At 36.3% G+C, this 72,089-nt stretch overlaps 3 protein-coding genes across 4 annotated transcripts in view; 1 reads left to right on the top strand and 2 right to left on the bottom strand.

Annotated features, from left to right (window-relative positions):
* Window positions 1–12,096: 12,096 nt before the first annotated feature.
* On the top strand, window positions 12,097–34,987 carry LOC132105678 (muskelin). Its single transcript, XM_059510974.1, has 18 exons — window positions 12,097–12,242; window positions 13,688–13,757; window positions 17,783–17,925; window positions 18,162–18,250; window positions 19,514–19,623; window positions 20,079–20,271; window positions 23,041–23,118; window positions 23,295–23,360; window positions 23,835–23,947; window positions 26,235–26,447; window positions 26,575–26,796; window positions 27,154–27,283; window positions 30,155–30,302; window positions 31,017–31,131; window positions 31,724–31,863; window positions 32,358–32,460; window positions 32,676–32,730; window positions 32,844–34,987. Exons 1-18 carry the CDS (start codon window positions 12,127–12,129, stop codon window positions 32,963–32,965), a joined length of 2,226 nt encoding a protein of 741 aa, XP_059366957.1. The 5' UTR covers window positions 12,097–12,126; the 3' UTR covers window positions 32,966–34,987.
* Window positions 34,988–36,864: 1,877 nt separating this feature from the next.
* Window positions 36,865–50,644, bottom strand: LOC132105387 (podocalyxin-like). Its single transcript, XM_059510472.1, has 7 exons — window positions 50,386–50,644; window positions 39,247–39,852; window positions 38,497–38,648; window positions 38,380–38,409; window positions 37,755–37,866; window positions 37,410–37,609; window positions 36,865–37,225 (listed from the first exon to the last, which is right to left on the bottom strand). The coding sequence occupies exons 1-7, from the start codon at window positions 50,414–50,416 to the stop codon at window positions 37,031–37,033; spliced, it is 1,326 nt and encodes a 441-aa protein (XP_059366455.1). The 5' UTR covers window positions 50,417–50,644; the 3' UTR covers window positions 36,865–37,030.
* A 16,085-nt stretch (window positions 50,645–66,729) lies between these two features.
* LOC132105675 (podocalyxin-like) overlaps window positions 66,730–72,089 on the bottom strand; it is an 11,640-nt gene continuing 6,280 nt past the window's right edge. The window contains exons 2-7 of one of the 2 annotated variants that reach the window (XM_059510965.1): window positions 68,999–69,595; window positions 68,342–68,493; window positions 68,219–68,248; window positions 67,602–67,713; window positions 67,275–67,474; window positions 66,730–67,093 (exon numbers count right to left, since the gene is read on the bottom strand). In XM_059510965.1, the coding sequence (XP_059366948.1) occupies window positions 66,896–67,093; window positions 67,275–67,474; window positions 67,602–67,713; window positions 68,219–68,248; window positions 68,342–68,493; window positions 68,999–69,595 (1,289 nt within the window). In that variant the 3' untranslated portion in view covers window positions 66,730–66,895. The remainder of the gene's footprint in view (window positions 67,094–67,274; window positions 67,475–67,601; window positions 67,714–68,218; window positions 68,249–68,341; window positions 68,494–68,998; window positions 69,596–72,089) is intronic. The other variant, XM_059510967.1, reaches the window with a different exon arrangement.

The following is a 72,089-nucleotide window of genomic DNA, read 5'->3' on the forward strand; positions in this document are numbered from 1 at the left end:
TGGCCAGTAACTTAACAATTTGGTAGCCAAATTGGCTGTTGAGTGAAGAGGTTAATTTCAATCCCTGTGTTAGTGAGTACATGCCTATGTGTTTGTGCTAATTTAAGTAAATTATGTAACAATGTCAGGTCACATGGGCAGACCACAATCCCAGCAGCCAATCAACAGCTGACACAGATAAACAACATTCTACACATTCTCTAGCAACTGTGACCCACACACAGGCACACAAACCTACCTACCCTCACTATGCACTATGGCCCTCTAGTGGAAACAAAGTACACTACATAGTAAAAACCAAACACTGAGGCATCATGTACACAATTTCAGGATTTGATTTACATTTTAGCTTTGCAAACTCACTTTAGCCGGAGAGATCTGAGTCTCTGAACAGCACTGCCTTCAGAAAAACAACCTCCATAGTGTGTGATGCTAAAGCTATGAGACAGATGGTTACGTAACGCACATATACACCAGCATATCCAGCCGAACAGAGAGAGAGAGAAGCCTATAGGCTGAGACGTTTGCTCATCACTGACGTTTCATCAGCTGGACACTGTCCCATGACCTCTCTACTTACCAAACTGTCATTATTATCAAAACCAGACTCTCCCAGTTCAACTGTTTATTCCCTTTTGTTTCTTTATCCATCTCTCCGTTGGTGTGTTTGCCTGAGGCGGCAGCTGCAAAGAGTGCGAAAGAGCCACTGGACCGTGACAACACCAGAACACACTCACAAATAACTTCCTTCATCTAATTAGTGAATGCACACTCATAAACCACTACATGAGGCTTTAATAACAATACACGAGGGAAAAGTATAACAAGAAACTAGACTGTTCTGAAGAAACACATCACTACAATGCTTTGTTATGCAGATGTTCATGTTTTGAGCAAGTAATTTCTATGATCTACTCAGTGTTACAATACTTTAAAAAAAATGCAGCCCTGATTGATTTTTTTGCAAATTGCTATGTCATTGCTAAGATGTTATGGGTGCTTGCTATTGTGTTGCTTACTGGTCCAAGTCAGATCTTAAAGGGATAGTTCACCCAAAAATGAAAATTCTGTTATTAGCCTAATTAGTCATCCGAATGTTCTAAACCTGTAAGACCTCCGTTCATCTTCGGGACACAAATTAAGATATTTTTGATGAAATCTGAGAGCTTTCTGACTCTGCAAAGACAGCAACACAACTAATACATTCAAGTCCCAGAAAAGTAGTAAGGACATTGTTAAAATAGTCCATGTGGCATCAGCTCTTAAACCATAATCGTATGAAGCTACATTACAGTTGAACCACTGATATCACATGGACTATTTTAACAATGTCATTACTAACTTCCTGGACCCTGAACGTGGGTATTCCGTTGCTGTTCATGCAGGGTCAGAAAACTCTCAGATTTATTTAAAAATATCTAAATTTGTGTCCCAAAGATGAATGAAGGTCTTACAGATTTGGAATGACACAAGAGTGAGTAATTAATGACAGAGTTTTCATTTTTGGGGTACTATCCCTTTAAATATTACTCATGTGGATCTTCCATTACACAAGTATCTAGTCAAACGTGTTCTCATTGGTTGTTTGCTATGTTGTTACTATTGTATTGTAGGTTATGTTTCACAAATGCATAGTTGTAGTAGATCGTAAGGACCAGTGATGTTAATGGTTTCTACGATCTAGACTTTCTATGTCTAGATTTATGATTTTCAGAAACACACCGCTGACAGGTTGTTAGAAAGTAGCTATGTCATTGGTAGGGTGTTAGAGACCTCCCCCCCCCTTTTTTTAAGCTCTATGATATACTAGTGGGACCTTATATATTATTTGAATGCAGTATTATTCAGCCATTTAACATTTGATACACAAAATCATTAGTCTGACTACTTTGCAAGAAAAAGAAGGAAAAAAGAACTCCTCACCACAGCTATAATGTTAATAAAACTGAAGAATGATATTGTTGGAATCACTTTCAGAACATTTTTTTTCCAACTGATGAATGATAAAAACATTAACATCCAATAAAAATCCACTCAACTTTAAAGAGCTTGAGCATTTAAAGCGGCAGACGACACTGCTTATAATAAATCCATTAGTATGGATGGTAATAGTTATCATTATAGTTCCATAACTGAACAGAAGCAATAGTAAAAGTGATGTTTGCCTTAACACCACTAATGATTAAATAGAATATAAAGATGCAAAAGAGAAACAGTTAGAGTTATCAGGAAAAGTTAGAGCACAGAATAGTGGCTTCTCTGTGTAGCCATATTTGTGAGAGTCTGCGTGTGGGCGTTTGTCCTCTTTTGCTTGGTCGGCACGTTGGCGCATGTGTGTATGCTCTCACTGTTTGTGGAGGGAAATGTTTGCATTTGTTATGTATAAGTGTGGGAGTATGTTTGACACACTGTTGCATGTATGTATTTGCATATGTACGTGCGCATGTATGTGCATGTGTAGTGACGTGGCACTGTCATAATGAGCACTTCCCGGTGTGTGTGCCAAGCATCTGCCTACGTGTCTGGTGAGGTGTCAGAGGCCTTCTGCCCACGCTAAAGAAAGATCTGGAAGCCAAGCAGCTTGACGGGAGGGCACGACCTCTTTGTTGGCCCTGATTCAGCTTCCTTCATGCTGATGAGAACTGATCCCAAGAACAGAATTCTTTCTGCTTATGCTTACCTGAGCATGTAACACCTGATCTAGGGTCAGCAGTCAAAATTATGTGTTTCACAAAGCAGCCACTAGGTGGAGACAGCTGTAATGGAGCAAAAGAGCCAGTGCTAATACTGCTTGGTCATGATAAACTAATCTTTGGCCGATGATGCCCTGAGATTTCTTTCTTTTAGCTGATGTTACAGCATCAAATGGGTGGATACCAAACAAACTGGAATGTGGTTTACAATTTCAGGCTAACTCTAAATCTAACTCTCGTACAGCTGATAAAATACAGAGATGCAGCATCAGGTTTGACAAAATCAAGCCAAATGCAATGCTAATGGAATAGAAAAATGGGTATAGTTAAAACAAAATAATAATAATAAAAAGGAGGCCATTTACCAATAACTTATCTTAAAGATCAGAGTTTAAAGTGTGTCACTTTACTGATCTTACAATATTACAAGCTGTTATTTTCCAGTAAGATTAGCTCTGACTATCTGTACGTTTTCTGGCTATTAGTACGAGAGTTGCATTTGGCCGACCTCAGTTCTCCTTTCTGTTTTTCTACAGCATTCATGAGGGGAAATCAGTAATCTAGCTAAATATGGCAGCTATGCTAAATCCATTTTTATCGTATATAGAACATTCAAGCACACAGGAGAAGAAAGAGGAACAGAATCGAACTCTAGGATCCAGAGGACAGCATTTCGATGAAATCCAATAAATATATAAAACACTTTCTAATAAACATATGCAAAAGTAATGCATATACACAGGAATTTCGGAAAACAAAATATTAATAATCCTAAAAAAACGAATTAATGCAAAACATAATTTAACATTTGCTTTTGAGATGTGACCTGAAACATTCACTCCCAAAAACTTTAAGCACTCTACCTCTTCCTTTCAACCACTCCTTAAAAAACAAGCACTCGACAGAACTGCCTTTAGGAAAATAATTCCATCATCCGCATGTGTAATATTTAATTACGCAAGCACTTAACACATCATAAAAAAATGTCACACTTAACCAGTTGTTGCATAAGAATTCACCAACAGATGTAGGCCTACTGACAAAGCTGAGTTGTCATTTGTTTCTTTTATTTATGTAGAATTAAAAATACATATCCAATGCAAATAATATATTGTGATAAATGCACCAAAATTAAATATATATTATCAAACTGCCAGCCCTGTATATAGAGATTACACAGAAATTATGTGACTCCATCCAGTCATATCTGATATATCTTTTTATAAACTCAGAAAGCCACAAAATAAATTGCCTTTAAAAATATATCTATAAATTAGCTGAAGCGCTCATTAGTACACTTCCTTTCCTAACAGCATTCAGCAAATCGGCTTGCTAATGCAACTGCCTGCATCTTCTGTTGTTAGGTTGTGGCATGAGTCAGCAGTATATGCTATTTAGCCTGACTGAAAGCATTTTTACTGGTTATGGAAAGTCATCTGAATGATATGGTTAGAAAGAGCTAGAGGTAATGAGAAAGAAATACTCTAACTTTTAAAAAATGGGGCTGGGCTACAGGGGAAAAAACATTTTGAAGAACTGGCCATGGAGAATATACTTCATTGATTTGTTTGTATGGTTTCACTGCTTTTGGCTTTTTTACTTTGCATCAGGGGCATGCAGATGACAAAGAGATGAAGGAGAAAGTGAGAGGGGATGGTTTTAAATATGGGACGAGGGCAGCTTTCCTCTGGCTGATAATGACCCAGTGGAATTGACCTGATTTTCACTCATCCCAAAGGGCTATGGATTCCAACGAGACAAACACCCTGCCTGGGTCCTTTCATTAGTTGGATAATAAGCCGATACTGTACAGCCAAGGAAGTTTCTACAACAACTATCTCCACTCACCACCAAAACAACAACAACAACAAAAAAGTCTGTAAAGGGACTGTCTGTAGCAGAACAATTATTTTCAGAATTTACCGGAATCATTTCAGTTCTGTCCAAAAGAAAGAGTCCAGCAAAAATGACTCATTGTTATGCATTACAAATCTCAATAATAATGTTGGCTAAATGGTTCAAGGAAGTAATTTGACTTGGAATTTCTTGCTCACATTGTTTCTTGCATTGACAAAATGGCTAAAATCAAAAAGCTGTGCTTGGTAAACTGTGGTGGATTTTTAAAACTGCATTAATATGGAAGTTTGGCCTTCTTGCATATAGCGTTTTACATTTTCTGTGAAAGTTTACTGCGTTACGCTGACCAAACCACATCCTCTGCATAAGGAACGCGTTGTGCTCTCCGGCACGGTAGAATCAAAGCGTTTTCGCTGACTGCTGCCAAGTTGAGCTTGTGTCATTACTCTGTGAAAATGTATCCTCTCTATGCTGGTCACTTTGAAAGCCAAGCCACAGTAGCTCTCCAGCTCTCTCACATACAAACACACTCAGACCTCACTCCTGATAGATGAGGTTTTGAGTAGGGCGGAACACAGTGCCCCTGGAGAGTTGCTCTTTGTCGAAAGCATCCCGAGTGAGATACGAGTTCACATTAGGCAGCGGAGGTCTCGGGTAGGGGCTTTGCCAGCTTTGCTTGCCCGGGCGCATTCCTCTCCCATTCAGCACTTTGGGAACAGGGAACTCGGGACACAAATATCGGCCATCACCGTGCTCTCCCTGCCAACCTGAGAAGCCCTGGGAAGAGAGGAAGGATCTCTCACAAAGCCAAGGTTTGAATAAAGGCTTTTAAACCATAAGTACCAGAGTTTTTCTTGAACACAAAGGGGTATTTAGTGCTATAAATGGCTGTGGGTTACAAGTAAGGCTTAGCATGTTTGAAGCCAGAGAGGAAAGATGAAAGAGAATGATTTGTTGGCTACTCGATGATCAAGTTTGAGAGCTAGGGATGAACTTCAAAGTCAACATAAAAGGGGATTTCAAAGCACGTTTTATTTTCACAGTGTGACGTATTTCCAAGTAAAATAGTTTATTCAGTGAGGGTAAAATGTTTTGTTATCTATTGGAAATTGATTGGATTGTGAAAAGCGGACCACTTTCCAAGAAGATGAAGATCAAGTTCTCAGTGTATCCTTATGTCCAGTACTGCTCCAATCTCAATTAAGTAAACCTAAAAAAGCTTATCAAGAGATGTGTGTGATTCAAACAAAAGTGCCTGGAATAAAGCAAATTTTGATTCTGAATCCGAAGAGAGTAACCATGTTCAGTTTGAAGGCATAGGGAATGAGTGTACGACACATCTTCACAGCAAGTGGAGAGGGAAATTTACCTAACTGTCTTTGCTGATCACAACACTACTTGAGCTTGACTAAAATGAGTAGCAAGGTGTGTAAGTAACGTGAATTTCAAAAGGTATCCTGTGCTCAGAGACTGGAACAGCTAATACTGCATAGAGACGCTGGAACTGCAGCTAAGGTCTTGAGGATTACTTGAAACTTCCAGGCAAGTGTGTTGGAGCAGACTGGAGTAAGCTCTGCAGGACACTGGTTTTCCAGGACCAGGATTGGACTCCCCTGCAGCTTTATTTTCAAATCTAGTGTCTATATAATTCAATTACTGTATCAAATTAGATTTCATGTTGACTTTAAATAGCTCCAAGTTAATCCGCACTGCAATATGTCGTAGCCTGTGCTTTACCTCTCCCTCTGTTTTTTATGATGTCCTATATTTTTCACATCACATTCCCCCCTCTACGGCTCTACTGCCATATGTCTTGTTAGTATCTTTTTATTCACTCACTCTGTCCTTTTTCCTGCTCAGGGTAATGGCGGCAGCCTCTGCTTCTGTACCGCTGCTCCTGCGTCATTGCTCACTTCCCCTTACGTCCAACGTCGGATGTAAACACACGCAGACACATGAGAGCAGTACATCACAACCCCCCCAGCCGGAAATGCAGGTTTCACAGCTGAGCATGAATCACACACACTCATACGCACCAAACAAACTCTTAATCACGAACACACACACCTTTGAACATTATCCCAACTTGCTAATTCAAACCTTAACAACCTGACGAACACAGACGCCCCAAATTAAATGCATGCAGAAAAATAGTGCCATTTTCAAACACACATGCTGTTGTTTTTGAGCTTTTCTGAAGAAGCATACATTTAATCTTGGGTTTCCAGTAAAATCTTTGCATTAGCTGGCGTGCCACAGCTGAATCATCAAAAGAGGAAGCTGTTAAACATCAGGTCGCCAGGGCTTTAAAGTGAGTTGAAACTGCATGAGGGGTGGATGAGGGATGTATGGTGATAGACCAAATTGGACCACAGTTATAGAGATTTAGAGAATTCTAGAGAAAGTTCAAAATATCCTGTTTCATTTCTGGAGCTCTTGTGGTCTGCATTTCTATCAAAAGCCTTATACGTCATGGCTGATGACGCACTTGATGATGTATGTTTGTTTTTGGCGAGCGGGACAACACATTAACGTGCATGCACAAACATCCTGGTTCATTTTAAATGCAATGCTAATCTTATTGTTTTCCTCTATGCAGTGTTGTGTAAATGAGCCTGGTTAATTCACCCCAGAGTGGAAATAACTCCTTAAACCACACTGATCCACATAACACTCCTCAGAACAACATGACCTCGAGTTGGTTTTTCCCATTAACAAATGAAAGCCAGTCTCATAAATACCATCCTTTTTTGGGGAATGTTTACAAGGTATGGAACAGTCAGGAAAGCCCTAAAAATTATGTCAAGTGACTTACAATTCAAAGGACGTCAAGTCAAGTGACTTGACACACAGCCAAAAGGTTTCCAAGCCAACACAAGTTGGAACGGAAACCAGCATTTGGCTTAATTTATTTAAGGGACACGCAAGGCACAGATGGAGTTTCGGTAGTTATGATCTTTTTTATGAGTACATTGTGAACTTATCCCCTTGTCTTTACAACATTAACAACCATTTTTGTTGTTTGAGATCACTTAAATCTAGGGTGACCAGACAATGACCTATAAAAAAAAATAAAGGTATGTTCCTGTTTCAGCTGTTCTGCTCACTGGCTTAAGTATTTATTAATATTTATAAGCAGCAAATCAGGAGTTTTTGAAGGGAAATCTCTTAATTAATGGTAAATAGGTGTTCCCTATTCTAAAAGTTTATTTATACATTTATTCTTATATTATTATTTGCAATTCTTTTTCTTTCTTTTTTTTTTGGTTAAACTAAACAATTTTAAAATATTCATTTTATCCTTTTTTCCAGCTTTGTCATGACATCATATTTCTCCAAAGCCATTAGTCACGTGGAATTTACAATTCAGGTGATCGGCTCAAAACAACCTGGCAGCAGAATGACTATCCATAAACAAAGATGGCAGATTTCAAATGGCATACTGCGCCAGCTGAGCAAGTGCCACTGAGATGAACAAGAATGCTAATGGATAGCTCTCTCCACTTATGAACCTCTTTGGTTCACACACACCTTAACCTTAACCTAAAAACACATGAGATGTATCAACATGTGTCCTGGCTGGGTGGCTTTATAAAATCTAGCCATCCAAAATCTCCAAAGTGATAAGTCTTACATAAATCAAGCATGCCACAAAACAATTTTAAAGTGGCCTATTATTTACAGTAGCCTACAGTACCACTTTCTGAGTTAGAATTTGACTGATCATCCTTGGCGGAGCGTTCAATGTCAACGTCAATCCTCTTAAATACGCCCTTTACCTGCGTGGTTGCTTAGCGACCTACTTTATGACAACCCGTTTGCGTCACTAACAACAAATCAAAACCATATTCCTGTCTGCTGCCACCGGTTTGCCGCGCTTCTCTGTCCGTCTAAACGCCACAGGCTCGACCTACATGTTGCGCGTGTTATCGTCTCGGCAGCACTCACGCACGCTCCGGTTGTTGTCAGGTGCTCGGGTTGTTTTTCTTTCCTCCACGACAACAAGGTAGTGGCGTCGCACGTTATTGCGGAAAAAAATAGCTTAACAGCCCCCAACGGACAGAAATATGATTCTAATTCTTCAAAATATGTATCCACACAGCTGCCCCCTGTTTATACCTAAGAGTGTTTTCCAGTGTCATGCTCAGAAATCGCTATAAGTATCTAGAAAATAAGCGCTTGGTTCTGTAGCCTACTCGCGCACTCACGGAACGCTCTGAAATAGATTCTAGCACGTATAGTTATTTAAATAAAGTTACACGCTAAACTAATTTAACACTCATTTAAACGCTATCTGCGTTAAGTACAACACAAATGCATGACTTTATAATTAATTTATATACAATGACGCGGCTAATCCATGATAACAAAAAAACGGTAAATTCCTATAGGCTTATATAACATATAGCCTACATACGTAAACATATTAAATAATATTAAAATGAAATAAAAATCCTAACAGTCTTACTTGTTTATGAGAGGCATCGAGCCGGCTCTTCTTTTCTGCGAAGTTTTGCTTCATGTCGCCGAAGAGCCTGTTCCGCTTAATCTTGTGTAATGATGATGATGATGATGATGACGACTGAACTGAAATAACAGCGCAACTTCTAAAAGTGCGCGAGGCATTCCTGCTTTAGATCTCAAGTGACCCCTCTCTCGTTTCAGCACGCTTTAAACATCAGTATATTCAGTTGATCGTCAATATCAAAGGCTTAGGTCAGTTGTACGCAGTTAGCCTATACCCGCTTGCTGTGACATCCTTCGGCAACTGCGCACTTACAGGGGGCGTGATGTTGTTCTTTAACAGAAGTGCTCAGCTTAGAGGTTTTAAATAAGACATGGTCCACACGCAGCATTAAAACGCAAAGCTAAAAATTAATATTTCCCCACGTTCACCCTCAACACTGGATTTTAATCTGCGCAACAGAGCCCGGAATGCGGACGTTGGCAAGGGCTCGTAGAGTGAAATAACATTGCATGTGGCACATCATCAAAATATCTTCTCTTTGCAACAAGAGACCCGTTCTTTTTCCCCCCTGAACATGCACACAAATTTCTAATAGCCTAAGGTATCATTGTACACACTTACTTTGTTGCTCATAACAGTCCGCACATTTCTTAGTTTTCACATGTGCGCGAGGAGTGTGCGTTAACTGTGTCATTCATCAAATGAAGGAGCCGCAGATAGCTTCATGCGTCCTCTTGCGTTTCTGTGAAGTGCGTATTATGCGTGGCAGCAGGTGCAGTCCGTCCGCACTACGAAATCATCACTGGGTGATGTTGGGAACACTGCAGCTGTAGCTCCAACTCTGAGAATGGGGCGTGTACTGGCCGACTGCGTTGCTTTACAGTCTTATTTTCTAGTCATGGGCACACACACTTAGCTTTTCTGTTCGTTGTTTTATTATATCATGTCTATCATGTGACATAGTGCGGCATCCCTAAATGGAAACTTTAAGGGACCTCCTACCGAACTGCTGCTGGATGTCATTCGCAACCCGTCCCGATTCCCGAATGGGACACTCTTTAAACTCAATTTGTTTTTTTGGCAAGCTATTTGTTTAAACGTGCACTATGCAATAAACTATCAACAGTAAACCCATAAAAGTATCTTCCTACATGCTGGCTATCAAATAGTCATCTAAAATGTTGTGAAAATTCAACTTTTAATATTCTTTTATTATTTATAAATATAATAAAATCAAGAATCCTATATATTTTATTCCCAACAATCTTTTATTTAAATATTATAAAATAAATATATCTTTCTATATATCTTTTTTAAATAAATATTTAGCATTTTTGGAATAAAATATTAAAGAATTGATCATTTCTGTGCCTGCAGTCATTCACAGGTTATTTTATGATTAAGATTTAATGTCATGGTCTTTTTCATTATTATTTTACTCTGTAGTGATTTTACTCAAGGTGTACAGGTTTGTTGTCCTGTGACAGAAATGAGAAGAAATATTAATAATATGAAAAGCTAAAACTGTTCTCTTTATAGACTGAAGGACTGAATGGTGCTATATTCCACACCTTCATGACTGTAAAAATGGTAGGGGTGCAACAGCTTGCCACAGGGGATGACTTTGTATTTACCCCTAAAAGGTTTTATACATTAAGATTACATAATACGTATCTAAGGTATATGCACTTTGAAAAGGTATAATGTACAGTTTTTTAGACTACTAAAGGTAAAAAAAAATTCTAGTTGTACATTAAGGTTACTTCTCTATGGTATGCACCTTTAAACGGTACATAATGTACAAAGTTTTTTTGCCATTTTTTTAACAGTGGCAAAAACTTTTTTTTTTCATATTTACTCACAAGTTTAAAAGATTGCAACACACAAACGGTCCCCATCCATTTACGGAAAATTAAAAGGGCTCTTGCCAAGATCTGGCCATGCACTTAGCTGAAATGACATTATCTCTCACCTTACATCAGCTTGATTCTGGTAAAAGACAACACCAGCGTGCTATGATCAACTAAAGGTGGAATTCATTTATCTAGATCTAGAAGGTCACTGTGTTCTTCTGCAGTCTCGAATAATTAGCTTCACTGATAAGGCATTTTGACAGGCACGTCCAGTGATACAATATAATCATATTTGTTACCTTTTAAAGAAATATTTCAACCAAAAATGAATATTTGATCAACTCACCCTCAGGTCTATCTATCTATCTATCTATCTATCTATCTATCTATCTATCTATCTATCTATCTATCTATCTATCTATCTATCTATCTATCTATCTTCAAAGATGGCTTCTCTACCATTGTATTTTCTTGTCATGTATCATATCATATTATCATATCATATCATATCATATCATATCATATCATATCATGTCATATCAAAGAGCCTGTGAGATCATGTGAAAACTAAAGCCCACTGCTAATTGGCTGATAAAGACCCTTGATTGCATGGAATTAAGAGAGGATTACAGTTCACTCAAACAATACATCACCTCCACCCCCTCGTCCCTCGCTTGGCTCCTTGGCTGCAGGGATGGGATCGCTCCTTGGGCTGGTAGCCTCTTGGAGTATACTGGTTAATTTGCTTGTGTCAAGAATAGCCTACTTTCAGGCTTAGCAGCAGTAAATTTGCTCTTAGCCTCATGATTAATAATAGTTCAGCCATTGCTGGATAATTTATTTAAAGTATTAGTGTAACTTAGATCCTATGAAAATATTTAGGTGATGAAGAAGAGGGAAACGTTTTCCTAGTTTACAACAACCCACATAACGAGTGTAAAGTTTTTAAGCCTGTTAAGACTGATTCATACTATACCAAAGGCACTATGTTATCAGAATGAATAAACTTGTTTATTATGTGTTCTATGAGCATTTAATTATTTACCCTATATTTTATTTTCCCAAGGACCACATAATGTTGTAGTCCTGTTCCACTTTAAGATTGCGTACTTGCTCTCTCTCTCTCTCTCTCTCTCTCTCTGTGTGTGTGTGTGTGTGAGAGAGAGAGAGAGAGAGAGAGAGAGAGAGAGAGAGAGAGAGAGAGAGAGAGAGAGAGAGAGAGAGAGAGAGAGAGAGAGAGAGAGAGAGAGAGAGAATGTGCGTGTGTGTTGTGTTTCGTTCGTGCATCAAGATGGCGGTGGCTCCTGACAGCAGAGTGCTCTCCTACAGTGTTTATAAATGGAGCTCGTACTCCTCTACATATTTACCCGAGTGAGTAACGGACATTAAACACTCACGTTGAGACTGCTCTTAAATATGGATACACAGTTTATATCTTTGTAATATTAATCAAATCTATGGCTTTATCTAACCAGTGGGCCGGGGTACAGCAGACGGGTAACGTTAACAGTTACATAAAAAGCAGCCGCAAATGTATAACTGCAAGCAACAAAGCGAACGAACATCTAATTTTGCATATTAATGTGCATTTAGATGTGCAAGTCGGGAAACGGCTATACATGTGTGGAAATGTGCAGATGTGACAGTCATGTTAGCATGTTAGGTTAGGCTAGTATGAAACAGCCCATGTTAATTTATACAAATAACACGCCTGAAGTAACTTACGCCTAATGTTTTTATGTTTCATATCATTATACAGATCGTGATGCTCTTTTAAGAACCTGGCAGGTGTCTCACTGCACTGCGTTTATTTATAGTTAAAAGTATAAATCAGAACTGCATGTAGCCGGTTAGCTAAATGGCTAACGTTAGAAGTAAACAAGAAGTTAGAAGTAAACAAACCGCAAATCGCTGAATGACATTTATCTATTTGAAAAATATTTGGTAGAAATACATCTAAATTATAATGTTACCAGTACTGTTTTGAAATACATCAATGTATAAATAAGCTATGGTGACTACAGCTAAACTGTTGGAATATGACACTGAGAGTCGCATACTATTTTTATCTCGTTTTAATCTCCGTCTGTTTCTATAAATCTACAATATTATATAACAATACTTTCATGGGAACATTTTTTTAACAAGGGCATTTGTACCAAATATGCTGTTATTTCCAGCTATCTAGCAAGGCATGAAGTAGCAGAGTTTGGAAACAAGTGAGCTGCCAAGACAGCTTATGAAACGCGGTCTCTCACGTTTTGAAACACAGCCAATGAGGTGGTTGTTATTTGCGGTCTAACCCATAATATCCATGCAATTTGTGTCATGTAAAATGGAAAATGTATTACTAATTTACATATCTTCTTTGTAATCCTTGTGTTGGATATGACAGCTAGAGCGAAATGTGCTGTAGTAGACTGATAAACAGTGCACACGTTCATACATTAGTCAGTGGTGAAGCATTTATTGTTGTGTGACACCTGTGTACTCTTGCCAGGTTTTTTTTTTCTTCACACCAAGCTTACATGCTTTATGAACTTTATTTAGTAAGCAGAACTGTGTTGGACTTTGCATAACAAGCATAATCCAATTGCAAGCATACTTGAGTAAACAAGGCATTTTGTGCATGTATTCATCTAGAAAGTTGTCAGTGCACTGAATGGTTATGCTTTCATGGTGACAGCTTAATGCTATGGAATTTCTGCACAACTTTTCTATTTTGCATGCAAGAAAAAGTGTGGAAAAAAGTTTTAAAGAATGTTTGTGGTGCCTTAAACTTTTCTTTAACTCGTTCTTATTTTGTTTGATTGCAGGAATATTTTAGTGGACAAACCTAACGATCAGTCTTCCAGGTGGTCTTCTGAGAGCAACTACCCTCCACAGGTAAATTCTGCTTACGCCTCTCAGTTTTAAGGTGAGCTGGATAATAGTTTCTGTATCAGAGTTATTATTGTTTACAAAAGAAAAAAAAATTAACTGAATTTAAAAAAGTAAAGTTATTGTATTTCAGCTAGTTGCTAGGCCATCAATTTCGTTTTCTTTTAGTTTAAGTACTAAAATAACTAAAACTGCAATACAAATGTATGAGAACTATAAATATAAAAAAAACTAATAAAAATGACAAAAACACACAGCCAAATAAAAAAAATACATTAACTTAAATGAACATGAAAACACGAAACATAAAAAAACGAATTCAAAATTTCCATAAAACCCATAATAGTATAGCAATGATACTAAAATTACACTTTTATTCAGATTTTCATATTATTTGTCCTGCAAATGCTTTGCAGACAGACCCAGTGCTCACTAATTACATAAGTTTAAATAATAATAGTAATAAAAACACATTCCATTATTAAGGGCATCTCTCACGCTCAAAGTGCTACAATGCTATGTGAAAGTAAAACATCTCAAAACAATTATTTCAAAAAAAGAGAGAAAAGTATAAAAAGGTCTTTGTGACTTAAGTATTGATGTTTGGCTGCAGAGATGTGTATTTCAGTTATGACATTGTTGATATTAATATACCTGGTTATGTTGAAATTTCCATTCATTGAGAATGTGCCTTGCTTTCATCTTTTTTTTTGGAAAGAGGAAGCCTCTTTTCTTTGCTGTCCTTGTGGCACAGACCATTGCAGCAAAGACAGACTTGTGGTTAGTCAATAAGGAAATCGAAAGTGCGTGTTGGCGGTACAGTAACACGCACCCTCAACTTTTAACCTCTAACCCGAACTCAAAGCCTTGTGTTTTCTCAATCATGTCCTTCCACTCTCATCCTTTCACTTAAAGTACAGTCACCCTCTGCAGAGATCAGAGTTTTACGAAATCATAGTTCCTGTCATTATCCAGTATTTTTCCCCCCCAGAAATTACCTCTCTACATGTTTTAAATCATTATAGATGATCAATCAATATTTCATCCGTGGGTTAAATGCTGAATGTTGGAAAACCTTTTTGTTTTTTTCCCCAAACTCTTAGTGCAGGCGGCCATCAGTGCTGGTGGATGGAATATTGCAGTCAGTCTGTGTGAAATATTTTCCTCACCCTTCCCGTCTTCAGTGACGTAGCCCATTCATTTTAGGCTCTCTATGCAAGCTGCGTTTGTTCCGGGCAATATTTTACAAGCTGTGATTATGGGCTGTTCCGTCATAGATGTCTACAGTTGATTAAATTGTTTTCATGAGGGAAGCATGAGTAATAAATCCCTCCTGCCCACCTGCACCTGAAGAGGCTCTCATCACTCACAGTATATGGCCATTTTGATTTAGTGTGCCTTTAAATGCACCAGAAACACAATAATATCTCTTCCTTGTGTTTTGTAATGCTCACAGAGGATCGTAAGATGTGTAAGTAATTGAGGAAAAATACCAGAAAAATGGCCCATACAACTTTTTGTCCTGTTTTCCAGGTTTTGTGAAGACATACACTACTGTTTAAAAATGTTTGGGGTTGCCAAGATTTTTAGAAAGAAGTCTCTTTTGGTCATCAAGACGGGATTTATTTGATCAAAAATACAGTAAAATACATGTTTTGAAATGATTACATTTTAAAATAACTGTTTTTCATTAATATATTTTAATGTCATTTATTCCTGTGATGCAAAGCTGATTTCTCAGCACTTGTTAGTCACAGAAATCATTCTAATATGAGAGATATTTTTGTTATTAGTGTTGAAAACAGTTGTGCTGCTTAATTTTTGTGCAAACAGTAAGTAGAATAGAAAGTTACAATGTTTATCTGAAAAAAAATATACTATAGACATTATACATTTCTGTCATCTTTTCAGTACTTATTTATTTTATTATTATTTAAAATTTTACAGACCCCATACATTTGAACTTTACACTGACAAGCTATGCAATCTCGCGTTCATTATCGAAGGCGATTCATCTGGGATAATGTTCGCGATATTGCGTGGCTTGTCAGTAATCTACGGCTCTGTCTATTAAATCACTCCATTTGAAAGCAGGTGATGGCGATTTAGTGCTAATCACAGAACCAGATTTACTGACTACAGTCGTGGCCAAAAGTTTTGAGAATTACATAAATATTAGTTTTCAAAAAGTTTGCTGCTAAACTGCTTTTAGATCTTTGTTTCAGTTGTTTCTGTGATGTACTGAAATATAATTTCAAGCACTTCATAAGTTTCAAAGGATTTTTTTCGACAATTACATGACATTTATGCAGAGTCAGTATTTGCAGTGTTGGCCCTTCTTTTTCAGGACTTCTGCAATTCGACTGGGCATGCTCTCAATCAACTTCTGGGCCAAATCCTGACTGATAGCAACCCATTCTTTCATAATCACTTCTTGGAGTTTGTCAGAATTAGTGGGTTTTTGTTTGTCCACCCGCCTCTTGAGGATTGACCACAAGTTCTCAATGGGATTAAGATCTGGGAGTTTCCAGGCCATGGACCCAAAATTTTAACATTCTGGTCCCCGAGCCACTTAGTTATCACTTTTGCCTTATGGCACGGTGCTCCATCGTGCTGGAAAATGCATTGTTCTTCACCAAACTGTTGTTGGATTGTTTGGAAGAAGTTGCTGTTGGAGGGTGTTTTGGTACCATTCTTTATTCATGGCTGTGTTTTTGGGCAGAATTGTGAGTGAGCCCACTCCCTTGGATGAGAAGCAACCCCACACATGAATGGTGTCAGGATGCTTTACTGTTGGCATGACACAGGACTGATGGTAGCGCTCACCTTTTCTTCTCCGGACAAGGCTTTTTCCAGATGCCCCAAACAATCGGAAAGGGGCTTCATCGGAGAATATGACTTTGCCCCAGTCCTCAGCAGTCCATTCACTATACTTTCTGCAGAAGATCAATCTGTCCCTGATGTTTTTTTTGGAGAGAAGTGGCTTCTTTGCTGCCCTTCTTGACACCAGGCCATCTTCCAAAAGTCTTCACCTCACTGTGGTTGCAGATGCACTCACACCTGCCTGCTGCCATTCCTGAGCAAGCTCTGCACTGGTGGCACTCTGATCCCGCAGCTGAATCCTCTTTAGGAGACGATCCTGGCACTTGCTGGACTTTCTTGAATGCCCTGAAGCCTTCTTTACAAGAATTGAACCTCTTTCCTTGAAGTTCTTGATGATCCTATAAATTGTTGATTTAGGTGAAATATCCTTGCCTGTGAAGCCATTTTTATGCAACGCAATGATGGCTGCACGCGTTTCTTTGCAGGTCTCCATGGTTAACAATGGAAGAACAATGATTTTAAGCATCACCCTCCTTTTAACATGTCAAGTCTGCCATTCTAACCCAATCAGCCTGACATAATGATCTCCAGCCTTGTGCTCATCAACATTCTCACCTGAGTTAACAAGACGATTACTGAAATGATCTCAGCAGGTCCTTTAATGACAGCAATGAAATGCAGTGGAAAGGTTTTTTGGGGATTAAGTTAATTTTCATGGCAAAGAAGGACTATGCACTATGCAATCTGATCACTCTTCATAACATTCTGGAGTATATGCAAATTGCTATTATAAAAACTTAAGCAGCAACTTTTCCAATTTCCAATATTTATGTAATTCTCAAAACTTTTGGCCACGACTGTAGATGCGCATGATCATATCGTTAGATATATCGTCCAGCCCTAATGATAGTTTTTAGGGGAAACTGACAAAAATTTAATTTATTATTCACTGAAAATATGCACCCTGTTATGGCTTTCAAATCGTATTCATGCTTTTATTACAAAACATACTTGATGTGTGACTTTAAACCTGTACAATGATGAATGATATTAGAAATAGGTCTAGATTTACTGTTGTGGTAAAGGTGACATTTTTAAACAAACTGTAAAGTTATTATGTTATGGATGAAAATCGATCGTTGTGGCTAGAACATGTCAGATTAGAGTTGCTTTGGTGTAACAATTTTTATTTCTTTTCTGCCACTCAGTACTTGATCTTAAAACTGGAGAGACCAGCTATCGTTCTGAGCATAACCTATGGCAAATATGAGAAAACCCACGTGTGCAACCTGAAGAAGTTCAAAGTGTTCGGAGGCATGAGCGAAGAAAACATGACAGAACTCTTGTCTAGGTGAGACTGGTGGGAGAATGTTAGTTTGTGATTACAGTCTACTTACAGGCTAATCTTTATGCCAGATAAACTTTACGGACTCTTGCATCTCAAGAGCAGGTGATCGGATATACTTAACTTACTAATAGAGCACCAGAACAGAAACATTTGTGTTTCTTGCGATTTGAGTAATGTTTGGGGAAATGGCTTCTTGTGATGCGGTGAGGTCATTGACTGTCTTTCTCATCTAATCCTAGTGGCCTTAAGAATGACTTCAACAAGGAGACATTCACGCTAAAGCACAAGATTGATGAGCAGATGTTTCCCTGCAGGTTCATTAAAATAGGTGAGTGTTTACAGAAAGAGTGAACTAAAGACACGGTGAACTCATGTGGTGACACATTTAGGGGAAAGATCACATCACATGATTTCTGAGGTAGACAATGAGTTAAGTGAGTGATTGAATGACTCTGCAAGTCTTTGATGGAACAAACGAGTGCTTGTGTGAACGTTGAACTCCTTTGACAAGAGATTTTTCTCTTGTAATATTCCAAGCTGTGTGTTTCAGACATTGAAATCTCAGCGATTCCTTTGACAATGGAAAATTACATATATATATATATATATATATATATATATATATATATATATATATATATATATATATATATATATATATATATATATATATATATATATATATATTAAATGTATGCATTTAATGCATATATACACACACAGATCTTTGTAGTAACTGATTACATGTAATCTGGATTACGTAATCAGATTCCAAATCTCAAGTGCTTGTAATTAGAGTAAACTACTTTTTAAAATACTCTTAATCAGACTACAGGTACTTTTTTATGGATTACACGATTACATTTTATTTAGACAATGGTAATAAGTTGTGAACAATTCATTGATTCTCCTAAATTTCCTTTTTTTTTTCTTCTTCTTTTTTTAGTCTTTTTCGAGATTCATGTTTGCAATGTAGCTATTTTTTGTGTTTTTCATTGATACATTCATATGCACTTCTAGTGTTTTATTACATTCAATATTTAACCTGGCAATGATATTGCTGTGAATTTCATGTTTTTCAATATTGGTTTTTGTAGTGTAGCTGTTTTCTAAATTTACATAATTATAAGTAACTAATTATACGTTTTATTCAGTGTTACTAGCAATTACTAACAGCAAGGCACATTAGTGTTAGTATTTTGTAAGTATTAACTGTCCATACATTGTACTTGAAAAAGAAGCTATTGTGGGCTCTTGTTGGTGAATTAAATATATTTTGTGGAATATATTTTTTCTTTGTATATGTCAAAATAGTACAAGATTAGACTAATTCAATATATGTGATATCAAATAAGGGTTAGCACAAATGTAATCTAAATGTAATCCAAAAGTATTCAGATTGTTACCAAAAATGTGTAATCTAAGAGATTATATTACTGACTACAAATTTTGTCATGTAATCTGTAATCAGTAACTGATTACAATTCAAAAGTAATCTACCCAGCTCTGTGTATGTTTTTATATATATATATATATATGAAGTGTGAATGTCCTCTCTTGATGCTGTCTGTGTGTGTTTGGTTACGTACAGTGCCTCTGATGTCATGGGGGCCCAGCTTTAACTTTAGCATCTGGTATATTGAATTACACGGCATAGAAGGTCCAGACGTTGTCCAGCCCTGCCTTAACTGGTACAGTAAGGTGAGTTGATTCCGAACATCCACATCCATCTTTGAGGATGAATGCAACAAAGAAATGTCAAGTTCATAATTCATCCCAAAATCAAAAGACGCATTCTAAGACCATTAAAATTTTTATATTTTTTAATTTTACTATCCCGTCTGTATGCAATGATACCAAATGAGATGAAATTCTGGATCTAAAAATGGGTGGCAAATACACACCCACTGCTTAAAGATAATCACACATAAGTCACGCAGCATGTGAAATAAAGTAAAATATATTTCCTTTTTCTTTATTTCAGTAAACTGCGTCATAACCATTAACAGTTTTTAAATTGCCAAGCTGTTTCAGTAAGAAAAACATTCTAGTTTTATAACGCTCGCACTCAATTTGCGCAGGCAGTTTCACGCAATATTAAACTTGGAATGATGGCACGTTAGAGTTAAAGTGCTTTTTGTTTTTTTTCCTGACAGTACCGTGAACAGGAGGCCATCCGCCTGTGCCTGAAACACTTCCGGCAGCACAACTACACTGAAGCCTTCGAGTCCCTGCAGAAGAAAACACGGATCGCTCTAGAGCATCCCATGCTCACACACCTCCATGAGCGGCTGGTCCTCAGAGGAGACTTTGACGCCTGCGAGGAGCTCATAGACAAAGCTGTGAGAGGTACCTCACCCTGTGTTTCATCATATGGATCTGTGCCACCATCATTAAGTAGGGAATGTGGGCATGTTGGTTCACTGTAGGCAACAGAATGGTTCTGGATTATAATCGTGTTACGTTGCAAGCCAGTACATCCTTGTTGACATTGTATTTCAAATACAGATGGTCTCTGCTTGAACGGTCTTGAACGGTTTCACTTGACGCAGACTAGACCTGATTTTAGTGTGTTAGAAGTGTTATATTTTTAAAATGCACTGCTCTAACTAGGGATGTCCCGATCAGGTTTTTTTGTCCTCGAGTCCGAGTCCCGAGTCATTTGATTTTGAGTATCTGCCGATACCGAGTCCCGATCCGTTACTTCTATAATACATAAAAAAAGAATAAAGAAGAGCGAAAAAACAGATCCAGGATCTTCAATAAATTACATTTTGAAATATATTCAAATATAAAACAGCTATTTTAATTAGGCTAGTAAAAATATTTCAAAATCTTACTGTTTTGCTGTACTTTGGATCAAATAAATGCAGGCTTGGTGAATATAAGGGAATAGAAAAAAAAACCTTAACAAGCTTACTCTTCAAAAACTTCTGACTGGTAGTATAGGCAACTTTAATTTTTCTCTAATTTCTAGCTTTTAATTGGCTTAGAAATCTATAAATGCGGGACAATAACAAATAATAATGATTTGTTAATATACTACAAACACTGTTTATCACATAATAATGCAGAATAGTTTCTATACTGTAATAAATACTATGTCAATCAGCACTGCATTTTTCATACTTTATTTATCACCTGCTGGAGATGACTTGAAGAACAATTTATTGTCGTGATAGTATATTAATGTCTTCATGTTTGCATAAGTTTCTGTTTTCCTGTGAGCACTACAGCATAGCTGGACGCTTTTGTCCATATTAGGAATATCCTGATATCAGCGCTAGAGCGCACTCCGGCTTCGAGTATGAATGAAACACACACTGCATGAGAATTTATCGCTCTGTGATGTTCATCTCGCTGTATCCTGGGTCCGAATGAAATATCAGGTCATGCGCAAACTATCATGTCTCTTTGAGTTTGAATCTATATTTATTCACACCAGCTCTTGAAAACAAAGTGATGTCATGCCGCACGCGTTGCTGTTTCTGTGTGGAGTCAAAAGGGTCTAACTCTGTGCCACTGCATAACAAAAGATGTGTTAAAAATGAATGAGAATATATATATCCGAGTCCTGATCGGGAGGTAACGTCCGATTCCGATCGAGTCTGAAACCACACGATCGGGCCCGATTTCCGATCACGTGATCGGATCTGGACATCCCTAGCTCTAACGCTGTTAGAGAGATTTTGATGAACTTGCAGCATTATGGCACAATTGCAGTATTATACAGCAGATTGTCTACTCTAATGTTTGCGTGTTGTACTGACTCAAGGGTGCAGCTTAAAAAAATAAGGAACTATGGATTATATATATTTTAACATTCCCATACATTTTAAATAACACACTGAGTCATAATGATTAAAAAAAAAACACCAACATACTGCTTTTTGACACAAGCCTGTGGGTGGTTTCACAGTTGAGAGTTATAGTTTCCATAACAGTGTTGGGCATAAGTTCAGTAATGCGCAACTTAAACATTCACCTGGTAATGATTCAACCTGCAGAATGTGTGTCTGCAAAACACTTCATGCAATCTATTTGCAAGACATTTGCAGAAATGTTGTTTAAATTTAAAATAAACCTTGGAATATTTAGATTGATTTATAAAATGGTGTGGTACTTTACATGGAGCATTGTATTCTAATTACAATCTGTTTAAAAGTCCAATTTGAATGAAAATGCTCCATGTAAAGACCTCAATTGGAATAGAAATGCCCAAACCTAAAGATTTCAATCAGGTTGAGGGGGTTGGGATAAACCTTTTCTAATCCGTTCAATAAGAGTTGAGCATATGATTGGATTGAAAACCAAAACTGGAAAGTTTTGCTCATATGCAATGAAGTAGAAATGACAAAATGATGCATGACACATGCAACTACCCTTTGTTATTGTTATAATAATTAATAAATGACTGTTGTGTTACTTTATTTGGCCTTTATGAAGCATTGAAGCAAAGACAATATTACACAGAGACTGTCCATGGGTATTACAATGAATGGGAGGAAGTGCAACACTCAGTAAGGTCTTTCTTGTGAAGGAAGTCCTGCCTTCCAGTAAAAAGGGCCAATCATTAATCATATAGTTTTTTTTTTTTTTCAACATCTTTCACCATCCTTTGCACTGCAACCCACTTTTGTGCAATTTTAGGTTAAGAAATGTTATGAAACATCTGATGTCAGCTTTAATTGGTATAAAATGTTTTATTTTAGAGATATCAGTCCTCCCCCATTCAAGTACATGACCGAATTCAAGTAGTATGACTGAAAGAGCTGCTCAGACTGAGGCATTGCGATCGAATAAGGCCATCAAGTCGACCTGACTTGTTGTTAACCGGCTTTTCTTCTGACAAAACAAATAGTCCACCCTAAGGCTTGAGCCACTGGTTGATCCACTATCAGGCTACACAAGAACTAACACTGTATTAGAATGGGATAGGAGAAAGTGTTTGACGCGGCGTTCACAGTTGTGTTCCATGTTTTTACATGTTCTCTTATGTGGTCACAGTGTATATTTACGGTAAATAGAAACTAATGTACACTTGGATTGTTTCCCGCTCAGGGAGCATGCATTAGCAAATTAAAGTGCGCACTTGACTCTTTATCTGTTCTCTTCCAGATGGTTTGTTTAATCAGTACATCAGCCAGCAGGATTATAAGCCACGCTGGAGTCAGATCATCCCCAAATGTAACAAAGGTAGGACAGAACACACAAGTGGCGGCCTCTTGCTCTGAATCTGAATGCTGGACTCTAGGGAATCCTTGTCTGCTGTATTAAATGACTTAAGGGCTGTACTGATATTCAGTGTGTGTCTTGTTCCTGAAACACACAACTTTCAATTCCCTTCTGTTCTTCTTCTTTTTTCTGATTAGGTGATGGTGATGATAACAGGCCGGGCATGAGAGGAGGTCATCAGATGGTCATTGATGTTCAGACAGGTAGGTTTGATTTGCAAGTTTCTGATTGGGCGGTTATCGCTGCACTATTTAGCTTGTTCTGTCTTGCTTGTAGTGGAATGCATGCTAAGACTGCATTAAGTCCTGCTGTTGCGAGTTAAGGGCTGTTTTAAATGTGCGTGTGAATCTGTGAGCTGCTTGTTAGAGGAACAATCGAACCCCGCAGCCCTCATGTGGCTCTGTGCATTCAAACTGACCTCAAGTAACCCGCTGTACAGCTCAGCTGACGCTCAATAGCTCAAACAACTGTCTCTGCTTATCACCATGGCGACATCAGCCTTCCAACCTCAGCACACAGCTGCCTTTCAAGAATATGATGATTTATAACCACTTTTAAAATACCATAAAAGTTTTTATCCTTTGATTTCATATTGAATTTCTTATAAAGGTGTAAAACATCTCACCCACTCATCGCTTTCTCTTTCTGTTTTTTGTAATTGCCTCTTTGTTCGGCAGAAACTGTGTATCTGTTTGGTGGCTGGGATGGAACGCAGGACTTGGCTGATTTCTGGGCATACAGTGTGAAGGAGAACCAATGGGCCTGCATCTCCAGGGATACAGAGAAAGAGGTAAGAGAGAAAGTAAAGAAGATTTCTTTCGATTATGACTCAGCTGATTGGCACAAAAATCCCCTTGATGTTTTTTTCCATTGTGCTGTTTAGTTTCGCATACTTCGCTGTGCTTTCTGTGCAAAGTTCACAGAGTAATGTTGTACTCCTTCATCTGTAGGTTATTTAGATGGGGGGTTTTGACTCATAGTTGTTTGTGAATGAGGAAGAGAATGAAGTGATTGTAATGGAAAATATGTAGAGTGACACCACACAATGCTGATGGAAGTTATAATAGAGATCTCTTTGGCTGCTGAAATCCGCATAAAGTCTTGTACACTCTCCAGCGTAGACTAAGAGCTGCCCATTAATGCAGGAAGGGCCTGCCTTTGACTGATATGTGATATGGCCAACCGCAATTGTTTGCCTTATAGGATGTTTCAGGGTGGGTACATTTGAATGAATGGTCTCACAAAAGTAGACCATCTCTCACAAATGGCTGTGCAGACTACAAAGAATTTTTGTCCATCCAAAAACATTTATTTTATTTTATTTTTCACCAGTATAACTGACAACAATGTTTCATTTACTTATCTAGGTAACGTGCCAATAGATTTGATAACTTTAATCTGGTGATTAAATCCAGTGACTAGTTTTTCCTTAGAGCACATATTCGAGTCCTGGTACCTTCTAAAAACATTATTTTCTGAGAGACTAATTAAAGGAATAGTTCACCCAAAAATAAAAATTCTGTCATTAATTACTAGGGTTGGGAAGCATTAGAAATGTTCTGGTTCCGGTTCCATTAAAATGATTAAACAACTATTAAAAAAATTGTGCCAAGGAAAAATGCACAATACTTAACTACTCAATTCTCAATACTGTTCATTACTTACTGTCAACTTAATTTAAAGTTTGGCCATGTCAAAATTCAACATATATTACAGTATACAAATGTTCAGGTTCAGATTCCGGTTCTATTTAAATGAACTATTAGTATGTTTTTACTATTTTACCTTCATTGAATGTAGTGTTGCTGGAAGTTAGTAAGAAATATTGAGTAATGCTAGTCCATCAATCAGCATGTGCTTCAAAGTTTATGTGTGTTACACTATCAATAACATTTTGCTTTTCAAGCAGGAATAAGCTGGTTGGCCATATAGTCCCTTGAGGGCTGAGATATTTGTTCATTTCCCTAAATTAATGAAATATAAACTGTTATACTTATAACCATGTAAACACACTCTCCATAAAGCCCCTACTTTACAAATAATAATGCAGTCAGGAGATGGTGTGATGCAATGATTGGTTTTCACATTTTGAAACCTTTAAAATGCGTGAAAATAAATATTTTCTATCACTTTGTTTATCACTTTTGAAATGATCTGTACACTAAATAATCTATCCCTCATACTTGCATAACAATAGCAGTCTATTTATAGTGGTCCAAGATGAAGTCAGCATGTATATTAATGACAAATATAATGTAATTTAGTGGCAGAAGGTGCTGCACACTGCAGGTACATGAACAGTCAGTCAAAACGACGTGCACAGTTATCAAAGGTGTGAGTGCGCGTACAGTCGAGGGAAACGTGTTCGTTATTTAAAGACACTATGCGGCGTGGTGAGTCTGTGGAGTGTGCATTTGAACAATGTGCTCAGTAATTAAAGAGGCAGGGCGGTATTTCTGTTATTCGGTTTGTGACATCCTTTAGGGGAAATGCCTAATCATCAGAACACCGGCGCAAGGCTGCTCACAGTGCTTGGTCACGTGTCGCACCAGAACCATTTTCGGAACCGAAACGTAGAAATTGCTCACGGTTCCGGTTCTTTTAAAAAACAGAACCAGAACAGTTCCCAACCATACTAATTACTCATCCTCATGTTGTTTATCTTCAGAACACAAATTGAGATGCTTTTGATGAAATCCGTGAGCTTTGTTACACTGCATAGACAGCAATGCAACTGACACGTTCAAGGCCCAGAAAAGTAGTAAAGACATTGTTAAAAATAGTCCATGTGACATCAGTGCATCAACCTTCATTTTATGAAGGTATGAGAATACATTTTGTACTAAAAGAAAACAAAAATAATGACTTTTTCAACAATTTCTTCTCTTCTTTATCAGTCTTCGACACATTCATGACAGTACCACGATGTATGAGAAATTGTTGAATAAAGTCTTTTTAGTTTTCTTTGTGCACAAAAATTCTTCTAGCTTCATAAAATTATGGTTGAACCACTGATGGACTATTGATGATCTGACCAAAAGGCGAAATCTATAAAGGTTGTGATATATTTGTTTTAGAACGGTCCCAGTGCTCGGTCGTGTCACAAAATGTGCATCGACTCTCAGCGGAGGCAAATCTACACATTGGGCCGTTATCTGGACTCCTCTGTCAGAAACAGCAAGTCACTGAAGAGTGACTTCTACTGCTATGACATTGACGCCAACACATGGACTCTCCTAAGCGAAGACACGTCTGCTGATGGAGGACCCAAACTCGTGTTCGACCACCAGGTACGTGTGTTATATAGATATATGCCCACACACCACCAGGAGTCTCCCTTGTACAGGTTAATAATGATGAACAGTTCAGTATCTCTCAGGTATTTGGATAAACTGTCTTTCTTTCTCTCTCTCTCAGATGTGCATGGACTCTGAGAAACACATGATTTACACTTTTGGTGGTCGGATTCTGACGTGTAATGGCAGCGTGGATGACAGCCGAACGTCAGAACCTCAGTTCAGCGGACTTTACGCATATCACTGTCAAGCTGGCAGCTGGAGTCTGCTCAGAGAAGACTCGTGTAACGCCGGGCCAGAGGACATCCAGTCCCGCATCGGACACTGCATGCTCTTCCACACGGTCTGTCTCCTTAGTAATGACCCATAAAGCGCTCGCTCTGAGCTGCAACTCAGATATGTTGCATGTTGACCTCATATTTTTGATAGATGCATTTGTGGCTTTTCTGGTATGAATTAGGACTCATTCTCTCTCTCTCTCTCTCTCTCTCTCTCTCTCTCTCTCTATATATATATATATATGTAGAACAACATTTCCCAATAAGATAGTTGATTACAAAAATGGTTTTAAGACAGATGATTGGTGAGTTTTTTTAATTTATTGGTGTTTATTGGTTTAAGTTTATGTGGTGCTAAGTGGAATTTATGGGTGGTTTTGACAACAAATTTGATTTGACAATTTTTCGTTTCTCTCCCACAGAGAAATCGCTGTCTGTACGTTTTTGGTGGTCAGAGGTCCAAAACATACTTGAATGATTTCTTCAGTTACGACGTTGATGGTGACCACGTGGAGATCATCTCAGATGGCACCAAGAAGGACTCGGGCATGGGTATGATGTCATTAGCAAGATGATTTTTTTGTGTGTCTTTTTTGACGTAATTTCAAGTTTTTCTTTGTCACACTGTATAAATAGCTATGTTTCCATCTACCTGCTTTTATGCACATTTTGAAGTGTTGCATCTGAAACAAGAAATGCAAATGCCATACTTCGAAGAAAAACATCAAACAGATCTCCTTGCACAGCATCTGAAATGTAATGGTCATTCTTAAATACCCGAGTCATCAAAGTATTTCTGTATAGCTGCATCTGAACTGTCTTCCCTTAAATTAATTTCGGAAACTTTGGATGGAAACCCAGCTGATGGCTCTCACAAAGCTGTGCCCCGAGAAGTTGCGCCTTAAAAGAAGAGCAGAGGAATCTTAAGCATGAAGGTGACATCATGTTCAGAAATAGAGTTGAATCAGGTGGGGATTATGTCACTGCTGCGGCCAGTAATGTACAGCTGAGGCGAACATGTGATCTGTTGCAGCTAAATGAACTTGACATCAGCAGTCTCCATGATACTGATATACACAGATCTGCTGGTCTGGATGATGGTGATGAGCATTTCTCGTGAGAATAGTCCTGATGAGAGCTAAATATTACAGCACATTCCTGAGCAGTGAGACAAGGTTTTTGAGGTTACAACATTCCTCTGTACAAAGAACACGCATTCTGACTCTCGTCAAGATATTCTCCTCTGAAAACTCGGCATCAAATATACATTTTAATATTCTTTAAATGTAAAAATATTCTTTTTAGTCTTCTCTGTTAGATTTGCAGCCTTAGATGACTCTGGTTATGTAAGACTGTATTTATTTTTTTTCCTCGAGAAAATGCTAGTCTTACAGGCACTATGTTAAAGGTGTTCAAGGGTATTGCTAAGTGCTTACCTCCTAACCCAAGTCTCAGTGATATTCTGGTCCCTGCATAGGGCACTGATCCCTCCCTTAATGAACTTTTTAATTTTTAATTTGAGGTATTTTGTGACTGCTTTTTTGCTACAGTAGTAGTGTTGTTGTTATTAACTGAAATGAAAACTATTAAAATCAGTTGCAGAATAAAGCTAAAATATTAATATTAGATGAAAAACCTAAATTAAGATTAGAAATATTGGCAGCTAATTAAAATAAGTTATGTTGGAGGTATTCAAATTATAATAAATATATTAGAAACTTGACAGGCACATAACAAAATGAATAAAACATGAACAAAAATGTAAAAAGACCACTATCAAAAGTATAAAAATAAAAGCTCATTCAAAATACTATGAAATGCTATAAAAGTAAATAAATGATACAAAAAAACCTTGAAACATCTGTGTCTTTATTAAAAAATCAGTTTGAAGTTCTCAGAAGTTTGATTGGCTTCTGAAGAACTGAGCGTGTTCTTAGAAAATACTTCATGCCCACGCACTTGTGGTGATTTGCTCACCTAACACACAATCGTTTGATTACTCGTCTTAGCCACACATGCATACAAATGAAAATCGCAAGCAAAATCAAATCTTACAACAAAGCAGACTTTGTAAAACGTCGGTGATCAGCATGGAGAAGAATTTGGTGAGCAGACAGGTCATAATGTCTGCACCCCCACATAATGTCCCCCAAATGTTTCTTCGCTTTCTCTATAATCAGTAACGAAAGCATGATATTGTGTCAAGCTTGAAGGAACATACCAAATCAAACAGCTAGTTCACAGAGTGGAGAGGCACAGAAGGTGAACGAGTGTGAGAGCTCGGTGAAGCCTGAGAGAGAGGCCTGTGACACACTTCCTGTTCCCATAAACAGATTGTGTAAAATCTCAATGGGCGACTTGACGCAATGAGAGAGTATAAAAAGACCTCTGTGTTCTCTCTGTTATCGCGTTAGAGAGAGATGTGTGTGCGACGAGGACAGGGGGTGACAGAAAGAGAACAAGAGCTACAAGGCAGCGGAGAGAGACAAAAATAAGACTGAACAAAACACAATTTACCAGGAAGGAAACAGTGAGCCCAAACAGTTTATTCTTAACCAAACCTTAACGGAATAGTTTGCCCCCAAAAAAATATTTTATCTTGTAGTTCCAGGATGATGTTTTTTTTAAGCATAAAAACAACAAAGTGTGTTATTAAAAAATGGAATTACAGGCCAGATTCAAATGACCTAAAGCGGCCAACTACTAGCTAAATAAACTAATTCTAAAGAAAATTATTAAAAATTGAAGAGAATAGATACCATGGAGAGGTTTATTATTATTATTTTCTTAGTGATTGTTTATTATTATTATTTCTTTAGTTTTGTATTAATATAATATTAAATATTGTAAACATTTATGTACAGGAGTGCTTGAACAATGTGAAATATAAATATTTATAAATATATATATATTTTATTTTTATTTAATAGCAATTCAGTTGCATAAAGGTATAAACAATAAATACAAAAATAATACAATTATAAAATTAAATTCTGTGAATTCACTTGCTAATGCAATATTTATATCTATTTAAAATATATATTTTTAAATATTTTGTTTAATTAATATAGTTTAATCAAACATTTTAGAACATTATTAAACAATGTATAAAATATTGAATATTATATATGGTCATATTAATGTACTAAAGAAATAATGCTAAACTTCATGGCCGATTTAAGTATTTAAAAAAATAATGTAAAATTTGTAATTCTGTAATACATTCATCATTTCTGGGTGGGATAAAAAAAAATGTAAATGACCTTTGGTACAGCTTTTGCAGAGTCTGGCTGAAACCATAGAAAAATAGAGATGGTTTGCATGTTATTTCCAATGATCACCCCAAGCTGCTACATCATAATGCTTTAAATCGTTTATGCCTTCTCTTAATGATCTAAGCTTAAGTCTGTGTTTGTGTTGCAGTACCAATGACAGGATTCACTCAGCGTGCTACCATCGACCCAGAGCTCAACGAGATCCACGTTCTATCAGGACTCAGCAAAGACAAAGACAAACGCGAGGAGAATGTACGCAACTCCTTCTGGATCTACGACATTGCACGCAACAACTGGTGTGTGAGTTCTTGGACACACTGTTCATCTGTACAGCACTGCACATTGAATGCTAATGAGTACATTAGACCTGTGTTTATATGCTGCGGCCAAGAGGACTGCCTACATCGGTAATCCACAGAGCGCTTTCAGGCAGTTAATTCCTGTGGTTTAAGATTGCCATACACTGCTGGAAAAGAAGGAAATCTTCAGTTACGATGAAAAAACATGCTATTTCCTTCCTGGACTGTATGTTCTCTGTTCAGTGCATTGAACATACATTACAGAGCCAACGATGAGCGTAATTGCATCATACAAAACCCCCTTATATAAATTGTTCACACACATTCACATATTTTGAATAAAGCAAGAGCAAAAGTTGTATTTCAAAGGCATGTCTGACCTTCAGAAAGGGAGTTGGTGACCATCAAACAGGAACAGAATGTTCTCTGCTTGCATGTGGGTCTGGCTGCTCGTGTCTGTGTGTGTGTGTATTAAATGTGCTTTGCACTTAAACTGAGGGAGAAAAAAAACCTTTGTTCTGTACGCTAATTGAAACAGTTGGCTTATGGCTTCTGAAAAATCAGTCTGTCAGTGTTTCCTTTGGATCTGGTGTACTGGTTTCTGTCTTTTTGTTTATTTGACTTGATTTGGGTGGGTGCGTGTGTGTCCACTTTTCTAGGACAGTATGCACAGTTTAGTATGTAAGACTAAGTCTGTGTGTTTGTCTGCAGGTCATGTGTTTATAAGAATGACCAGGCGGTGAAAGAAAACCCCACTAAGGCCCTGCAGGAAGAGGAACCTTGTCCTCGTTTTGCTCATCAGCTTGTCTATGATGAGTTGCACAAGGTAATGTAGATCATTTCACTTCCACACCCATTGTCAATATGAATTATGAACAGTGTGGTGGTGTGGTTTAGGATTGGTGGTGTGGTTTAGGATTTTTTGTTAAATATCCTTTAATTTTTGTATGTATTATTTTAACTTAAGGTTCTTCAAATTAAAATGTTTATACTTTTTAAATATTATGTAATATAAGCAATTCAATCAAATTATTACAATGTGTTTACTTTTATATTATATCATACTTTAGTATTAATAGAATTACTACTACTAATAATAGTGTTAATATAAAATTAGGCCCTTGAAGTCTTAACTAGCTATTTAATCATTTATTTTGTAATATTTAACACAATAAAATAATAACATTTTTAAGACTGATAATAATTCTGTAGCCCAAAATGATTGCAAATTACCAGATGCAACGGGTTTCAAATTATAAGGTTGTAACCTTTTAACACTTGTAGAGACATGTAAATGTAAATTATATTTACCACAGGCACTTTGACTGCTTAAGCTTATATAACACTAATTTCCTTAATTGCTGTACTGATTAATCAAAGCAATTAGCAGGGGATTGACATGATTATATGGTACACAGGTGCATTACCTTTTCGGTGGAAACCCGGGGAAGTCCAGCTCACCCAAAATGAGATTGGATGATTTCTGGTCCCTAAAGCTGTGTCGGCCTTCCAAAGAATATCTGCTTCGACACTGCAAATACCTCATTCGCAAATACAGGTACAAATATACTTTCATACGAGTACAAAAGTGCTTCAACTCTTCCAATCTGCTGCTCAGTGACTCATCATTCTGACCTCACAGATCATGATAAAAAAAAACAAATTGTGCTTAAGAATAATGTTTACTGAATTGGGTCATCTGAAGCCAAAGATCACTGTCAGTTGCTCTTAGTTTCCAAACATCGCTAGGAAAGTGTTTAGATATCTATTCAGTGTTAATATGAAGAACATGTTCTTTCTCTGATCCGACCCAGCTGTATTATGTAATTGCAGTGTCATGCAGCACTGCAGTTAGTGATTAAATTACAGTAGTATTTTTCCATTGGTGCATGTGATTTCTGCACATTTAGTGCCACCTGGTGGCCATATTTGGTTACTAGAAATAAAAATGAAAAAATTGCCAAATTTGTGGATATCAGTTTTCTTCATTTAAGGTTGGAGAATTTAAGGCAAATGTTCACCTTCTGCTTGCTCTCTTGTGTGTGTTTGCAGGTTTGAGGAGAAAGCTCAAACCGAGCCCTTGAATGCACTTAAATACCTACAGAATGATCTGTCTCTTACTGTGGACCACACCGACCCCGATGAGACAAAAGAGGTCAGGACCCACCAAAAAGAAACTGTTACATTTAATGATTAAGCTTGTAATAACAAACATTTAAACTTTTGTTGATTGAGTCCGTTTGTGCAGTTATATGTATTTTAATTGTTTGATTCCAGTTGGACTTAAGCAAATATCATGTCAGATACTGAAAATGTACTAGGTCTAATAGATAATTAAAAGTGCTTTCTGTGTTTTTTTTTCTCCTGTAGTTCCAGCTCTTACCCTCAGCTCTGTTCAAATCCAGCTCAGACTTCATTCCTCTCGGTGAGCGCACTGTTTGATGAACACAACTGTCCTCCAATCACATTTTTCTACAACTGTGGAAATCAGATGTGCTTTAATACTTATTAATGATCTTTTTCTTCTCTTCATCACAGGCTTTTCAGATGTGGATCAGACGTATGCCCAGCGCACACAGTTGTTCGACACACTTGTCAATTTCTTCCCTGACAATATGACCCCACCCAAGGGCAACCTTGTCGACCTCATCACCCTGTAGCCACACCCCACACAGTAGTCCACACCCTCTTTAGACCTCTCAGACTCCTCCCACCCAAAACAGAAGTTATTTTTCTACATTTTCCACCCGAGGTATGCCGTGCCCTCCTACTGTGTTTCCTCCTACAGAAGTAATGCCACTTAAACATCACTGAGATTTACTTACAATGCAGAAATATAATTTTCTACTCTGGAGTGCCAGGGTTGTGCTTTTTTATTTTTTAGAATTAGGTTTAAATTTACATATCTGCCAAATTGCACACTGAGTTGATTTATTTTTATTTTTAAACAAAGTTGAACTTAGTTTTTCAGGTCTGTTTGAGTTTATTATTCAAATTTTCTTTCATACAGGTTGAAATGTAGGTTATAAATCCAAACAGTTCACATCATAAAGGGGAGGATTTGATTTATGAACTGTGTGATCATCATGGGTTCGTTTTTGCTTTGCTATTTTAAATCACATTTTTATGGACAAACACATGTGCAGTGAGCTAGTGGAGGCCGAAGGAAAAGATCAGAGTGCCCTCTAGAGTCAGTTCTCTCAGTCTAGTAGATCAATTCTGTTAACTCTCAGTACTGGATTTAAATACTTGCTTTCATTTTTTGAAACCTGCTGTTGCTGCTGCTATTTATTGCTGCCATGACATTAGTGCTTTCTTTGACTCCTTAATAGTGATGAAATGCCTAATTCCATGATTAAGTTCTCATCCACAGATCTTAAAAGGAATACAGTGACATGTTTGAGGTTTTATACACATATAGGTACACAAGAACTGTTTTCCACTGTGTGTAGGAACGCAAATATTATGATCCTTCATGTCAACACTTTGTATACTTTATAGCAGGTCTTTACAGTTATATCCATTAGCGAATGGATAAGCGAACACTTTGCTGCAATTAGACAAACTGAAGTCGTGAATTATTTGATTTTTTGAAATGTAGATTGCTGTTTACTTCAGTTTGTGGCTGCTTTTGACTGTAACTCAATAAATTCCTGTGTTACATAGACTTCAGCTTATTGGTACCAACTCAAAGAAGCCTTATTGGGACCACCGAAGACAGAAGAGACCCCTCACTATTTATTATTATTATTTGTTGGTGAACTTGAGCCCTGAATGCCATGTCTTATGTTTTGTCTCTCTCTATGATGTCATAGAGACGTCCATACGTGCCCTTCATTCCGTATGAGCTTCCGGATTGTTTACAATTCTGGACCGAAGTGTGATAGTCTTCCATATAGTCCTGGATTACTTGGTCTCCATTTGTGTATTGTTAGTTTAACAGCAGTTATTTTTGTTATTGGTCTCCCTGTGTATGAGTAGGAAGTGTTTGCCCTGCAAAACAATATTCTGGTAATTGGATCGCTCTTACATTTTCTGTAGTTTTGGCTTCACCCACGCAGAAACCAAAGGCTCAAGGAACTATGAGACAGTACATTATGCTTCACCCTGCTGATTGTGTCCTCCCAAGTGTCATATCTCAATTCCCTGAACTCAGTATTAGCTGTAATTTGGCTCTGTGGAGATACACTCACAGCGCACTGGAGTGTGGAAGTTTGTGATTGGCCCATATGTGATTTCTAAGATTTAGTGCTCTTTATTTCTTTCCTGACGTGAATGCAATTCTGGTGTATATGATTTGGAAACCAGGGCTTACTTTTGCCTTTCATAGATTTAGCATTGTCTTTGTGCCAGGAAGAAAGTTCCTGAAAAAAAGAGGTATGAAAACAGTGAAATCAAATATACATGAGAGGATCGACACTTACAACCGACACTTAATGCCAAATACGTTTTCTTGCTTTCGGTGTACATTTCTGCAGTGTCAGAGATGAAGTGACTTTTTCTCTTCCTCTCTCCTGGAAATCCTCATCTCGTCGAGCCCCCCTCTGCTCTTGAGCGAGGGTACCTTGAGATGTCAGCACTACACTGTGGCTCTCATGAATGTGTAGAACCTATTAAAGAACTGCATTGTATGTAATGTACATAAAAGAATAAAGATTGTATTTTGTTCAAGTTTTCTTAAATATTGTCTCGGTCTTCCATTAACGTAAACCTATAAAACGTTATTTAAACAAAATTATGTTCATCTAAGAATACTGAAATAGGGTCATGGTTTCCACAGAGCAATTAAGCAGAACCACCATTTTTAATCTTGATAATAAGAAATATTACTTGAGCAGTGGCATATTTTTGGCATAAAAGAAAAATTTATAATTTGACCCATAAGATGTATTGTTGGCTATTTCTACAAATATATGCATGTGACTTATGACTGGTTTTGTAGTCCAGAGTCAAATAAAAAAAAGTAGTAAATGCATTGTTTAATTTAAGATGAAGTGCCTTGACAACTATAAAACACACTTTTAAAAACAACTTTTTAATTCTTTATTTATATTAGAAATCATGAACATCCCCATCCAATCTGACAGAGATGAAGCTTCCAGTGTATCAGACCCCTGTCGTTTGCACACAGCAGCAAACTGACTTCAAAAACAGAATACAACTATAAATTCAACCTTAATACTTTGGTGAAAGTACAACAGCTAAACTGAGACAGCAGTGAATTTCTTATATGCAGAAATTTGTGTAGTGCATGATAAAAAAAAAAACACACACACACAACAACAACATTAAAACAATTAAATAAAACCTCTCCAAAGAAAAAGGTGATCTTTCTGATTAAATACAGTGAAACATTATGCTTTTTACCTGTAAATAAACTTAATGTGAGTTGTGTTGAATTTGTGTCAAATGTTTAAGGTTGACAAGACTGAAAACCTTCATACTGGCATGATTACCAACACAGAGACATGAGTGGAGCAGATGAAAGATAATGAAAGATTATCTGCCAATAATCACATACTTTTGCCCCATAGTCTAATTTACCAGGATGAGTTATCCATTGGTCCAAGTCTAGTTTGGTGCCTATGAGTGTCAATCTTTCCTAAACAGAAGATGAACACATTATGGAGGAAGCATAAAAATAAGCATTATATACAAGCACAATTACATTCTGCTGAAATAATACAAGGAAAAGTGATGGAAATGTTTAAAGTAGTAACACAATGTATGCTCAGTTTTATCAGGTAGAAACAACTTTGAGTTTTCTTTTCATAACATCATTTTTAAAATCAAATAAATGTAAAATGTCACAGAAAGCAACTTTACATTGCTTGACAGCATTTTAGAGTAGTTCAGTTTCAGAATTAAATTTTTTTTTTGTTATCATTTACTCACCCCCCACTTGTTCCAAACCTGTATGAGCTTCTTTCTTCTGTTGAACACAAAAGAAGATATTTAGTAAAATGTTGGGATCTGAACAGTTGGTGAGCACCAATAACTTTCATAGTACTTTTTTTTTTGGCTACTATGGAAGTCAACTGTTTGGATCCCAACATTTTTCAAAAGATCTTCTTTTGTGTTCAACAGAAGAAAGAAACTCATATAGGTTTGAAACAAGTGAGTGGTGAGTAAATGATGACAGAATTTTCATTCTGAAAGTGATCTACTCAGTAAAGGCATCATAAGGCACACTCCTAATGCAAAGGTAGCGAATTCAATGCCTTATTTTGGCCAGCTTCACATTTAGAGAATGCAGTCCCAACATACATTGCAGTGGGAAAACCATTTCAAGATGGCGAGCAAAATCTTAATTCTTTTTTCAGTCAATACTGAAAATTATTGGACCAAATCTTTTATAAATCATAAATGGGCTTTTTTACTTAATATTTGTTAGATATTTTAAATTGTTTATTAGGAAACTATTTGTGTGCTGAAGAAAAGTTAAGGCACATAGAAACATCACAGATTGTACATTGACATTCCATTAACAGATTTTCCCTTTCTCATCCACAGTGACACACAAAACCTGAAAATGTTTCCACTATTTCTAGCACATAAATGACATTCAACTACTTTATTACACCATATACACCCGGGCACCAAATGAAACCATTGTCATTTGATAGTCTTTATGTCAATCTCTGCTTTCTCTTCATCCTGGCCGGTCACAGTCTACCGTAATGAGAGCAGCAGGTTTCCTTCTCCAGACGGTTCATCTGATGCCATTACAAGTGTGTGTCTTCTTCATCAGGTATGTCCTCTTTCAGCAGGTTGTCTATGGGGACGATCCAGCTGTCGTTGAACTCCCTGTTCATTGTCAGTTTTTTCTCTTGCATCTCCGGCTGTACCTCCATCACCTCCAGCGTAGGATTGTCATGATAACCGTTTTCCACTGTCTGGAGCTCTTCTGTCAGGTGTTGCTGCCGAGGGGAAGTACAAATTGGGATGTTAAACCGCATTTCGCTTTGGAATTCAGAACTTAACTTTTACCTTTGAATTGAATTAATTAGAAAATTCATAATTCGTAGATACATTTATAGAAAGTAGGCCCCAAATCAAGCAATGTGAGTCTGATTCATCTTTGTGTTTGGAATTGAGCATTACCTGGTTCTTCCTGTAGGATCTGCGATGATAAGTGCAGTATGCAGCAAAGCAGCACAGAATGAGCACCAAAGCGCCACAAGAAGCCAAGATGGCGATTAACGTGTCTGGTATTGTGTCCTTGCTTAAATCCTCTCTATGAGTAGTATTGTTTGGCGCTTCACTGACTTGTTTGTAGTTTTCTGGCGGTATCACATGCTCAGCTGTAAACAGAAAAGGAATCTAATTACTATCCATTTTTTGTACTTATGTTATTAAAGATAACCGAACGTAATATGGCAAGCACTGAATCCAGTGGTTTCTCTAGAAAGGCTTTAATCTGTTTGGAAGCCATAACATTTCCCTCACCATCTATTATTACTGTTGCAGTTAATCGATTGTCATGAATTGTCACGTTGATAATGCAATTTCCTTTAATCGTCTGAAGCAGCGTCTTACAGGTTTGACCCAGGACGTGATTCTGTGTGAACAAAATAAATATTAGAATGTAATATCTTGTTCAGCTGCATGTTTTGCTAATTTTTAAAGAGGATAACTATTTATTTTGTGAGGTCATTCATGTTTCGTACTGTTGTTCATCAAGAAATGTTTTCTGGTTCCATTTAATAGATTGTTCAGTATGGAAGTCTGTTTCTGCCATGGAATAAAAAAATAAATAAAAAGGTAACTGCAAGTCAGAATTGTGTGTGTGGGGGGGGGGGGGTAAGATTTTTGACTTTTTCTCAGAATTCTCAGTTTTCTATTCACTTGGAGTTCTGAATTCAATCTCATTTCATTCTTTTTCTTTCTTTCTTTTTTTATTGTGTGGTGAAAACAGGCTTCCTTACTTTTGTGATTGATTTTACTACTATTTAACGGTGTATTTAAACTTCCAGAGTTCATAGAGATATTGATATTGACTTGTAAATGTAAATGAGCTCTCTGTGACCAGGACTGGAGTTATTGTCAGTGTTATTGTCATTTATGTACTCACCTCATTGCTTTTGCTTGGATTAAAGGAATACTGCAGAAGAGATAATCAACAGTATCATTTACAGTATCTGGATCAATAATATAAACAATATAAAAACCATAAATGTTAGTATTTTACTTGAATTAATTCATGGGGAGTGTTAGTTGTAATCTCTTCATCCCTTCGCAGGCTTGGTCCACTCAAGGCAGTAGTTGTTTGTGGTTTCGTTGTCCCAAGACTTTGAGAAGCAATAGATTTAGAGCCTGGTGCTGTTGTGACTGGTAATTCAGCTGAAAAATAACATGAAAAGGAGACACTTTTTAATAGTTCACACTAAATTTACAGTCTGTCATCCTTTGCTCACCCTTTTGTCATTCTGAACTCATTTGTATTGCTTCTGCTGAACACAGCAGATTTTATGTTGTGGACTCAACGCTCTTTCCCCTACACTAGTGACCATGAGTTAACAAGTAAAAAAAAACAAATAAATTAATCAAACAAATAACCTATTTGTGTGAAATTAAATTAAAATTGTTATTAACTGAAAGTCTTACCCTCCACTGTAGCACTCAAATCTCAGTTGCATACAGTGTGTACACATTCATGTTGGATATCTATTAGTGATGCCAAACTGCATTGGTTTTTGTGTTTTGTGACTTTGTTTTGTATTGTGTTATCACACTCAATATAAAAGTACAGTGTGAACATTCTTAAAAAGTGCTGCTTTTGTGTTCAGTGGAAGAAAGCAAGTCATATGAGTTTTCAATGAAATGAAGGTAAGCAAGTAACCATAGATTTTTTTTCTCTTTCAATTAATAAATATTCAAGCATTGTTGTGTTGTGTTGAGCAGTCATAAAGTTTGTACTAAAGTGATTCCTGCGACTTACAGTTTTTGGTAACAGCAGATGGGGCTGTCTGTGTAGACATGAGTTGGGTGGTGCCATCTCCTTTAGAAAAAGTGGTTGCAAGTTTAATTATGTCGGTGGTACCTTGTTTGGGATCGTGGTGAGTGGTGAGAGTTGTAGGTGAATTTGGAGGAGTGCTGGTTGTAGTAGTGTGGGTAGTGCCTGCATTGGATGTCGTGGGTTGAATTGTTGTGACTTGGGTTGTAACTTCACTATTTTGTGTAGATGTGTTAATGTTTATGTCTTGATTAGCCACTGGTGAAGATGGCCCAGTCTGATCTGGTGAAGTGGCTGGTTGGCTTGTGGTTGGTGCTTGTGTAGTGGACACTGATGGAGTACTGGACTCTGATGCAGGAGATTTATTGGGCTCCAATATGGTGGGTGTAGTGGCGGGTGTAGTGGCACGTAGAGTGGACTCTGATGAGGCAGAAGAAGTGGTGGGTTTAGTGGAACTCAATGAGGTGAAAGGAAGAGTGAATTCAGTGGAATTGGCTGCACTGACACCCACTGAGGTGGGTGAAATGGAACTGTTTGGGGCTGTAGTTGAATTATCATTAGCATTGCACTGCATGCCTTGCAGGAGGGTGCCTATAAAGAACAAGCAAAACAGATAAGAAAGAGTGTAAGAATATACTGGTTTGCAGACTCAAACTGACTTCAAATTGATTCTGTGCAATTGCTGTACCGCAGCATTTTAGGTAAACAGTAGCAGTGCTGGTGAAAATTCTTTCATGCATGCTAACAAAATGCTTCTTAACTTGTATGATATTGTTGCAACAGTTGTTTGAATGGGACAGTTTCTAGTGTGTTATATCAACTGACAGAAATAATAACCAAATTTGACTATACTTTTCAGGGAGTATCTTTGCTGTGTTGATCACATAATGTATAACTTTAAACCAGTCTTCATCTGGATATGTGAATATCAAGGATCATGACTTTTCAATTTTGTTCTTTAGTGTGAAATGTTCTACTTCCTGTATAACTGCATAATCAGCAACATTTTATTTTTATTGATTTAATGGTAAGCTTGGGGTTTAAGTAATTCTAACAGATCATCTATTTATTTTAATCGCATATATGTGGAGCAGTTATCTTCTCGAGGTATCTTGAATTCGGTCAAGCTGTGATTTTATTGTTTTTGTCTTTATGCAAGTCAAGTCACCTTTATTTATACAGCGCTTTAAACAATACAGATTGTTTTGAACCAGCTTTACAGTATCAAAATTGGAAAATAGTGTGTCAATGCAAAAGGACAATAGTAAACTAAATTTTCTGTTAAAGGCAGTTTATGCAAGTTAGGTTAAGTCACCTTTATTTATACAGTCCTTTAAACAATACAGATTGTTTCAAAGCAGCTTTACAGTATCGAAATAGAAAAATAGTGTGTCAATTCAAAAGGACAATAGTAAACACTAAATTTTCAGTTAAAGGCAGTACTTCATTTAATTCAGTGATGTAATCGTCCAGCTCAATTCAGTTTAATCTGTTTAAATAGTATCTGTGCAATCAACTCTTAAATAAGTGTCCCCAGCTAAGCAATCCTAAGTAGTAGTAGCTAAGCGACAGCCTCTGGATATATATAGGCTATAATAGAGTACCGGCACCTCTTTTGGACCACTTAAAGCACTGGAAATGTGTAAGTGTGTTATGTGTAAGCCAGGTTAAAGAGACTGGTCTTTAATCTAGATTTAAACTGACAGTGTGGGTCTGCCTGCTGAACAGTGTTAGGTAGATTATTCCAGAGTTTGGGTGCTAAATAAGAAAAGAGTTTTGAGAGCACAGCTGATGTGGAGGACTGTAATACAATAAGAGCTTGCTCAAGTTCTGAGGTGCTAAACCATTCAGGGCTTTATAAATTGGCAGGATTTTAAAATCTATTCAGTGTTTAATAGCGAGCCAGTGCAGTGTTGAAAGAACCAAGCTAATATGGTCATACTTCCTGGTTCTAGTAAACCAGTAAAACTAGCAGCAGAATTTTGGACCAGCTGGAGTTTGTTTATTAAGCATACAGAACAACTACCCAATAAAGCATTACAAGAATCTAACCTTGAGGTCATGAACATTTCTGCATTTGACATTGAGCGCAACTTAGACATATTTTTGTATATCTTTTGTATTTTGTGTGTTTCTTTCGCAGGAAAGATTGCTATCAAAGAGTACACCTAGGTTCCTAAATGAGGACAAAGAATTTAATTGACAGTGAATTGACATGATATACAGCCAAGCATGGTGACCCATACTCAGAATTTGTGTGTTCACAGTGTGTGTGTGTTCACTGCCGTGTGTGTGCACTTTGGATGGGTCCACTCATACTCAGAGTCCGTGCTCTGCATTTAACCCATACAAAGTACTAAACACAAGAACGCAATATACTTATTTTTTCGTGAATGGTTATGAATGAGAACTCCGGTTAGTAAGAGTGTATCCAGCTGGATTGTGTATACAATACTTAAGATGGAACACTGTTTGTTGTTTTGTTTATTATTTTTTATTTTAAGAGAGATAGAAAAGAAACGGAGCAAGAAAAAAAAATAGAAAAAGGCAATAGATGCAAATGCTAACTCGCGGTCTTAGAATAAAAGTGAAAAATTAAATTAATCAGATTAGTTTGATCGATAATGTCAGAAATATAATGGGAATTCAGTTATATTTTATAACTTTAAACAACAGAGAGTGATAGTAGGATAGAGATTCTACAGAAAAGTGAAGCTACACAGAACACGGCAGACAGGAACCAGTCTACATCCAGGTGCTATAATAGCTCATTATCTTGATGTAATGTAATGGTGGGAGTTTATCTCTGTTTTTAGTGAGCTGGACAGGACACTCCATACAGTAACTTAGGAAGTAACACACCTACTCTTATGGGTGGAACCACAGATGCCAAAACAATGGTTTCTAAATCTGCTTCATAGTCTCTTGAGGCTTAAAACAATAGCCTTTCTCTCTAGTTCGTAAGTATATATTTGGTAATCATCAGATTTTTAGCTACTGTTCCAGTGTTTATCAGAGTTACAGTTGTTTTAATATTATTTTACAGTTTAATATTATATCCTGTGCAGAAAAATAAAGACAAACCAAATGTAAAGTGACATTACTTTTAAAACATCATTGGCTCATTCTAGACACCACAGCAACTGTTTATATCAATCGGTTCAAGACTTTTTGAACTGAAGATGAACATCGAGCCGAGCCAGATACGGAACGAAAGAATGACTCATTCACGAGTCAAGAACCGGTTGCATCGGTTTTCGGATCACCAGCAGTGATGGGAAGTTCGGTTCTTTTCTGCGAACCGGTTCTTTTGGACAGTTCGATTGAATAAACCGGTTGAAGAAAACGATTCACCGGTTCTTTTGTGCTCGATGTAATGACGTCTTTGGCAATTATTGGCCTTCATTCAAGCCTTCGGTTTACCCGCGCTCATAACATTAACACAGAATCAGTTCAGAATCAATCACCAAAGGAATCAATTCAGTTCAGACGCTCTGTGTATCGGTCTGCTTTACGCTGAATCACACATGCGCAGTATCATCAGCTCCGTCACAGCTCTACATCAGACGCGTCTAACAGAAACAGTTCTTGACTCTAGAACGAGTCAGTCTTTTGTTCGTTATCTGGCTCGGATCGGTGTTCATCTTCAGTTCTCTCTTCACAGAAGTTCAGTCAGTGTACTGTTTGAGTAAATTAATTACTCCAGTTTATTTTAACTCAGAGGGAGTGTCAGCCACCTTAAAAAGTTAACAGCTTAAGTAATTGGTGGATTAATTAATGCTTATTGGAGACATGAACCGTTTCAAACGATTCAGTTCGATTTGGTGAACTGGTTCAAGAAGAACCAGTCACATCGAGTGATTTGTTCGCAAACCGGACATCACTACACTGCAGTGAACGCGCTCACAACAGACCCGGAAGAGAAGACAATGTTGAATAAAGTTATAGTTTTTGTTATTTTGGACCAAAATGTATTTTCAATGCTGAAAACAAATTCTAACTGACCCTCTGATGTCACATGGACTACTTTGATGATGTTTTTATTACCTTTCTGGACATGGACAGTATACTGTACATACATTTTCAATGGAGGGACAGAAAGCTCTTGGACTAAATCTAAAATATCTTAAACTGTGTTCCGAAGATGAACGGAGGTCTTACGGGTTTGGAACGACATTAATGACATAATTTTCATTTTTGGGTGAACTAACCCTTTAAGAAGCAATTTAATTACTATTAAACCTAGACATTTCACCTGCGTAGAAACATTGTACTCATGGGTAACCCCTCACAAAGGCATATGATACACTCTTATATCTGTCCTACAGACACACTCTCACTGAGATTCTGGAGGTACTGTGTCAGTAATCCCAGATAACAAGATTTTTTAATGTTTTTAAAATAATTCTATTATGCTCACCAAGGCTAACAGATGTAATTTTGTGAAAGATTATTAGTTAAAAATAACTGTTTTCTATTTTAATATATTTTAAAATGTAATTTATTCCTGTGATTGTAAAGCTGAATTTTCAGCATCATTTTCAGCATCATTACACCAGAATTCAGGGTCACATGATATCGTTGTAAAATGCTGATTTGGTGCTCTGTTATTAATAACGGTTCTTACTATTACTGATAATTACGTTTTTACTGCTTAATATTTTTTTGCATAAAATATTTTTTTGGTTGCTGAAACTTCAGCTTTGCCATGACAGGAATAAATTATTTTACAATTAAAGTAATTGACATTTTTAATAACATTTTGAAATAAATTAAACATTATTACAATGTAACAAATTATTGTTACAATTTTAATAAACAGAAAACTTGTTTTGTAAACTTTAATAACATTTCACAATAATACTCTTATTTCAGCTTCTTTTTTTATTAAATAAAAATAAGAGACTTCTTGCAAATTAAGTTTGTATTGACTTTGTATTCATCCAGCTTTGTCTAAAAATAACAATCTTTTATTTGAAGGTGCAGTTTTGTTGCCAGGAGTGTTTGTTTTAAGGCCATTAATAAAGTTGTAAATTGTTCCTTAATTGTAGTTTGGGGATTAATAAAGTTGTATTACACTGTATTGTACTAATTTCTTTGAATAGGACGTGCACACCCTCAGTCTACCACCCCCTCCCCAGCTGTGTGCAGGACCTCTTTGGGCCCTTAGCATGGTGTCCTATTCAGGGGTAACTGAACAGGCCCATCGGCCCATCGGGAGGGGGGCAGGGAAGATGGGGATTGGGGGCTCCTTTATGGAGCTAAGTCACAACTAACCCCTTCTATTGAGGCGAGGAGAGAGACTGTGAATATAAATGTATGTGCCTGACTCAAACGCATTCCTCATGACACACGTTATCAGATGTCATTATAGCGTACCAGTAGAACTGTATGAAGATTTTTAAGGACTAAGTACTGAAGTGCCACATTTTTTTTTTTTGCATTTAAGAGTTTTTGAATAATTGCAAACACTGTATTTATGAGCTGCATTTGAGCTCATCTGCTGGAGGGAATGTTTTTTTTTGGCTAAGAAAGTCTTTTGTTGCTACTGGTGCAAAGTATCCGTGATCAAGTGAAGGATTCATGGGTAGAGACTAGAGAGGGGAGGCCAGGTTAGAGGTTGGATTAGAGAAGGGAGTTGAAGATCATGGCAGTGCCAGTTACAGACGTTATACATAATAACCAGATGAGAAAAGGAGGGATGAGAATGACGGAGGGGCCATCTTTGCAATCTCAAGATACAGAGACCAGTCTCTCCCGCCCTTTGCCTTAGACATCTCCCTTATAAATTTTAAATGTTCTCACGTTAAAGGGGAATATGATGTGATTTCTGTCTTTCTTTTCTTTAGTGCGTTATGTAGCTATTTGTGCATGTATATGATCTGCAAAATTACAAAGCTCAAAGCCTCCCTCAAAAGGATTTATTCTTTCTAAAAGAGAAGGCTGGTCCAGACCCTGGCTCAAATGCCTCATTCAGACACACCCCCACATGTCTTCGTCACGCTGTGGAAATATTTTCGTATTGCTGCCCAGTTTGTTTCTATGCGAAAGCAAAAGCACTTTATTTGGCCTTCTGAAAGTAGATGCAATGAGGAATCATTGGTTAAGATTTATTTACAGTAGAAAAGCACAACCCAGATGTTCGAATTTGTGCAACACATTTTAGGGACGACAGAGTTTTGTGCCGTGTAGAGTAACGTGTCATGAGGTAAATCACAATGCACTGGGTCAGATGGCCAATCAGAGCAGACTGTTCTTGTCGGAAGGAGGGGCTTTGTAGAAAACTAAGTGTTTGAGAGAGGCAGGGCATAGAGGAAATACAATAATGTACAGTATTTGAAAAAGAATGTGTTTTTTGAACATTAAAGCATAATAACAAATACACAAAATTATGATCTTTAAAATAGCATCATATGACCCCTTTAAGCATTTTTTTAGACAAAAAATCTAAATATTTAAAGTATTTATGTCATTACACCTTATTTCAATTTTATTCAACTATTTATTTTTCATTTTTATTATTGTGGTATAAAATGATTCATTCCATGATAATCATCATATATATATATTAGTGCTGTCAACGTTAACGCGTTAACGCATGCGATTAATTTTTGTTTGGTTTAACGTGTCAAAATATTTAACGCAATAAACGCAGCATCCGTATTTTCTGCCATCCGTTGGCTAGCTTTACATTATATGATCACGTTCTTATTCATTTAAATGCTTTTAAACATTTCAAGCGCGGCAAGACAAAAGAGAATGCGCTGTCTGTGAATGCCCTTATGTGACACATACACACGTACACACACACACACACACACACACAATGCATAGACAGGGCGCCAGAATCCAGTTCTCTTAAGCGCTTGAACTAACAATAAACATCCCAAAGTGCCAGTTTTGTCGATTATCCTCATAAGAGCAATCTTAAATGATTTATATAAAGTCTAAAATGAACAAAAAGAACAAAGGGAACAGAGAAAATGACTCGCTGCTCTTGACTAAATAACTTTTGTAGCTTTAATAAGGATTAACTATTTAATTTATAGTTTATGCAGTGCAGACTGCATATAACTTTGATAACTTTATTAAATTTCTGTATATTTCCTAACTGTTAAGACAGGAAGGGCAGGAGTAAACATGACATTTATTATGGGTTTATGTTAGCATTGTTTTAAGTTTACTTAAATTAAAAACTGTTATATTTTTGAAGCCTAATAATAAATGTACAAAAAAAAAAAATCAGTAGCTGTATTAATATCAGTAATACTGGCCTTCATTCATAAAAAGATGTCATTTAAACAAGTATTTAAATTTAACTGTGAAATGATTACATTAAAAAATATATTAAAAACGTACAAAAACATTTCTTTTTTTATTGCAATTAATTGCGATTAATCACAGAAAAAATGTGTGATTAATCTAGTTAAAGTTTTTAAACGATTGACAGCACTAATATATATATATATATATATATATAATTATATATTAAAAAAAATTATTTTTATTTTAGATCACCAGCTTCTAGATCATAGCTGTAATGCACACTAAACTGGCTATTTGAAATGAGACAAGACCTTTGCTATACCCCACCCAAACTTCCAGGGCAGAAAGGAAACACCTCAACACAGGACAGAAAACCAAGCATACCAAGGCTTTTCTTGGGGTCTTTAAAACACTATGCCCCCTCTGGTTTCTTATCTACTCTTGTGTCATATAAATCAGTGTTTAATTCCTTGAGTAATCTCTATTATCAGGAAAAAGTTGGATCATTTAGCTGAGAGATGTAGTAAGACAGAGAGACAAAGAGACAAAGAGAGAGAGAGAGAGCAAGAGGAACATAGCAGAGGAAAGAGGAAATAAGTGCCACACCTTCCCTGGGAACAGGGATGTTGACCGAATACTTTCCTGCCCATTGTTCTGCACTTTCCCAAGCCTTGTGTAAGACAGCTGTCAGGCCGCATCAAGACCAGAGCACTGCCAGAGGATACTTTGTTGCAGTCAGTGTATTTTGGCTGATTTAAATGTTTGAGGCTTTCTTGACAGTAGAGGACTGAGGAAACCTTATGCAACACAAGGAAGCCCTCAAAACTGATGAACAACATGGAAAAAGGCCTAAATTTTATCAATGCTTAACTAGGGTGACCATACGTCATCTTTTCCCTGGACATGTCCTCTTTTTTGGACCTAAAAAAATATCTCCGGACCCGGGTTACTTAATCACTCAAAATGTCCGGGATTTGGCTCTTTTCTTAATCTTGCTCCCACTGAACCTCTGACCATTGCCGCCTGCTCCCGCAACATGTTTTGCTCCTGCAATATTCTTGTCCACTCCTTTAAACATTCTAATATTGTATATAATTGCGCTGTTTTTGACAGTGATGATAACGTTTCTGGCGGAGAATATCAAGTTTTTTTTTTTTTTTCGCATTTCACTTACCAAATGTTGTATCCATGGGCCTTTTTGATACTGTCAGTTTAAGTGCCCACCAGTGATGCAGTGTTGCCAGATATTGCTATTAAAACAAACAAAAACCGTGCAAATTGTCTAAACTGAATTATACATGTCATGCAGACATTCATATGAGGAGTTTAAAAGCGAATTAGTAATTTAGAGGACAAATTTTATTTTTGAGTAGTATTTAAATCTCTTTTGAATGAGCTTTCTTGCTTTTCACTTTCGATTTCGTGATCACAAGCACTAAAGGGAGCACATCTTACAAGATCAGATATTTGTCAATGAGCTCAGGATCTGTAGAGCAGCAAATACTCCAGCATGGTCTTGCCAGTCATCTCTCCTTATTCTCGATCAGAGATCAGTCAAATCTGACTCCTGCAGCTCTTGTTGGATATAGGGATGCCAAGTCTGTGTTTTTCCCACATAATTGGGCTACTTTTAAACTGTTGCCGTGGGTTGATTTTTGCAAGTGGGTTAAAAGTTTTAAATATAGCATTAATTACATTTGACTGAAATGCTTGTATTGAAACATTTTGCATCATTCCTTTGATAAAACTTTCATGGATTTTTACATTAACTGTTCCCTCCTGGTGGAATGAATGACCTGCACAACTCAATCCAAGAAGCTGAGTCCTTAATCATGTTCAAGAAACAACTGAAAACACACCTCTATCATTTTCTTTTTACCCTTACCCTTTTTTTAAATAAAAAAATTACCCTCTAAATTTGCACTCTCTAACTACTTGTTTTATTTAAAAAGAAAAAAGAGCCTTTAACACTATCATTCTCTATTATTGCTACTCATTCTATTTATTATAAATAATGACCTTCTAACACAAGCATTATCTGTTATTTTTCTGTTCTATTGACTTGTTTTATTTTAATTTAAAAATGACCATCTAACATTAGCATTCCCTATTCTTTTTGTATTCTATCTTCTTGTTTTCTTTTTATTTATTATAAAAACAAAACAAACAAACACACACACACACACACAAATTGCTATGTATACTTTTAGGCGAAATCCCAGCCCACCCACACCCCCATCCCCCGGCCTCTTTTTGGAAAACGAAAATATGGTCACTCTATCTTTAGTTCAGAAAAGCTGAGATTACAACATCCTCATTTTTTAACTACAGGAAAGCGATTTCAAACAATTAATCAGACCTTTTGGAAAAGGCTGACAGAGACAGAGCAGAGTCAAAAGTGCTTATGGTGCTTTTTACAAGGTTGCCCAAACAAAACATGGACGCTTTTCTAATGACTGTCAGGCTGATGTCTGGACAGGCAGGTGCACCGCACAGATAATTAAAGAATAACAGTCCTCCCTCACATCCCTCTCTTGAGTCTAAGACGCACTTCATCTCTAATAGTGTCACTGTTTGTAATTTCAGCAAAGCAGCTGACAGAAATGTCGAGTGGCACAGATGTTGCACTTCCCAGAGCTCTTTGAAGGATTTGTTAACACACACACATGGTCAGGTGCTGTTACATTAATATCCATAAGTCACATTCAGCAAAATGTGAGTTGTTTTATGATAACCACCCTTGAGTTATAAACATAATGCTGCACAGATTAGCTGGTGTGAATTAAAATATGAATTTATATTAGAATGTTTACCAATATAACGGGTTGATCAAAAAGAATCAGAAAATGGCAGAAAAAAGGAACATAAAAATATGTTCTAAGAAAGTTTTGCAAATGTTCCCATTAAGTTGTTATTTATTTTATTATTATTATTATTATTATTATTATTATTATTATTATGTTTTAAAAACAATAATAAGAAGAAAATAAAACATTATGGGAATGTTACTTTTGAATTTTCTCTGAATGTTTTAAAAGTAGTAATATTTAAAATATTATTAATAATGATATGTCCAACTAAAAAGTTTCTGAAATAAAACGCTCCTTGAACAATAACTATTAATATTGCTGGAAGAATGTTTTTTCATAGCGTTGAGAGAACTTTGTCAGAAAGTTATCTCCAAAGGTCTGAAAATGTTCCTCGTTATCTGAGAAGTGTTAGACATTTGATCTTGTTTGAAAAACACTACGCCTTTATAAACATTACAAACAGATGTTTCTCCTTAACTTACTTTTTTTTTTTTTTTACCGATTAATTACCAAACAATGGCCACTTCTAAGTGTGAATTAAATGTTAAAGTAGGATCTGTGGGCTTTTCCTGATCGAGAAACAAGAAGCCCATAGCCAGCTACTGTATGAGGTTATAAAAAAATAAAATTTGTTCCCCGAATGACTTATTTTCTGTTTTAAACTCCTTATGAATGTCCCTCCATCCCTCCAAAACATAGAAAATATCTTTCACAAACATATAGCCTACATGTCTGTCTCTTTTAAAGTGTTTATAGTGTAAGGCTTTATAATGAGTTTGTATAGGGGAAATTTTAGCACAATTCTTTAACACCCCCAATTTTCAAAGCCGGGCTAATCACACTTAACGGTTTAAATCATTATTGTCGGGAATTATGTGAGAACGCTGAAAGAATTGTTCTGAAATCACAAATAGTTTATATTCAAATGTGTTTGAATCATCAACCTGAACAAAGTTAGCAATATATCCTGACGCCACTAGTTATTAATTATGAGAAATGTTTAATTAACATCTAAGCAGCATGCTAACGCATATGAACGTAAACTCACCTAATACAATGAGTGTCCACGAGATTGCCATTTTCAGTCCGTCAGTTTGATGCTCGCTGCTCCTTCAGTGACTTCAGGAAAAGTTTTGCATGAAAACGTGGAGACGCCGATCGGTTCCACTTTTCGTCTCGAGTTTGTATCTGCAATTTTTTGCAGCTGGTGTTTCTTTTAATCTTAAAGCCAAGAGGAGTGCTTTTGTTTGAGCTGCCTCTTCTCTGAGTCTCTACCCCACCCTGAGGGTCCGGGGATTTGGGGGGCAGAGTTTTGCTGGGTTTCCTTGGCTGCGCGGATTGTGATGTATTGAATGTGCGGAGTCGTCTGGAGTGACGTGCTGTGCGCGGATCTCAGGACAGGTCTGATGATGCAGCAGCTCACGCAGAGAAGAGTGACCAGACACAGGACTAGCCCATCAATACTACTGTCTTAGTCTAACATCATGCGCGTCACTGTATTAAATCCTGAGCTTTTCTGTGTTTCTTAATATTTAATGGTGTGCCCTATTAACATTAATAACAACAACAATAATAATGTTTATAAAAGTGACGTTTATAATACTTATGATAAAATAAATTATACCATTATTATAGTAAAATAATAATATGACAATATATATTTTTATATTATATAAATAATATAATTGTAATAATAATATAGTTATTGTATAAATGTAATATGATACTTAAGAGGTAATAATATAACAAAATATTTTTGTTCATGTGCTGGAGCTTTCAGTGTTGTGGACTTGTGTTTCCTTGGTTTACCCCTGTTTAGTTCCTGTTTTCCTTATTTGGTCATGTTTCCTGTGCCTGTTATGATGTTTATTTGATTCCACCTGCGTTTCCCTTGTTTCCCTTTTGCTTAAGCCCTGTGTTTTGTAGTTTCAAGCGTCCGTTATTATATATCTTCAAGTCCTCGTTCTAGAGCTGTATTCTGTTTTATTTTTATATCATTATAGTCTGTTGGTTTTGAGCTACTTCCGCATCTTCTTGTTCCCTTGGGCCCTGTGAGATTGTGACAGGATCCATGAAGAACATATTTGGTCAGGAAACTAATGGGTTAATTAGTCTGAGAAAGCTATGTGTAATCGCAGCTGGTGTGGAGTTTGCTGTGTGTGAAGGCCAGATCTGACACTGCCAGCACAACACCAGTGTCACCAAGCCAATAACCATGACAACCAGACTTCAAAAGCTCCTGTTTTAGTGCGGGAAAATCATGTTTACTTTTAAGTGCCATAAAAGACAATACCTCCATTCAATTTTAGTTTCATGAGCTGTGACCTTTTGTGACCTCCACTCATGGGCATCTACTTATGCTCCATTAATTATAGCATTAGCTCAGTGTGGGCCCAGAGAAGGCCCTCTGTTGTAACCAGTCAATAGGAAACATTAGATCAGAGCAGAGACAAAACTCCTGTCATGTCATGTGTGATTGTTATGAATTGTGGAGGGGAAATGTTTTGGGTGCTGCACAAAGGGAGATAAACACATGGGTGTTGGTTGTATTTCCGGGGCGTTTCTCTCAGTCCTGAAATAGTTGCTATGATAACCTGTTTGCCCTCTTAATGCTCTAAACATGAAATGTTTGGAGACTGAATCCATGGTTATGTGGAGAAGCAAATTTGTTTAGATCGTCTTTCAAGAGCTTCTATTCTTTATCTTACACTTTAGTTGAGTCGAGCCGTGTGTTGTCAAGTGTAAATGCTCCATGGTTCTCACAATTGTGTCGTAATGCCAGCAGCTGGGCAAAAGAATGTAGTATATTGCTATTGGACTTGGACTTGAGGAATTAATTAAAATTCCTTCGTGGACACGTACTGTAGGTGTCTGACAAATTGTGTAGAATGCCTAGCTTGCGCATGTCATTTTAATGTTAATGTTAATGTATTTATTTATTTTTTTTGCAACAGATAAATAACAATTTATATAACTCCTCTTTTAGTTTTTTTTTTTTTTTCAATGGGAAAATAATTCACATAGGAGGTCAAACAGTCTAAAAACTCGAACTAATAGCCTGCAAGTATACAATAGGTCTGAAGAGACTCATGAAATCATGTGGCTAATTTTGATTTTGTTATTGCATATAATAATTCATTCTCAAGAAAGCAGATATGGCATTTATTGCAAGATTAGTTAAAACATTCCAAATGCACCTGCAGACTATTTTTCCAGGCATGCTTTTTATCAGTGAAGATTTCTTTAAATAGTGTAAAAATCTTGTCTAGTCTCATTCTCGTGAACCCTGTCTCATCTCAGATTTTTTCCATCACTTTGGTGTTGCTTAAATCTGCTTCAACATGTGTTTACACTTATGTTTGATTATTTTTGCATTATAATCTGGCCTGTCATGCCAGCCCATTTATTATTATTATTATGTTCTCTAATTTAATTTTTATAACCAGGTGCTTTTGTTTTAAGCATTAATCTCACAAAATTTGTACACATTTCTCTCACACAATTGTTAAACTCTTTAATTTTACATTTTAAAAAACTTTAAACAGTTTGATTAAGTGGGTTGTTGGATGACATTACATTTTTTTTTTACCGTCACAAGATAAAAAAACTTAAATAATTAGTATTGTCATCATTTAAAATGTTTTTGTCTTACATGGAACCATTGTCATAAAAACATTTGTTATTAGATTTATTATTATTATTATTATTATATTAATATTATTATATTATATTATTTTTAGCTGTGCATATACATGAACTTTTTATTTTATTTTATTTTATTATTTTTACTTTATTTTATTTTATAATTATTTTTATTTATTTATTTATTCAGATGCTGAAGTTTTAACAGCCCATTTTTTTATTATATTTAATTATATTATTTTATTTTATTTATTTAATTCTTTATTTTGACTTGCCAGTTTCTACAGACCATTTTGACCCATACTTTTTTGTATACCATTCTGCATACATTATTTACTTATTGACTGATTTGGCATTTTCTACAGGCCAACTTTCTATACTTTTCTATTTTACTTTCCATTGTTTTGTTGTATTTGATGTTTAACTTTTAATACTACTTCTTTCTTTCTTTCTTTTTCTTCTTTTTTTTACGACAGTTTCTAAAGGCATTGTGGCACACTATTTTCACCATTCTGCATATATGAACTCCTCAAATAAATTTAGTTTCTATTTTATTTTATGCATATACATCTTTTATTATATTATATGATTACAAAATTTATTTTGTGCACATAAAACATATAAAATATATTGTTTTGACTTAACAGTGTCTGCAGGCCTAAGCCATTGTTGCCCTACACTCAATTGGAACAAACAAAATACATTTAAAAAATTGTTAGGTAAACCCCAGCATTTGTAGTTTCTAGTTAATGACCATTTTACAGTGATTTTACCATTCAGCATTTATGGTTTAGTTAAATTTCAGGTCGTTTGGGCTGAAGAAGTTGACTTCACACAAGAGAATGGTTTCAAATCTCCACTCACACACCCATGCAGCTCTGTCTTGTAACGTAACACATTAGTATAACTAGAGAACTATGTTGGGTCAGATTTTTGAGGGTGCCCTTCTGACACTTTTCGCAGGGCGGCGAGTGACGGATCGCATGTTAAACAGCTCGGGGGTCGCAGGGCTGGAGGCCGGCTCTCTTACGTCTGACTTCACGCCTCCCATCCATCGTTTGCTCAGTGGCGCGAGGGTTTGTCACAGGGAGAGCGCGCGCTCACTCTGCCTCATTAAAGAGCCACAATGGTAAGAGCATTCCAAGAATGTGGCGCTCATTCACTCTCGCTCTTTAGATGCGCTGAGACGCCGTGCCAAGCTCTGACAGGGCAGGGCCAAGCCTCCCCCATGATGAATGCCATTGAGATTTATGGAACACGTTCTTCAGATATGTGGAAAGTGTTAGTGAGTACTGTACATGTCCAGCGCTCCAGTTATCTGAGATCTTTTTGTGACTCAAAACGCAAGCAGCTTCAAATGTTTGAATATTAATAAATGAATCATCCTGAAACGAAGACAAGTTTTGCAACAGAGTTTGATAGATGCACTACCCATTACTTTGGTAGAAGAAAAACTGTCAAGACAACTGCCTGCTAAATAGCTTTCATAACTTATATAATTTATTTTTTATATATATTTTATTTATTTATTTTATTTATTTATTATTATTTTATTTTATTTTAATTCTCCAGAAAATCACAAATGTTTCCTTACTTCACAGAATTAAGCTACCAGAAATGATTTACATGCTCTTCTCTTCAAGACTTCATCATAGCATCTCATACTCTCTCATGGGAAAGTCTTTAGCAGTTTTCCTGGAGCGAAGATACCTGGTCTGTTAGTGAATATAGTTATGGTGTAATGATAAATGGAAAGATTGAGCAATGCTCTGAGACACAGGTATTCGGTGTGTGTGTGGTGTGTGTGTGTGTACATCAAAACTCAAAGCTTAAAATGGCAGAACAGGCAACATGACACACAAGAATGCAGCAGATCAAACAGGGTTGACATGTCAGAGATTCTGCATGGTGTCTCTTTAATGATCAAAATAGCATTTGCATAATCTTGCCTGTATTATTTGAACTCTCTCTTTTACTGTGAGATAAATGTATGCATGTATGTGTGTGAGTATCCTTGAAAGTGTGTGATTTAGGAGTTGACAGGACACAGAACACTCTGCACCTCCTTATCAGCAGCCTGGTACCAACCAGAGTCAGTCCCCGAGAGGAAAAACAGCACTTTGTGTGTCTGAAAATGTGTTTGAACGGGGAACTCCTCCAGTGTTATGATCTAGTATATTTTTCTCATCTGTTGCTGACAGTACCACTCTCCAACAAATCTTGTTTATTTCTACCTCTTTTTCAGTCCAAAACACTCATTAATGTTTGAAGTGTTTAAAAACCTCTTCATTTCAAACTGACAGGCAGTTATAGTATTATAATGTGTAAAGAAATGTTTTTCAGATCCTCTGTGTCTACTGCTGGAAAAGCAGCCATTCAAAACTGTATGTAAGATATTTGTTGAATAAATCTCTGTGTGTGTATGTGTATAAAATACTTGATTTGGTACTTTAATACTTGATTTAATTGATTAACTTAAATGCTATTCCAATTCCTTCATTCAAAGGCATTAATATTGGCACCCTTGGTCCTCCCAAGTACCTTCAGTAATATATATATATATATATATATATATATATATATGTATATATATATATATATATATATATATATATATATATATATATATATATATATATATATATATAGTCACACTCCAATTCCTCAATCATCAATGTCTTTGAGAATATAAGCATCTTAAGTGCCATTGTTTGACAAACAAAAGATTATTGATGGGATTTTGCTATTTCACTAATGGTGTTTGCAAAAAGTGACATTTAAATTGTGATGCATCTTCAGATGAGTGACAAGACCAAGATCTAGGCTGGGAGCATTTACCATGAACAGTGGAAGAAAAAACTCTTAACCTCTACAAGCAAACAATCAGTGCATAGGTGTTTAGATATGACCTTTGACCCGTAGAAGAGTCATCTATCTGCCTCTGGTCTGATAACTCGGAGCTGTAGATAATCTCAGAATGCTACTGTAGAGCTCATGGAGCCAGGACAGGAGATCCACACCAGCCGTCAGGCACATGCACACACATACATCAAAGGGGGCTCGATCACCGGTGTCCTGACATTTTATCCTACTTGGCAGATTTTCCTACCAGCATTTGTCATTGTCGAATACTACCCACTGTTTTAATGTGTGGTAGCAAAATCTGAGAGGGTAGGACAAATCTACATAACACTGGCCCTTTTTCTTCCTCGAGAGAAAGTGCCCTATTTTCCGGAGAATTTTTTTTAATTTTTTTTTTTATATGTTTCTGTTTGCGCACAGCTTTCCATATCAAACAGATAAAAAAGTCGGGTCAGGTCGAGGTGGATAATTCGTACTAATTTGTACGACCTGATTCATATGATTTTATACAATTTGTCTAAACCCCAGTGTTGGTTAGGTTTAGGGGCAGGGTTAGGTGTAGGTCATTCGTACAAATTCATACGAATCAAATTCATTGAATCAGTATTCAATGTTTTACAGTTTAAAATATCAAAACATTATTAATGCATTTGTAACTGCAGAGTGAACAGACTGTAAATGCATCTAAATTCCCCTCTAATGCAGCTTCTGTGCTTTCTCTGCATTCCAAAGACTGATTTTGTCATTTGCTTAATTTGTCATTTGCTTGATAACAGCCCAAATGACTTATTATTCTAATTCACTGATTCGATTTAAAAATTAAACTGAAAAGATGATGCAGACTTTTAGAAAAAAGGGCTTTATAAAGTTAAAACTGCCCATAAAAGGTAAAACATCAATTTAAACTTATTGGAAATTAACTTCTATCACTGCTGTGAACTGATCTCCACACAGAATATGAAGAATTTAAAACACTTTAGGAGTCAGCTGTCCATGGTAGCCCTTAAGATGTCAACACACTCAACAAAATAATGCCTAAGTATCATTATACTGTAGATAAAATCCCAGAAAATATTGATAATTTTATTTAAATATTGATATCACACACCCCTAATGTTTAACGTTTTGTTTAGAAAAAATATATGAGAAGTGCCACTTTTTCCACTTGAGCCCCTGTCCCTAAAAATGTGCACGTCCCCAGCCAGCTGGCTCCGTCGTTGGGTCGGGTCGCCTTTGATGGGCCCGCATCCTGGGGATGACTGAAAAGAAGGATGCAGTTGGTCTTTTTTGTTATAAGCAGGTCCCTGACTTTAAGGCATCGATGTGACCTGACAGGAGTGTTTCGCATACATTCAAGACTTCAAGTGTAGACTAACAGGATGAAGGAAAGAGAAGGATGAAGCGGAAGTTTTTTTTTTTTTTGTAGGGGTGGGGGGGTCTTCAGACTTCCATTAGTCAGATCCAGAAGCGTTGTGGTTATTCACAGAGTGGGAGTGGCACAGGAAGCTGCCAGTGGGAGCGTCCCCGGAAACAGTTGCTGCGCGATCCCTGAGTTTCTATAGGAGGAAATGATGAGTGTAGGCGAGGGCCTTCCAGAGGCCACTTCCAGACTGGTGCGTTGAGGTAATGCACATAGTCAAGGAGAAACTCCTACAGAATGTTTCTGCTATGATGAGTTGAACTCTTTTCAATGACATCGCTGAAAATTACTTTGATTCTTTTTATAGATTTGATTCAATCAATGTAAATCACACAATGAGAGTAAGATTGTTAAAGCATTTACTTGAATTATGTATGAATGGAAAAAAAATCAATTTTGAGCTGTCAAGTTGTTTAAAATGTCATTTCTGAAATGGGAATATTTTTTCTTTCAACTATAGAAATATATACACTACCATACCTTTTGAGGTCATTATGATTTTTAAGAAATGTATACTTTCATTCAAATGCATTAAATTAATGAAAAGTGATCAAATAAATGCCACTTTAGTGAGCTGGACATTTTAGTGAGATGCATCCATATGACAGTTAATTATTCTTAAAAAAAAAACCTGTTTATAATACAATAATTATTAATGTATTTTAGAAATATGAAAAAAAAATTAATAGACAGGTGTGGCTTCATGTTTCCCCTTGGGACAACATTATAGAGAGGAAGGGAGGGTGATGGAGGGATGACAGAGGAATCGTGGGAATGATTGGGTAAGCAGCTAATTAGGACCATTAGCTTTTCCATTGCCATTCTAATTTATGGACAAGCATCTCCTGAACTATTGTTAGGAAGTTAAAGCACTGCTGGTAGAAAAATTTTAAAAGGGGCTTCAAATCACACACACAATTGGATTTAAGCCACATAGACCCTGGCATGGGAATAACTTCCTGTCCTTTCCCTTCATCTCACGGGATGCATGTTTTACATATTCCCCCTCTGGGAAATCTCTTTCTGTCCCCCAGTTAGTCTCTCTCTCAGAGTATCAGGATGCTCTGATTAGTTTCCCCTATAATCTGTATAGAATGGCATATCTAGTGATATCTTGTTTTTCTTTAGGGGACCCTTTGACTCTTTCTATCTGAAGCAGCACATCCCCCACAGACGTCTCTCTCACTATGCCCTGACCCTGGATCTATGTGTGGAATTCTCTCTTCATTTATCTGTGTGGGCCTCATCTTCTCTCATACCCTTTTATTTTTTTTCACATTCCTGATCCTGGTTGATTTCTAAATGACGTTAGTATAACCCTCGACTGGCAAACAAAAATGAAAATCATGCCATTCCAAAGTTGAATGTTTCATCACACATCTCTATAACATCAAATAACTGCAACTTATTATTTTTGGGCACTACTTATTGTTGATGTTTACTTGGATATGTGTTTACTTATCGTAGCAAATACTCAAATACACATTGTCAAATAAAAAAAGGCTGATTTGTGATGTCATAATCAGCACTGCCCTCACCACTTTTTTAGAACAAAAGATATAATAATAAATGACCGAATGAAGATAAAGCAGGAGAAATGCATTGTATGAAAGGACACTTTCAGCTTTCAAGTGAGTCGTGTGACACTCGTCTCCTGCACTTTATCGAATTGATCGTCCGTTTTATTTGTCGATGGAATATATGTGTTGTTTAGTGACATTAAAATATTTTCACCGAGCTGTCATCTGCAGAAGCTGTGTTTAAAGCATAGACTGTATAAACCCGTCTGCAGGTGTTGTTTGACCGTAAAGCTGCTTACTCCGCCTAGTGGCGGGGGTGGAAATTTGACTCCAGTTTCTAGTTTAGTAGAAGACGAGCTCTCAACTGATGGGGTAAGAGTAAGACAGAGGAAGTGTGGTATTCAGTGTTGGGGGTAATGCATTACAAGTAACGCGAGTTACGTAATCAGATTACTTTTTTCAAGTAACTAGTAAAGTAACGCATTACTTTTTAATTTACAAGAAAATATCTGAGTTACTTTTTCAAAAAAGTAACGCCAGTTACTTTATATTCCCATTTTTTGACTGACAAGCCTTCCGATTGGGAGAAATCGGAAGTATGGAGGCGTTGTGTGCGCTGTGTGAACATGATGTTACTGTAGTTCTAGGCTAAATGTGAATGTGCATTAATTCATCCCACTCAAAAAAAAAACAAAAAACAAAACAGATTTAGTATTCATCAAAATTAATCAAAACAGTGAAATGCAAACTCAGAATATGACGCAAACCTGCAATAACTAAATATATTAAATAACACAGATGTATCTATTCCCATTTTATTAACAGTGTCTTTGCTGCTGACCTTTAATGATCCAGTTCAACCATACTAATAATTAAAAAATGACTTTAGATAAACTAACAATTGTGCTTCATTGTTTTTTTTTTATTGCTGAAGAGTGTTGAAACTTCTTCTCCTGTGTTCTACTGTACAGACGTGAATTTACTTTTCCTTCAGCCTGAGGTTTATTCATTACACTTTTTGGTGTGAAAGGGCTTTTACATTTGCTATAAATAGAACTTCTTATATTAAAAACAATCAAGCCCTGCTCATATTTAAAAAGTAACGTGAAAGTAACGCAAAAGTAATGTAACACATTACTTTCCATAAAAAGTAACTAAGTAACGTATTTAGTTACTTTTTTAGGGAGTAACGCAATATTGTAAGGCATTACTTTTAAAAGTAACTTTCCCCAACACTGGTGGTATTGAACTCGAAAATAGTGGCTTCTTATTAATATTTATAGTAAGCAGATGTAGGAGATCAGATGTTTTTTTCAAAGCACAATCTGAGTGCCATTTTTCAAACACATTAAATTTGATCATCAGAGACATACTATGTTGGCAGTTTTAATTAATGCTGTTGTAATGCATGGTTCATTAAACGTGCAAACAACTCAACAAACTATCAGATTCATTAAATGAACCATGTTAGCTCTCATCTGATGCGGTAAGAAAACAAAACCGAATGATCTTCTTATTTTGTCTGGATTTATCTATTTAATAGATGTTAATTTGTCCTTAGTTATTTAAAATGTGTGTCGTGTTTGTTCACAGTTAATTATTTAATATTATCTCGGTGTTTGAGATTCAAGCAGTATATGGTAAAGCTTAAATAGTTTAGGAACGAATGCATCCAAATGAACATTGAAAATCTAGAAACTAATGACTAAAAAATAACGACTAAACTTATAAATTGTGTCTAATATCGGCTTTTTACTGATTAATATAAAAGGCAGATGTCTGAGATCAGATCAGTGTAGCTCCCTCTTGAGGACAGTAAGTGTATCTGCATTAATAAATGAAATGAGCAATAGTATGTTCCTGCACAACCGAAGGCTGCAGATTCAGAAATGAGTGCTTGAGTCAACGGGGACACTTTTTTTTTTTTGCGTTTGCATGTTTTCATTCTGCGCGTTACATTTTACGCCAGCAGGTGGCGACAAACGACTGTCTTTATGAACGATTCATTTGAGCCGATTCGTTCGAACACGTGTTCATTCAGATATGATACCAGTGAAACATTCAGATCGGCCAACGCAAACATTAACTTCAGTTTGCTGAAGGATTGGGCAATACATTTTAAATAAATATTCTTTTATTGGAGATCGATCTTATGGTATTTTTTAGAAATAAAGCATTTTGACATGAAACAATCAATAAATCAATAAAGAATATACCTTTATTGGTAAATGCAAAATATTGCAGAAGTGCTTTTTTGGCCATGTAGACAACTAACATGAGCTGTAAAGAGGTCATAAATCATCCAGAAGTGTGCAATGTCCAAACCTGACTACACAGATAAAATGACTAATCCAGGGAAATTCATAAACAATACAAAACATGGAGCAAGATAACCTAGGATTATGTTTGGAAATTGGCTAAACTGCAAAAATAATAAATGAATGAGTAATAAGTAATTTTTCCTATTCAGTCTGTGATTTTTTTCCCCAGATTTGTATAAAAATTATACATATAAACATATGTATAATATTTATTAGTTTTTAAGTACAATTCAAATGGCATAATTAATATTATATTACTATTATTATATTTATTATTAGTAGTATTGAAAATACAAATAAAATAATGTATAATGCACACAATAATAAAAATGGATTAAATACAAGGTTTTATTGCTTTTATTAAAAACAATAAATTAATAGATACATATTTGTATATTATTCATAATATTCAAATTAGAGTTATTATTAATAAAAATAAAGACTACATAAATGTATAGTGCACAAAATAAATAAATAATTATTAATATTGCATTATTATTTTAAGTTATTATTAAATACAAAAAGTTTAGCTTTTATTAAAAAGAATAAGCTAATAGATAAATAGAAATATAATCACAATATTAATATAAAAATAATAATAATTTAATAAAAGAAAGAAAGTGTACTGCACAACATGAATAAATAAATAAATGATTGAATGGCGAAATTTGTAATTATGAAAATTCTAATAGAACAGAACGGTCATGAATGAATGGTTCAGAGTACCTTGGCATGTTTGTAAATGTCCACGCAGGTGTCTGTTGTGATGTTCTTGGAGCAGATGATTTCACAGTGTCTTTGGAGAGCTTCAAGTTGGAAGAACTTGGCTGCAGACAGGAGTTTGAAGCAGAGGGACTGGCAATAAGCCAAACTCATCGAGCTTTCAGGTTCATCACAAGCAAGAGCAATCACTTAATTCAATTTAAAATAATATTATATCATTATAATAAATTACCAGATGCAACGCTTTTCAAATTATAAGGTTGTAATCTTTGAACACTTGTAGCGATGTAAATTATGTAAATTATATTTACCTCAGGCACTTTGACAGCTTGAGTTGATATAACACTAATTACCTTAATTGCTGTATTGATTACAACAAATATACAGGTACATCTAAAAAAAAAAAATAGAATATCATGGAAAAGGTCTTTATTTTTTGTTATATAATAAAAAATGCAAACTTTCTTATATTCTAGATTCATTGCACACAAACTGTTTTTAATTCTGATGGTTACAACTTGCTGCTAAGGAAAGTTAAAAATTCACCATCGCAAAAAAAATATAATATTCCATTTTGAGGTTTAATTTTGAATATAAATACTGGGTATCTCTTGGGCTAGTTTAGAACATGCAACCACAATTATGGGAAAGACTACTGACTTGACCGTTGTCCAGAAGACTATCATCAAAATCCTCCACAAGGAGGGCAAGACACAGAAGGTCATTGCTGAAAGGGCTGGTTGTTCACAGAGTGCTGTATCAAAATATATTAATAGAAAGTTGACTGGAAGGAAAAAGTATGGTAGGTAAAGAGGCACAAGCAACAGGGATGACCACAGCCTTCGGAAGATTGTCAGAAAAAGCAGATTCCAGTACTTGGGGAGCTTCACAAGGAGTGGACTGAAGCCGGAGTCAGCACATCAAGATTCTTGCTTTCGGTGTACATTTCTGCAGTGTCAGAGATGAAGTGACTTTTTTTCTTTTCATCTCTCCTGGAAATCCTCATCTCGTAGAGCCCCCCTCTGCTCTCAGTTATGTAAAAATGGGGTATGCAGTATAGACAAGGCATAGGGGTGCCATTTTGCCAAAATCTTTCTGTGAAAAACTTTAGTAAAACATTATAAATAACCAAACCTTATTATAACATTTTTATTTTTAAAATTTTTAGCATTTTAATGAGTTCAAAAATGTATTTATTAAAAACTTAAGACGCGGAACAGCTGTATCTCTTTGTGACCACAACAATCGGGAGAATTTTCAGACACACATTTCAGCTTGCCCTCAGCAAGGTACATGTGCCAGATGAGCTACAATAGAACAATAGGGAGCTGCGGTCTAATGAAATATTGTTATGTAAGTAAGAAACTTTACTGTCCTGTCAGCTGTTTTATGCTTTTCAGCTGTGAAATAAAAAAATAAATAATAAAAAGCACTAGAAACTGCGAGCATACATCATCAGTTGTCACAAAATTACCAAAATGGCAATTCTAACTGCAAAACTGTGTAATTTTTTTATTCATTATTATATTCCTTTGTACAGAGTTTGATTTGGGTCTCACAAAAGTGTTGCAATTAATTAATTTTGACAACTAAAAGAATGTTAAACATTGACTGATACGTTTTTCAGATGTCATTGATTATATAAAATTCGGTGAAGGTTATCTGCATGTACCCATGAGTGGGTCAATGCAATGATGGAGTACAAGCAATGATGGAAACACATTTTGTGAATGGGCATTTAATATACATTTGAGAGAAATTAAGATTGTTAAAAAAAATAAAAAATAAAAAAAATAGCTGCTTTTCACTGAAAATTGTCGTTGTTATTTAAAAATAGTTCATCTGTTTAACTCAAGTAGATTCAATGAGTTGAATACTCTTGCTACTTTGAACTTTGAACAAACTCATTAGCAAAACATGTTAAATGAACTATTGTGGTATAGAGTGGAAATGGTAAAGGAGACAATAAATTATCCTTTTTATATTACCTAACTAAAAAGTGTGCAATTTTACATTTGTTTGAAAATAAAAATGAATAAAAAAATGTGTTCTGTCTGGGGTCTGCTATCAGGAGTTAAAGGGGATGTTACTGTATGTGACACATTTCTCCTTTTTTTTTCTTTGTACTTTTTCCCCTATGATATTAATCAATGGGAAAGAGGGTTCACTTTTATTAGTAGTAGTACTTTTTTCACTCCTGTTGAGTTTGTACCCCTCCATGCATCTAGTAATGGGCTTTTGGTCATTGACTTGCAGAAAGTTTTTTGTGCAAGTTAGTGTTAGAGGCTTTACAGGGGAGGCGCCATTTATATAATGTCTGTTATAATTATATAATTATTCAAAATATATAGTTCAAAAAGATAGTTTGCACTGTTTTTTTTCTGTTGCACTCTGAATATTTCTCACTCATTTTGTGTAGTTTGTGAATCATTTGCACTGTTTTTGTACTGTATTGTTGAAGACAATTTGTGCAATTGTTTTTACTATAGCTTACGCTGCATAGTTTGTGTTTATAGTACATACTCAGATTGAAAATATATTTCTCAGAAGAAGAAAAAAACTTGTTTTGTTTGGTTTTGTTATCAGATAACACTCTCTCCATTTTCTTTACTTATTAAAATGTTTTTGGACACATCTCTATTGTTAGTTAACGAAATAGGCCTGTTTTTTACTTAAAAGCGCAGATAACAATATTGTAATAAATAGCTATAATTTGCTTGGGGAATGGTATATCTAAACAAAATTTTATTTGGAAGTGTAAAACACGCAGACACAACTTTCTAAAGAAAAATATCCAAACTTTAGGAATTCTGTTTGAGTACACAGTAAAAAAACCCAACTGTTGCTTGCATTTTTCTTAAAATTCTGTAATTTCATTCATTCTTTGAGAAAACGAAAGTAAAATTGAGACTTTGAATTAGTTAAACTTAAACTGTAAGTCCTCCTGTTTATAATGATATATGGCACTTGATGCTGACTGCTAGAATAGGTCTGAAAAACAAAGAAAAGTGCAGGTGTGTCAGGCGCCCCAAAAATGTTCTAGGTCTTTAAGGGTTAAAGAGATCATATGATGCAATTTAAATTTTTTCTTTTCAAAGGAATTTATTTCCTTTCTCTTTGGAGTGTTACAAACTGTTGATGCATATTGCATAAAGAATATCTGTAAAGTTGCAAAGACTAATGTCTCAAATCAAAATAAATATTCTTCATCAAAGTTAAGACTCTGCCACGCCCCTCTAAAATGGCTGGTTTAAACATGTCATCACAATGCACTGTGTCAATTGGCCAATGAGAGAGGCGGGGCATAGAGGACCTTCAATAATGTACAGTATTTGAAAAATAATATGTTTTTTTAACTTAAAGTATGTCAACAAATTCTGTTACACCAAATACACAAAATAATGATCTTTAAAAAAGCATCATATGGCCCCATTTAAAAAAATCTCACTGACCCCAAACCTTTGAACAGTAGTAAATGCATTGTGTAATTTAAGATGAAGTGCCTTGACATGTCAATTACCTACAAAACACACTTTAAAAACAACTTTTTTAAAACATTTATATTAGAAATCATGACCATCCCCATCCAATCTGACAGAGATGAAGCTTCCAGTGTATCAGACCCCTGTCGTTTGCACACAGCAGCAAACTGACTTCAAAAACACAATACAACTATAAACTCAACCTTAATACTTTGGTGAAAGTACAACAGCTAAACTGAGACAGCAGTGAATCCCCAACAATTTGTGTAGTGCATGCAAGAAAAAAAAACAACAATAAAAAAACTAATTTGTCTAGGTGAAATCAACATTAAAACAATTAAATTAAACCCCCCCCCCCCCCAAAAAAAAGGTTATCTTTCTGATTAAAGACAATGACACATTATGATTTTTTACCTGTAAATAAACTTAAAGAATGTGAGTTGTGTTGAATTTGTGTCAAATGTTTAAGGTTGACAAGACTGAAAACCTTCATACTGGCATGATTACCAACACAGAGACATGAGTGGAGCAGATGAAAGATAATGAAAGATTATCTGCCAATCATGGGATCACATACTTTTGCCCCATAGTCTAATTTACCAGGATGAGTTATCCATTGGTCCAAGTCTAGTTTGGTGCCTATGAGTGTCAATCTTTCCTAAACAGAAGATGAACACATTATGGAGGAAGCATAAAAATAAGCATTATATACAAGCACAATTACATTCTGCTGAAATAATACAAGGAAAAGTGATGGAAATGTTTAAAGTAGTAACACAATGTATGCTTAGTTTTATCAGGTAGAAACAACTTTGAGTTTTCTTTTCATAACATCATTTTTAAAAATCTAATAAATGTAAAATGTCAGAAATCAACTGGTCAGAATCTGTGAACCTTAAATCCTTAAGTAATTAGCATGTGAAACATAAACTTTACATTGCTTGACCGCATCTTAAAGGAGTAGTTCACTTTCAGAATGAAAATGCTCTCATCATTTACTCACCCCCCACTTGTTCAAAACCTATATGAGTTTCTTTCTTCTGTTGAACACAAAAAAAGATATTTTGAAAAATGTTGGGATCTGAACAGTTGAGTAAATGATGACAGAATTTTCATTCTGAAAGTGATCTACTCATTAAAGGCATCTTAAGGCACAATCCTAATGCAAAGGCAGTGAATTCAATGCCTTATTTTGGCCAGCTTCACATTTAGAGAATGCAGTCCCAACATGCATTAGTGGGAAAAAATATTCCAAGATGGCGAGCAAAATCTTAATTCTTTTTTCAGTCAATACTGAAAATGATTGGACCAAATCTTTTTCATCACAGATTGTACATTGACATTCCATTAACAGATTTTCCCTTTCTCATCCACAGTGACACACAAAACCTGAAAATGTTTCCACTATTTCTAGCACATAAATGACATTCAACTACTTTATTACACCATATACACCCGGGCACCAAATGAAACCATTGTCATTTGATAGTCTTTATGTCAATCTCTGCTTTCTCTTCATCCTGGCCGGTCACAGTCTACCGTAATGAGAGCAGCAGGTTTCCTTCTCCAGACGGTTCATCTGATGCCATTACAAGTGTGTGTCTTCTTCATCAGGTATGTCCTCTTTCAGCAGGTTGTCTATGGGGACGATCCAGCTGTCGTTGAACTCCCTGTTCATTGTCAGTTTTTTCTCTTGCATCTCCGGCTGTACCTCCATCACCTCCAGCGTAGGATTGTCATGATAACCGTTTTCCACTGTCTGGAGCTCTTCTGTCAGGTGTTGCTGCCGAGGGGAAGTACAAATTGGGATGTTAAACCGCATTTCGCTTTGGAATTCAGAACTTAACTTTTACCTTTGAATTGAATTAATTAGAAAATTCATAATTCGTAGATACATTTATAGAAAGTAGGCCCCAAATCAAGCAATGTGAGTCTGATTCATCTTTGTGTTTGGAATTGAGCATTACCTGGTTCTTCCTGTAGGATCTGCGATGATAAGTGCAGTATGCAGCAAAGCAGCACAGAATGAGCACCAAAGCGCCACAAGAAGCCAAGATGGCGATTAACGTGTCTGGTATTGTGTCCTTGCTTAAATCCTCTCTATGAGTAGTATTGTTTGGAGCTTCACTGACTTGTTTGTAGTTTTCTGGCGGTATCACATGCTCAGCTGTAAACAGAAAAGGAAGTGAATTACTATACATTTTTTGTACTTATGTTATTGAATCAAAACCTACTATCCAGTGGTTTCTCTAGAAAGGCTTTAATCTGTTTGGAAGCCATAACATTTCCCTCACCATCTATTATTACTGTTGCAGTTAATCGATTGTCATGAATTGTCACGTTGATAATGCAATTTCCTTTAATCGTCTGAAGCAGCGTCTTACAGGTTTGACCCAGGACGTGATTCTGTGTGAACAAAATAAATATTAGAATGTAATATCTTGTTCAGCTGCATGTTTTGCTAATTTTTAAAGAGAATCAGTTGATTTTTGTTAGGTCATTCACTTTTCATCAAGAAATGTGTTCAGGCTACATTTAATAAATTGATCGGTATGAAGGTCTGTTTCTGCCATGGAATAAAAAAAATCTATCTAAAGGTAACTGCAAGTCAGAATCATGAGAAAAAAAGTACTGACTTTTAACTGTATGACTTTTTCAGTTCAGAATTTGCTTGGAGTTCACTCACAATTCTCTTTCTTTCTTTTTTTTTTTATTGTGAATGGTGAATGGTGAATGGTTTTTATGGTGAAAACAGGCTTCCTTACTTTTGTGATTGATTTTACTACTATTTAACGGTGTATTTAAACTTCCAAAGTTCATAGAGATATTGATATTGACTTGTAAATGTAAATGAGCTCTCTGTGACCAGGACTGGAGTTATTGTCAGTGTTATTGTCATTTATGTACTCACCTCATTGCTTTTGCTTGGATTAAAGGAATACTGCAGAAGAGATAATCAACAGTATCATTTACAGTATCTGGATCAATAATATAAACAATATATAAGGAAAAACCATAAATGTTAGTATTTTACGTGAATTAATTCTTGGGGAGTGTTAGTTGTAATCTCTTCATCCCTTCGCAGGCCTGGTCCGATCAAGGCAGTAGTTGTTTGTGGTTTCGTTGTCCCAAGACTTTGAGAAGCAATAGATTTAGAGCCTGGTTCTGTTGTGATTGGTAATTCAGCTGAAAAGTAACATGAAAAGGAGACACTTTTTAATAGTTCACACTAAATTTACAGTCTGTCATCCTTTGCTCACCCTTTTGTCATTCTGAACTCATTTGTATTGCTTCTGCTGAACACAGCAGATTTTATGTTGAGGACTTAATGCTATTTCACCTACAACAAGCACAAAATTAAAATTGTTATTAACTGAAAGTCTTACCTTCCACTGTAGCACTCAAATCTCAGTTGCATACAGTTGGATATCTATTAGTGATGCCAAACTGAATTGGTTTTTGTGTGTTTTGTAACATATAAAAACTCAATATAAAAGTACAGTGTGAACATTCTTAAAAAGTGCTGCTTTTGTGTTCAGTGGAAGAAAGCAAGTCATATGAGTTTTCAATGAAATGAAGGTAAGCAAATAACCACTGAATTTTCTTCTCTTTTCATTAATAAATATTCAAGCATTGTTGTGTTGTGTTGAGCAGTCATAAAGTTTGTACTAAAGTGATTCCTGCGACTTACAGTTTTTGGTAACAGCAGATGGGGCTGTCTGTGTAGACATGAGTTGGGTGGTGCCATCTCCTTTAGAAAAAGTGGTTGCAAGTTTAATTATGTCGGTGGTACCTTGTTTGGGATGGGTTGTGGTGAGAGTTGTAGGTGAATTTGGAGGAGTGTTGGTTGTAGTAGTGTGGGTAGTGCCTGCATTGGATGTCGTGGGTTGAATTGTTGTGGCTTGGGTTGTGACTTGACTATTTTGTGTAGATGTGTTAATGTTTATCATGTCAATGTCTTGATTAGCCACTGTTGAAGATGGCCCAGTCTGATCTGGTGAAGTAGCTTTAGTGGTTGGCGCTTGTGTAATGGACTCTGATGGAGTAGTGGACTCTGATGGAGTAGGAGATTTACTGGGCTCCAATGTGGTGGGTGTAGTGGCACGTAGAGTGGACTCTGATGAGGCAGAAGAAGTGGTGGGTTTAGTGGAACTGAATGAGGTGGGAGGAAGAGTGGATTCAGTGGAACTGGCTGCACTGGCACCCACTGAGGTGGGTGAAATGGAACTGTTTGGGGCTGTAGTTGAATTATCATTAGCATTGCACTGCATGCCTTGCAGGAGGGTGCCTATAAAGAACAAGCAAAACAGATAAGAAAGAGTGTAAGAATATACTGGTTTGCAGACTCAAAATTTCTAATTGATTCTGTGCAATTGCTGTAACGCAGCATTTGAAGTAAACAGTAGCAGTGCTGGTGAAAATGATTCTGACTTACCACTGTTGTTTGATGAACTCGTGAAAAAAAACAGAGCGAGAGAAAAAAGAAATGGAGCGAGAAAAAAAAGAGAAAAGGGCAATAGACATGAGTAGAAACGCGAATGACAATCTAACTGGCTAACAAATGCTAACGCGTGGTTTTAGAATAAAAGTAAACAATTACATAAAATAAAATAAAAAATTAGTTTGATCGACAATATCAGAAATATGATGGGAATTAAGTTATATTTTATCAATTTAAACAACTGAGAGTGATAGTAGGATAGAGATTCTACAGAAAAGTGAAGCTACACAGAGCTACAAAATCACAAACCATTCAGCAGCACGGCAGACAGGAACCAGTCTACATCCAGGTGCTATAATAGCTCATTATCTTGATGTAATGGTGGGAGTTTATCTCTGTTTTTAGTGAGCTGGACAGGACACTCCATACAGTAACTTAGGAAGTAACACACCTACTCTTATCGGTGGAACCACAGATGCCAAAACAATGGTTTCCAACACGGCTTCATAGTCTTTCAAGGCTTAAAACAATAGCCTTTCCTTAATTTGAGGCTCTCAAGTTCATAAGTAAATTTTTGGTAATCAAGAGATTCTTAGCTACTAACCCAGTATTTATCAGAGATTAATATTATATCCTGTGCAGAACAATAAAGAAAAACCAAATGTAAACTGATATTACTATTAAAACATCATTGGCTCATTCTAGACACCACAGCAACTGTTTATATCAATCGGTCCAAGACTTTATGTGATAAGTGACTGAAACTCCTACATCTGCACAATTAATTTCCACCGTTGGTGCTTTTTACCAGAACTGGCCACCCAGAATGAAGATCTTGTAAATCTTATCCCACTGGGATGTCAGAACAATAAGTAGTGGTTGTTGTAGAAACAGGGCATTGTTGCTGTCGGGATGGGAGATCTTGATGAGAGGCTGTTCATCTTGTTTAGTTTGCCAATGTTGTCTTTCATTAAGCCCTCTGTCTAATCACCATCTTATCACAGCCTTGCATCTTTCACCTGCGTAGAAACATCGTACTCATGGGTAACCCCTCACAAAGGCATATGATCAGTGTTGGGGAGTAACTAGTTACATGTAACGGCGTTACGTAATTTAATTACAAAATAAATGTAACTGTAATCAGTTACAGTTACTAAGAAAAAGTGAGTAATTAAATTACAGTTACTTATGAAATTTTTAAAGATTACAAAGGGGATTACATTTCACACATACACATACAGATTTAAATGATTTCTTCGGAGACACACGGCCCTATAATTTCCGCGATGCAGAAACATAGTCTGGTTCGTAGAATCCAGTCATAAAAACGGGATTGCTATTGCCTAACGCGGACAGAATATGCCACATTTTGGACAAATAAATCAAAAGTAGGTCAGTACACTTGAATCAAAGCATAGCCTAGTGTCTGTTAATATTAAGCCGCGAAAGACATTATGAATCCTGCACGTTCTGAATGTCTGTGGAGAACAGGCGCGGACCGGACATCTGGAGAACCGCGACAATTCCCGGTGGCCTGGCAGACGATTTGTCCCGCTATTTTAATATTATTATTGTATAATTGCCTGCCGAATGTACTGTACTAAAGCGATCATTTCCGAATCCGCCATTCGATAATTACATCTCTAATAATTCATGGATCGGTTAGTTGTGACTGGCAATGGTTGGGCGCGCGCGCTCTCCGCGCCTCCGCCGAACGGTTTGGATCAGACTCAGAGTAATCAATGCGAGAGAGAGAGACCGGAGTGGAATGTAGCGCACAGCTGGAGCAGAGAAGCAAAACTACTGTTCAGGGTTTGCAGTGCAGGTCAGTTTCATCTGTAAAGATGCTATAGTAGTTTTGTATTTGTTCACTTAGTCAAGGAGCAACAGCACATTGATCACACTCACTCAAAATACTGCATAAATGACATCATTATTATCTATTGTAATGTTGCAGTAGTAATTAAGCTGAAAAATAATGAGATTTTATTATAGGTTTAGGGGAAGCTACGACAGACAACTACACAACCCTTACGAAAATGTATGTTTTAATATTTTGCTATAAATCCAGAGACAAAGGTTACTATTGCCACAAAGCACACAATACACCATGCCACAAATTAAAAATTATTTTACAAATGTATTTATTTAAAAACAAATACAAATGGTAATCCATTTGCAAATAAATAAAACAAGGTTAATGTACTTTTATATAATAAAAGCATGGCAAATTTGTCTGAGGGAAAAACATGACTCATGAATTAGGATTTTTCTATAAATATATTGAAGTGATGCACTCATTTTGACATGTAGGCAATTTAGAAAGTATAGTTTTGTTAAA

This window comes from Carassius carassius, chromosome 26 (genome assembly GCF_963082965.1).
Source record: "Carassius carassius chromosome 26, fCarCar2.1, whole genome shotgun sequence".
In the NCBI taxonomy this organism is placed as follows: domain Eukaryota; kingdom Metazoa; phylum Chordata; class Actinopteri; order Cypriniformes; family Cyprinidae; genus Carassius; species Carassius carassius.

What these genes read in the sequence shown, in the direction of transcription:
- LOC132105678 (XM_059510974.1), top strand. Translation starts at nt 12,127, where the DNA reads ATGTGCGTGTGTGTTGTGTTTCGTTCGTGCATCAAGATGGCGGTGGCT. An exon ending in CATAGACAAAGCTGTGAGAG is followed by an intron (nt 20,272 to 23,040) that starts GTACCTCACCCT and finishes GTTCTCTTCCAG; the next exon opens with ATGGTTTGTTTAATCAGTAC. An exon ending in GGTCATTGATGTTCAGACAG is followed by an intron (nt 23,361 to 23,834) that starts GTAGGTTTGATT and finishes TTTGTTCGGCAG; the next exon opens with AAACTGTGTATCTGTTTGGT.
- LOC132105387 (XM_059510472.1), bottom strand. Translation starts at nt 50,416, where the DNA reads ATGGCAATCTCGTGGACACTCATTGTATTAG. An exon ending in GTGGACACTCATTGTATTAG is followed by an intron (nt 39,853 to 50,385) that starts GTGAGTTTACGT and finishes TGTTCTTTATAG; the next exon opens with GCACCCTCCTGCAAGGCATG. An exon ending in ATCCAAGCAAAAGCAATGAG is followed by an intron (nt 37,867 to 38,379) that starts GTGAGTACATAA and finishes TTGTTCACACAG; the next exon opens with AATCACGTCCTGGGTCAAAC.